Consider the following 53,553-nt stretch of genomic DNA (forward strand, 5'->3'; position numbering starts at 1 on the left):
ATTCTTTGCGGAAGTAATAAAATATAGAGTGAAGACAGGCCAGAGGCCCAGGCTTACAAGGCTTGTTCTGAAACCCACGCCCTCACGCCCAATTCCGGGCTCCTGTTTCTGGCAGCGCCCACTGCTGCGTCCAGATGACACCCAGAAGTTAGCCGGTGCTGGGCTGTGGGGCTGGGGGCTCCCTCCACACCCCCATGCTCACACGATAACCCCCAGCAATGCTCCCTGAGGGTGGCCACTGCTGGCAGCAGCCTGGCGTTGCCGTCCTCACTGTCGTCAGGCAGGCCCTCCTGGAACACGTGTGACGAGGCAGGTATCTGCACGTGTCACTTGTAGGAACTGTCTTCACAGCAACCCCCTCAACTCTCTCTCAGGTGGGGAAACCAAGGTACAGAGCAACAGCCCAGAGAGTCCCAGCATCCTGTCCCCAGACCTCCTGCCACACTGGGCTGGCTGCAGAGCCTTACCTCCTGATTTGAGACTTTTCAAGGCTCTTTCCTTGTATTCTTCTTTCCAACCCACGCCCCTGCCTTGAACTTCCCACAAGGTTGTACCGCGTTTTTAATTCCTTCAAGCTGGTCCACCTTGTCTGTCCCCTTGTGCTAACCGCCCAGCCCTCTTCTCGGGTGAGGATGGCAGTCCTACCCTGGCATGTCTCTAGGGCCACGTCCCTGTGCCTTCTGCCCGCCCTCGCCACCCAGCCACCCTCTCCTCTCCTCTGAGCCTGACTGTGCAGCTGCTGTCTCTATGTGTCTATGTGTGACACCTGGGGGGCCTCTGCAAGGTGTCCGTTGACCCAGTAGCTGCTCAGGTGGGAGTGCTGGGGGGTAGTATTACCCGTCATCCTCTCGGGGGCCTCCATCCCCAGAAGGTTTGGGTCTCAGGCAACGTGGAGACACGTACACACCACACGCACCCTCCCTGTTCTCAGCAGGCACCACTCCCCACCCGTCATGCTGGGCGGGGTCAGCCCCACTAAGGAGGGTGGGGCAGGGCTGGGAAGGGGGCTCAAGGTCGTCCACACAGCTTGCCCCACTCTTGGCAGAAGGCTGAGACCCTCCCTGCACCCAGCCACCGCCCAGCCCCCGTCACTGGGTTGACAGCTATTCCCAGTTTACCCTCTTCTGTCCTAAATGGGGACAAAGGTCTTGGTCAGCATCTCTAGGGTGACCAGTTGGTTTGTTTGCAAAGCGACTGTCCTCTTTGGAGGAGCCTCTGTGTGCCTGCCTACGCTCCAGGCTGCTGGCCTTTCCACTGCTTGTGGCTCTTCAGTTTCAGCAAACCCTAGCCTCCCGAGCCGCCCCCAAACTGGGAAGGACGTGTCAAGGAATAGCTAAAATTCCCTAAAATGTTCCCAACTCAGCCAGTCAAGAAAGGTGCCCCAGGGAGGCATCGTTCTAGGGGCAGGGCCCACAGCCCCACTGACCCTGGGAGGGGCCTGCTGAAGGCTGTTCCCCCCAAGCCCCACAGGCCTGACAGCAGCCCTCCTTACAGCCGGCCCCGTGGCCGAGTACAGAGACGTCAACCACGGACAAACCATCCCTGCAGGGAAGGACTCGCCCCGGACAGACAGGATGCAGAGATGGCCCTGCCCCCAAGGGGCACCCGACCCCACAGTCACCACAGAGACCGGAACCAGACCGGAGTCCAGCACTCCAGGCAGCACCCCTCCCCACACAGGGTGGGCCCGACCAGGTGCCCAGTTCCAAGGCTAGGACAACAGGTTGCCCGCAGGGCCCGCAGAGGGGTGGGGGCCATCTCTTCCCAGAGGTACCCCTGCCCAGGAACCCCAGCATCTGTGGCCCGCAGCAGCACCCACTTTCTCCACCACCGAGGACCACCCCCTCGGACCCAAGTCAGCACAAAGAGAGGCAAGCGGTCAAGGATGGCAGGGATCCGGCGGGGCCGTGCCCGGGCACCAGGTGAATGCAGCCAGGACCTTCCTGGGGACAGGCACCCCATCCCCAAAAAGGCCTTCTCACAGGGGACAACACAGCTCTGTCCTGGGAGAGGGGCTGGGAGGAAGTCAAGGGGCTGGGAGGAAGTCAAGTGTGGGGTATGCGATCCAGGCTGGCCAAGTAGGGCAGAGGCCAGCAGAGTCAGGGTCTGAACAGGCATAAAGAGGGGTCTACCCTGACTGACATGGGTCACCCATGACATCATGATGGACATTGTGACCCCCACCCTCCTGGGCATGTCCCTGTGTCACGTGTGCCCCCAGCTCCAGCCTCAACCTCAGCCTCTGCCCCCTGCCCTGTTGGTAAGGAGGGACACTGCCCACACCAGAGCTGGCCCTTGATGATGGTGACTCTCCCCCTTTCCTGGGAGGCCCTCTGGGCCTGAGATGGGCAGAGATGGGCCGAGATGGCTGGGGGACTGCCTAGGGGCTCCGGCCAGATTCTGAGTGAATGCCCTCCCCTCCATTTGAACCTACCTTGTTCACAGGCTGGGCCCATGAGAGACCCATGGGGAGCCACGGAGAGGAGGGGCTCCTGCATCAGCTAAGCCAGCTGGACCAAGATGCAGGTGGGCTTGGGCAAGGCCCATCAGGGGGCAGGAAAGCTTCCGGGTGGGCCAGAGGCTCTGACTTCCCACCTGCCCACAGAGCTGGACGACTCTGAAGCCATCAGGCCCCAGGCCGCCCTCCTGGAGAAGCACTTTCTGGAGAGGGAGAAGCAGCCACCCAGTACCGGGCAGGGCCCCTTCTTCTACATCGGAGGGACCAACGGGGCCTCCATGTGAGTGGGCCCTCAATCCAGGCCCTGCCCCACTGCCCCCAGGCCCTACCCAGCCGTGCTCCCCAGCTCCGCGGCCCCCAGGTAAGCACTGCCCCTCCCCTACAGAATCAGCTCCTACTGCAAGAGCAAGGGCTGGCGGCGTATCCAAGATAGCCGGCGGGAAGACTACAAGCTCAAGTGGTGTGAGGTCAAGTGCAGAGACACCTACTGCAACTTCCGGGAAGGTAGGGGTGGGGCTGGGCTCAGCGGGCAGCCCTCAAACACGGGGTGCCACCGTGTGCTGCCCGGGCTCTGTTCTGCCAGGCAAGCAGCTGCTGTACCAGCTCCCCAACAACAAGCTCCTCACCACCAAGATTGGGCTGCTCAGCGCCCTGAGGGAGCACTCGAGAGTCCTGAGCAAGACCAGCAAGCCAGCCCCCTGCGCACTGACCAAGTGAGCCACCTTGCCCCCCACCCCTGGCACCCACTCACCCAGCTGCACACCCCCACCCGATGGGTCAGTCGCTGGTCCTGACCACCCTCCACTTAGTCTGTCCACCCACCTGCTTTCCCACTGACCCAGCTAATCTGTCTCCCCCCAACACCTGCCAGCATCCCACCCACCCACCCCATGGCCTCAGCGGTCCTCACATGCCCGCCACAGAGCCGCCCGCTGGCATCCTGTACTGTCTCCACTGCCCGCCACACCCTGGCTGTCCACCCCACAGCCATTCCTGCCCCTTGGCCTACCCACGCCATGTGCCCACATCGTCACTCATCTGTCCACTCCACACCCACTCACTGCCCAGCCACTAACAAGTCTGCCCACTCATCCAAACAACCAGCCACCATCTGGTTGCCAAGGCCATCTTCACATCCCCATGTCCAGCTGTCCGCCTCCACCATTTCTGTCAGCAGCCCTGGACCATCGCCCTGTAGGCATCTGTCTGTCCACCACACCACACACCACCAGGCTACCCCCACGACATCCCCACCCATTCTCCACACACGGAGAAGCCACTCAGGCCAGGTCCTGTGTCCCCCTGGGGTGCAGATCTGGAAAGGACATGATACCCGCCCTGGAACAGCTCCTGTGGACCAGCTCAGGACATCTGGGGCCATAGAGGTAGACGCACTCAGCCACTCTGCCCTAAACTGAAGGTCGGCCTGGAGGTCCATGTAAGGGCTGAAGGGTATCCCAGGCCGGGGATCTGTGCCGACCACTCACTGCAAGCTGGTCACTGTCCTGGCCTGGAGACCCAGCTCTGAACTGACCACTCCCGAAGGCCTAAGAGCTGGGAGGTGGGAAGGGTCGGAGGCAGGTGAGGCAGACTGCAGAGAAGCCAGGTGTGCCCGAGTTGGCTAGGGAACAGAAGGTGAAAAGATTCTGCAGAGGGGAGAGCTGGGGTGGCAGATATGTGTTAGACGACGCCAGAGGCTGCAGGGGTCCCTGGAGCCCAGCCCCACTGGAAACTCTCCCTCCAACCACCCCCCCACCCCCAGATCAGGCCCCTGGAATGGTCAGCCAAGCTCGGGGGAGGGGACAACCCTCCCAGTGACTTCCCCACCCCCTGCTTCCCCAGAGTCCTGAAAATGGAAGACTTTTTCCCAGAGACCTACCGTCTGGACATCAGGGACGAGAGAGAGGCTTTCTTCACCCTCTTTGATGGTGAGAAGTCACTGGACGCCAGGCCCACTCTGGGGAGACCGGTGCAGGGCTAGACCAAGGCGGCAGTGTGATTAGGGCAGGGCCAAGGTCCTGGCGAGATTGAGGTGGGGGCATGGTCAGGAAGGGGAAGGGTGGAGCCAACCTGGGTGAGGACAGGGCTAGTACTAAGGTGATGCCAGGGAGGTGTCATGGTGGACCTTAGTGGAGGTTAAGGCTTGGCAGGCTCCAGGCCATGGCTAGAAGGAGTGTAGGCAGGGCTGTGACTGGGAGAGCAGTCAGGGCTGGGAGGGGTGGGGCAGGGCAGGATCTGGCCCGCAGGCTCAGATGGCTCTCTCTGCAGAAACCCAAATGTGGATCTGCAAGCCCACAGCCTCCAACCAGGGCAAAGGCATCTTTCTGCTCCGGAACCAGGAGGAAGTCACCACCCTCCAGGCCAAGACCCAGAGCATCGAGGATGACCCCATCTACCGCAAGATGCCATTCCGGGCGCCCCAGGCACGGGTCGTGCAGAGGTTTTGCTCATGGGCCCCACGAGGGGCGTTGATTGGGTGGAGCTGACCCCGGGTGGGGCTGACCCGGGCTGACCCGCTGGTGCCTGTGAGGGTCCGTGGGGGTCGCGGGGCCCACAGAGGAGTTCTTCGAAGTGGAAGGTTCAGTGCCTCACGCTGGGCCTCTGTGTAGCTAGGAACGGTGGGGTTTCTCCTGCTGTCAGGGCTGGAAGGAAATGTCCTGCACACACCACCCCCCACAATACACACCACAGGCTCCTGTTCAGTGAGGAGCAGGGGGCGCTCGGTCAGCTGTGCCCTGACCTGGGTCCTGCACACTGACCTGCAGTAAGCCCAGCCTCTCCCCCAGCCTCTCCCCCATTTCCCCTCAGCCAGCTGCAGCCTTCAGGCCCTCGGGCAGAGCTGACCCCCCTCCCGGGCTCCCTCTGCCTCTGGGTGAGGTCCAGACCCTCAGCCTCACACCAGGGGCACAGTCCAGCCTCAGAAAATTCCCTTTGGACTTCCCTCTCCACCAGCGGGACCTCATTTCTGCCACAACTGCTGTCAGTCACCATAAGCAGCGCTTCCAGCCTCTGGGTCTCCAGACCTCAGTGCGCTCCACTGGGATATCCCTCCTTGTCGCTCCAAAAGCACCTGCCCTTTAAGGCCCAAGGTCATCGCTGCCTCCTCCTCCAGACAGTCTTCCCTGACCATGGGGGCCAACAAGCTTCTGTCTCCCCAACTCCTAACAAGAGCTGTGCCCTGAGGTACCCCAGTCATACACCGGCAGACTGAGCTCTAGGAGCCAGGCCCTCCTCCCCAGTTCCCTGACCTGTTCAGGCTCAGAAATGTTCCCTGACGAGGGGACATTACACTCAACTGGAATAGGGGACCCAGAGCTCACAGCTGAGGCAGGTGGCAGGGGTGCTGGGGAACTAAGAGGTCCAGGTGGGGGCCTGGGCCAGGCTGACCACACCTCCCCAGATACATCAAGAACCCGCTGCTGCTGGACGGGAAGAAGTTTGATGTGCGCTCCTACCTGCTCATCGCCTGCGCCATGCCCTACATGGTCTTCTTCGGCCACGGCTATGCTCGCCTCACCCTCGGCCTTTATGATCCCCATTCCAGTGACCTCAGTGGCCATTTAACCAACCAGGTAAATGCGCTGCACAGATGCAGCCTTGGACAAAATCGCTGTTCAAGAATGTAGACAAGAACCCAGCTGTAGACACAGCCCAGGCTTGGAGGTGGCCCTGCCTGCAGTCAGCAATGCCTCTCACCTTCAGCCACAGCGGGCACCCTGTGAAATAACTGAGAGCCGTGCACCACCCCCCACCCCAGCTTGTCTCCCTCTGGGTATGGATCAGGCATCTCTGGGTGTGGATCAGGCACCCTAGGGGTGGGAGCAGAGGATGGGGGTCTTGGTGAGGACCTCAGTGCAGAGATGCTAAGGGCAGCAGTCTCCTAGGAAGGATATCAATGGGATGTGTCTGGGCAGCGGCCCCCCAGGGGGATCTGGGGGGGCTTCTCAAGGGTAGGAGTTGCTGGGGGAGGGTCTCAGGTGGCAGGGCCAGCCCAGGGAGTCTAGGAGAAGCAGGCCCCCTGTGGGGGTATGGCAGCATCAGGGTGATGCTCTCCGTCGGGGCCTCCATGGGGGACAGGCCTCCAGGTGCTGCCCTTCCCCCCCAGTTTATGCAGAAGAAGAGTCCCCTGTATGTGCTGCTCAAGGAGGACACGGTGTGGAGCATGGAGCACCTCAACCGTTACATCAATGACAAGTTCCACAAGACCAGGGGCCTCCCCCGAGACTGGGTCTTCACCACCTTCACGGTTTGTGTGTGCCCCGCCCACTCGGCGACGGGAGGGGGATGCGGGTCAGGACTGACTGGGTGGGGAGTGCTGGGCCACAGGCAGGTCCCTGGGCGGGGCTGTCTCTGGGTGTGCCCACAGCAGTTGGCTCTAGGAGTCCTCTCCTCTCCCTTTCTCAAACGGATCATTCACGCAAAACAAAGGTCACCCTGTGAAAGTGCACAGTTCAGTGGTTTCTAGTGGATTCATAGAGTTGAACGATGATCACCACCCTCTGGTTCCAGAACACTGTCATCTCCCACTGCCCTCCCCAGCCCCTGGCAACCACTAGTCCACTCTCTGTCCTCACGCATCTCCCTGTTCTGGACATGTCACATCAATGGGATCACGCAACAGGTGGGTTTTCCTGGCTTCTTTCACTGAGCATAACATCTTCAAGATTCATTTCATTCCTTTTTATGACTGAATAATATTTCATTGTGTAAATGGACCATGATTTGTTTGGATAAACGTTCATCAGTTGACAGACATTTGGGTTGTTTTTACTTTTTGTCAATCATAATCACATACATGAACAGGTATTTCAGTGCTCTTGGATACAGGTCTAGGAAGGGAATTGCATGGTCGTTGAGGAACTGCCAACATTTTCCACAGTGGCTGCAATTGCTCCCACCCCCACTAGCAATGTCTGATGGTTCCAGTTTCTCTGTATCCTTGCCCATACTTACTATCTTTTTTTAATAGTTGTCCGGTGGGTATAAAGGAGTATTATCTCATTAAGGGGTTGATTTGCATTTTTCTAATGATAATGATATTGAGCATCTTTTCATGTACTTAGCCATTTCTGTATCTTCTTTAGAAAACTTTCTCTTACCTCTGTTGTCCACTCTTTCTTTGTTAGGCTGTGCACGCATGCTTGCCTAGTCACTTCAGTCGTATCTGACTTTTTGCGACCCTATGGACTGTAGCCCACCAGGGTCCTCTGTCCATGGGATTCTCCAGGCAAGAATACTGGAGTGGGTTGCTGTGCCCTCCTCCAAGGGATCTTCCTGACTGAGGGATCAAACCCATATCTTTTGCATCTTCTGCATTGGCAGGCAGATTCTTTACCACTAGCACCACCTGGGGAGTCCCTGTTGGGCTGTAGAGCTCTTTATATATTGATTGCTAGACCCTTATCAGGTTGTGATTTGAAAATATTTTCTCCTGTGAGTTCTCTTTTCACTTTCTTGATAATGTCCTTTTTCATTTGTTTCACAACTTGCAGGATCTTAGTTCCCAAACCAAGGGTTGAACCCATGCCCTCTGCAACGGAAGTACAGAATCCCAACCACCAGACCACCAGGGGATTCCTGATAAGGTCCTTTTTTGCACTAAAGTTTTAAATTTTTGTGAAGTGCAATTTATCTATTTTTCTTTGGTTATTCATGCTTTGGTGTCATATTTAAGAATCCACTGCCAAATCCAAGTTGTAAAGATACATCTGTGGCTTCTTCTAAAAGTCCTATGTTTTAACTCTGAGTTAATTATTGTGTATGGTGTGAGGTAAGTGTCCAGCTTCAGTCTCTTGTGTGTAGCTACTCCATTGTCCCAGGACCATCTGTCAGACTGTTCTTGGCAAATTTTTGAAAATCAATTGACCAGATATATATGTGTTTATTTCCAGACTCTTAATTCTATTTTATTGATGTGTATGTCTGTCTTTAAGCCAGCACCATACTGTTTGAGTTGCTGTAGCTTCATTCTCTTTCTCTTTTTTTGAGGGGGGTGGGGTGCTATGCTATGAGGCACAGGGGAATCCTACTTCCCCGACAAAGGATCAAACCCATGCCCCCAGCATTGGAAACTTGGGAGTCTTAACCACTGGACTTCCAGAGAAGTCCCTCATGTGTTGACTGAATCATTCTTGCATTTCTGGCATAGATCTCACTCAGACATAGCATACTGTGCTTTACATATGCTCCTGAATTGGGTTTCCAAGTACTTCGTTTAGTATTTGTGTGTACCCTCATAAGCAATATTGGTCCACAGCATTATTGTCGATTTGGTTTTGAACATGTTCCCTTCTATTCTATATTTGTAGTTTATGAAGCCAGCTGTGTTAGTTACTGAGTTGTGTCTGACTCTTTGCAATCCCATGGACTGTAGCCCATCAAGATCCTCTGCCCGTGGAATTCTCCAGGCAAGAATACTGGAGTTAGTAGCCATCCTCTTCTCCAGGAGATATTCCTAACCCAAGGATCAAACCCAGGTCTCTTGCTTTACCGGCAGATTCTTTACCATCTGAGCCACCAGGGAGCCCTTAAATATTTGGAAGAATTCACCAGTGAGGCCACCTTATTGTGGACTTTTTTGTGGGAAGGATTATTTTTATTATTATTACTAACTCAACCTTTATTTGTTAGCGGTAACTAAGATTATCTATTTCTTCTCGGGTCAAGTTTATCAGTTTGTCTTTCTAGGAATTTTTCCATTTCTTCTAAGTTACCTAATTTGTTTGGAATATAGGTCACTCGTGGTATTTTATGAACAATTATAATCCTTTTCATAATCATTTTCATCTTTATGTAAAGTCTTTCTTTAAAAAAATTTTTTTTTCTTTTACTCTTTTGGCCACACCACATGGCATACCGTACCATAGTTCCCTGACATTGAAAGTGAAAGTGTTAGTCACTCACTCATGTCCAGCTCTTCCCAACCCCAAGGACTGTAGCCCACCAGGCTCCTCTGTCCATGGAATTTTCCAGGCAAGAATACTGGAGTAGGTTGCCATTTCTTTCTCCAGGGGATCTTTCCGAGCCAGGGATGAAACCTGGGTCTCCTACATTGTGGGCAGACTACTGTCTGAGCCACCAGGGCCAGGTATCAAACCCATGCCCCCTGCACTGGCAGCACAGAGTCTTAACCACTGGACCACCAGGAAAGCCCCAAGGTCTTTCTTTCTGGATTTTAGTAATTTAAGTCTTCTTTCCTCTTTTTCTTGGTCAGTTTAGCTAAGGGTTTGTCAGTTTTGTTGATTTTTTCAAAGAGCCAGCTTTTGGTTTCATTGATTTTCTCTATTGCTTTCTATTCTGTAATTCCACTTATATCCACTCTAATTTTTATTATTTTCTTCCTTCTACTTGCTTGGGTTTAGTTTTCTTTTTTTTTCTTAGGGTTGAAGATTGGGTTATTGATTTGATTTGAGATCTTTCTTCCTGTTTAATGTAGGCATTCACAGTCATAAATTTCCCTCTGAGCACTGCTTTTATTGCATCCCAAAAGATTTTGTGCATTCTGCTTTCATTTGTTGCTTAAGAGTGTTATCTTCCACACATTTGTGAATTTTCTAATTTTCTTTCTCTTATTGATTTCTAATTTCATTCCATTGTGGTCAGAAAACATATTTTGCATGATTTCAACCCTTTAAAAAGTATTGAAACTTGTTTCATGTTTTTTGTTTTGGCTGCACTGAGTCTTTGTTGCTGAGTGGGGACTTTCTCTACTTGCAGCGAGCGGGGGCTGCTCTTTGTTGTGATGCACAAGCTTCTCATTGGGGCGGCTTCTCTTGTTGCAGAGTACAGGCTCTAGAGCACAGACTCAGTAGCTGTGGTGTATAGATTTAGTTGCCCCTTGGCATGTGGGATCTTCCTGGTCCAGAGATCAAATCCAAGTCCTCTGCTTTGGCAGATGGATTCTTAACCACTGGACCACCAGTGAAACCCCTACTTTATGTTTCAACATACTGTCTATCCTAAAAAATATTGCATGCACACTGGAGAAGAACGTGTAGTCTGCTGTTGAGTGGAGTGTTCTATAGATATACTTCAAGGTAGGTGATTTATAGTGTTGCTCAAGTCTTGTATTTACTTATTGATCTTCTGTATAGCTGTTCTATCATTGAAAATGGCATAATGAAGTCTCCAACTATTATTATTGAATTGTCTATTTCTTTCAGTTCTGACAGTTTTTGCTTCATCTATTTTTAGGCTCTGTTGTTAGGTGCATGTATAATTATTACATATTCTTGATTTATCATTAGAAAATATTCTCTTTTTTTTAATGTCTTCAATTTTCATCTTAAACTCTATTTTCTCTGATATTTGTACAGATGTTCCAACTCTCTTTTGGTTACTTTTTGCCTGATATATCTTTTTTTATTCTTTGACTTTCAACCTATCTTTGTCTTTGAATCTAAAGTGAGTCTCATAGAAAGCATATGGGAGGTGGGGGGGGATGCATTCTGCCAATCTTTGTCTTTTATTGGAGAGCTTAATCCATTTACATTTAATTTAATTACTGATAAGTTAGGATTTGTATCTGCTCTTTTGCTATTTTCTATATATCTTATATCTTTTTGTTGGTTTCTCCATTATTGCCTACTTTTGTGTTAAATATTTTCTAGTGTACCATTTCTAGTATTTCTTTTACTATACATTTTTGAGTTATTTTCTTATTGCTGCCCTTGGAATTACCATTAACATCTTAATTTAAAACTATCTAGTTTGGATTCAAACCAAGTTAATTTCAATAGTGGTTTTTAAGAAAATTTTTCCTGTATAGCTCTATCTCTTCATTTATGCTGTTACTGTCACAAATTACAACTCCTTAAATTGTGTGTCCATCAGCATAGATTCATAGTTATTGCTTTATGCAATTGTCTTTTAAATAAAACAGAAGGAAAAAGGCAATTACCAAAAAATGAATGTATAGTGTCTTTTATATTTAACTATGTAGTTACTTATAAAACAATGGAAACAGTGACAGACTTTATTTTCTTGGGCTCCAAAATCACTGCAGATGGTGACTGCAGCCATGAAATTAAAAGACACTTGCTCCTTGGAAGAAAAGCTATGACCAAACTAGACAGTATGTTAAAAAGGAGAGACATTACTTTGCTGACAAAGGTCCATCTAGTCAAAGCTATGGTTTTGCCAGTAGTGTATGGATGTGAGAGTTGGACCATAAAGAAAGCTGAGCACCACAGAATTGATGCTTTTGAACTGTGGTGTTGGAGAAGACTCTTCAGAGTCCCTTGGACTGCAAGGAGATCCAACTAGTCAATCCTAAAGGAAATCAGTCCTGAATATTCATTGGAAGGACTGAGGCTGAAGCTGCACCTCCAACACTTTGGCCACCTGATGCGAAGAACGGACTCATCGGAAAAGACACTGATGCTGGGAAAGATTGAAGGCAGGAGGAGAAGGGGACAACGGAGGATAAGATGGTTGGATGGCATCACTGACTTGATGGACATGAGTTTGAGCAAGCTCCAGTAGTTGGTGATGGACAGGGAAGCCTGGCACGCTGCGTGCAGTCCATGGAGTTGCAGAGTGGGACACAACTGAGCAACTGAACTGAACTGATGTAATTATTTCATGGATGCTCTTAATTTCTTAACATGAATTCAAATTATTGTCTAGTGTCCTCTCATTTCAGTCTGAAGGACTGTAGAAATGTTCTACTACTGATAATCTGTTCTTTAGATTTGAGAATGTCTTAATTTCTTTTTTATTTCTGAAGGATAATTTTGCTGTATATACAATTCTTGGTTGACAGTTTAATTTTTCTTTCAGTATTTTGAATATGTCAACCCACTGCCTTCTGGACTCCATGGTTTTTAATGGGAAATTGGTTGTTGGTCTTATTGAGAAGCCCTTATGATACGTCACTTCTCTTTGCTGATTTCAACATTCTCTGTTTGTCTTTGTCTTTTAAAAGTTTGGTTACAATATGATTTTTGAGCTTATCCTACCTGGAGCTCATTGGCCTCAAATGTGTACATTCTTTTTCATCAAATTTGAGAAGTCCTACTACCGATATTTCTTTAAATATTCTTCCTGCCTCTTCCTTTACTCTCTTTCTAGATCTCCTTCCATAGATCTCTGTGACTTCATTTTTCTTCTTTCCTTTGACTTCCTGTTCCTTAGACTGGATAATCTCAACTGATCTATCTTTAAACAACTCAAATGTCTTATTCAATTATTATGCTTTTCAACTCCAGAATTTCTGTTCAGCTCTCATTTATAATTTGTCTCTTCACCGATATTCTCTATTTGGTAAGACATTGTTCCTGTATTTTCCTTTAGTTCAAGTGAGGTCTTCCTAGGAAACATCAGACATCACAACAAATGACTACACTTCTCTGCCAAACAGATTAATCCTGCTATCTCCAGTACCAAGAATGTAGGCTTTTTTCAAGGCATTGAGCTGGGATGCAGGGAATAATACTAGAGCAGGTTAAAATACTACAAATCTTGCTGTTCCTACCAAGATTCAAGATTCTATTTGAATAAACACTCTTCAGGTTGCTGAACGCTTTTGGTTAATTTCCAGCATTCTAAGAAGGTTAATTTTGACAAATTTGGCCCATTTTGGTTGTTTTTATGGAATGGCTTATCTCTGGACCCCTTCTTCTGCCCATTTTGTGATGCTCTCATCTCTCTTGATCCTGCTCAGCAAGGCTTCTCCCTGTTGTCTCACTGAAACGCTCACCAGAGTGACCTCCATGTTGTCAAACTCAGGGGTCAGCCCTGGTCCTCTTCTCCTTGACCTGTCAGCCAACTTCAGACATAGCCCCTCACTCCCCACAGCTTCCAGGACCTTGCTCACTTCCTCTTAGCCCCCATGCAGGTCCCTGGGCTGCCACCACGGCTCTCTGGAGCCCAGCGTCCAGCCTGGCTCTACTCTTTACCTGCTCTTATCTACGCTTTGTCTTTATCAGATACCACCTGACTTTTTTTTTTTTTAACTTCTTATTTTGTATTGGGATAAAGCCAATTAACAAACAATGGTGTGGTAGTTTCCGGTGAATAACAAAGGAATTCAGCTGTATCTCTATATTTATCCATTCTCCCCCAAACTCACCTCCCATCCATGCTGCCACATAATATTGGGCAGAGTTCTTTGTGCTATACAATAGGTCCTTGTTGGTTTTCCATTTTAAATATAACAGAATGTACATGACCATCCCAAACTCCCTAACTATCCCTTCCCCCATCCATTCCACCAGCAACCATAAGTTTGTTCTCTAAGTCTGTGGGTCTCTTTCTGTTTTGTAAGTTCATCTGTATCATTGCTTATATAAGGGATATCATATGACATTTCTCCTTCTCAGACATCCCCTGACTTTAAATTCCATCTATATGCTTAAGATTCTACGTTAAACATGGACCCTGACCACTCCCCTGATCTTGAACCAAAGCCTATCAGCACCCCGTCTGCAAGCTCACAGAGGTCTCAGCCTCCAGGGCCTACTCTCCTTCTCGATTGATGAGGGCTCCATCCTCCCAGAGTCTCAGACCAAACGTCTAGGGACAGCCCTTATTCTTAACAGCTCACATCCTTTCATCAGTTGCATTGGCTTTACCCCAATATAGACCCAGCATCTATCCCACCACCTCAGCTTCTACAAGCCAGCATATTTCTCACCTAGATCCTTGCAACAGGCCCCTTCAGTCTCTCTCAGCATAGCAGCCAGAGGACCCTGTGAGGGCACAGGTCAGATACGCCCTCCTGTGCACCACCCTCCACAGCTCTGATCTCAGGGTGAAAGACAAGGTCTTCCCATGCCCTGAGAAGTGACTGGTGCCACTCTGGTCTCATCCTGCTGCTCTCTAGCTTGCTCCAGCCACAGCAGCATCACCCTGGTCCTCTGACACCTTGGGCATGCTCGAACTTACAGCTGTTGCTCCCGCCAGGTGTCCCATCCCCATCCCACAGCTCCCCCCTTTCATCTTCACCTGTTACTCACTCTCTTCTCAATGAGGCCCACCTGGATCATACCCCTTTCCACACCACCCCGAACCCCCCACCTCTCACCCTGCTTTAGCTTCTCCTGTTTAGCATGTGTGGCTTTGTCCACCATACAAAGCGCATAATGATTTACACATCAAGTTTTTTGTGTCTCTCCTATGAGTGAACTGCTCAAGGGCAGAGACTCCTCGGAAGCTCTCTCCACTCTCCTGCCACACCAGTACCTGTCACACAATAGGAGGTCCATACGTTTGTTAGATGAATAAAATGAGAGTGAAGGAGTTTCTGGCTGTGAGCCTGTGACCCTGAAAATGTGACAGTATGGGCATGGTGGGAGCACAGGTGAGGGATGGGCAGTGGCTGCTCAGGCCTGGAGGGTGTAATCAAGGCCCACAGGTGACGTCCTATCCCCCCTACCCCGCCCCACCTACAGAAGCGGATGCAGCAGATCATGGCCCACTGCTTCCTGGCTGTCAAAGCCAAGCTGGAATGCAAGCTGGGCTACTTTGACCTCATCGGCTGTGACTTCTTGATCGATGAAAATTTCAAGGTGCTGCTGAGGCTTTCCGGGACGGGGGGGAGGGGGGGGCTGGCAGGCAGGTGCAGGAGGCAGTGGCCTTCTGTGCACACCTGACCACTCAGGCAGGCCCCTGGGGTGGGCAGTCAGGCACCCTCCCTAGCCCTGGAGGTGATGTGTCCATAATTATGGTTCACTCCTCCTACAGCTAGGGTGACTCCTAAGGCAGACTCTCAGACCCTCAAGAGTCTCAGCACCTTGGGCAATTGGGGGAGTGAGGTCATGGAAAAGAAGTGACCTCATGGTCACGTGGCTTAATGGGGACCAGGGTCTCAGCCTTCTCCTGGCCAAGTGGTAGGTGGGGCGGGATGCTGAGCAGTGTTGGGCCCAGGTGTGGCTGCTGGAAATGAACTCCAACCCCGCCCTGCACACCAACTGTGAAGTCCTGAAAGAAGTGATTCCTGGCGTGGTCATGGAGACCCTGGGTGAGCCACCCCCCAGGACCCTCAAACTGTCCCCCTCTGCCTGCACATGCTCTTTGCAAGTTCAGACGCCCACAAACCCAGTTCTCCAGCATCCCGAGGGCTGCGTGGCAACCCCAGCCTCTGCTCATGCCCCCATCTCCCTGCCAGTGTGGTGTCATCCCACCCCTCACCACCCTGTCACCTCCAGACGGGGTGGGAGGTCCCCCTTCCCCCGCACCGCCCTTCCCGGCTCCGCGTCCAGCTCACCCCCGACTCCTCCCCAGACCTGGCGCTGGAGACCTTCCAGAAGAGCCTACGCAGCGAGAAGATGCTACCGCTGCTGTCCCAGCGCCGCTTCGTGCTCCTGCATAACGGGGAGACGGACCTGTGGCCGTGCCTGGGGGGCTCCCGCAACGTCCCCCGCCCGCCGCTGCCCCCACTTCGGCCCACCTGCGACGCCACGCCCCTCGAGCCACCTCTGCTCCGCGCCACCGACCGGCCGGGCGCGCGCAGGCCCGCGCCACACCGGGGCCTCGGCGGCGCGCCAGTGCGGCCTTCCTCCGCGCAGCGGCGCCCCCGGCCTCCCGTCCCCGCCCCCGACGGCGCCCTGAGTGGAGACCCCGAGGCCCAGGGCGGTGGGCAGCCGCGAGTGGGCGACGCGGACCAGGTACGCGAGCTTTCCCCGGGGCCGGCAGAAGAGGAGCGCAAGAACGCGGGCCATCGCGGCTCCTAGCGGGCGGGCTACCGGCGCTCTCCCAGGGACCTATAAAAGCTACTTTGTTACAAGCGCGGCCTCTGCCCCGCACACCCGGCCCCAAGACCCCCGCTGGCAGCCTCCCTGAACCCTTCGAGCCGCTACTTCACTGCTGGGACCCGTTCCTGGGGGAACATGGTGGTGGAGGGATGAGCCGCTGAATCCGAACCCCTGACTTTGCCCATCATGGGCTGCTTCCATCCGGTGACGCTCTCCAGTTTCTGGGCCCCCATGCATCACCTATAGCCTGCCTCCATCAAGACCCTGGGTCCCTGCAGCCTCACGTGTCACCTACCCCTGCTGCCTAGTCTGCGGTCCCTGGGAAAGGCAGCCAGTGTCTCCCAGGCAAGGGTCTGGGTCCCCACAGCCCCCTCCAGATCCCCACAGGAGCGGTTCTTCACACCAGGCCCCACCCTGCCCAGGCTCAGCTCCTTTCTGAGGCTTCAGAGCACCAGGGCCCTGAGCTCCCCAATGGTGCCACGGTGGGAGCTATACAGCAGGCAGAGAGCATTGCGAGGCCCCAAGGACCCAGACTGTGGGCAGCGGGTGCGTGGTCATGCAGGACGGAGCCCTGAGGGGTGTGCCGAGCCAGCATGTCCCCATGTTCCTTGTGGCCCCAACCCCGAGGCTACTGGGAGAAACCCGCTACCACCAAGCATCCTGGACCAGCCATAATCCCCTCTCCACACCCACCATCCCACACCGACCCCAGTCCAGACCCACCCCTAGGCCCACTGCAGCTGGCACCCCTCCTCCTGCGCTGCCTTTCACATACCCCACCCTCACCTCTCCCATCAGTCACGTGCCCTCCTCCTGTCCTGCCAACTCTCACTCATGACCCCAGTGGGCTCCACCACAGGTGGAAGGGGCTGCTGGGACCATTGTTCTGATCTGCATTGGAGTGCGGGTGGGACCTAAGGGGCAATGGGGCTTGTCTTCCCCTCCCCCATTGCCCCTCCCCCTCCTTTCCCAGGGGTGCAAGGGCCAGAGCACGCTAGAGGGCAGCGTGGGCCATGGAGCCACCGGCCAGTCCACGGAGATGTGCAGTCAGTCAGGGAGTCAGGGAGAGAAGAGCCAAATGAAACCTGGGGCTCAGAGAGGTAGAGACAGTCCTCCCGGGTCACAGAGCCAGTGAGGGCCCAGGCCAGGACCGACCTGCCCTGTCACTTACAGCTCACCCACGCATCCCCAACACTGCACTCCCTCCTCGTCCTGCTGCTGTGGCCAGGAGTGTAGGGTCACCAGGGCAGAAGCACACTTGTCACCATATGACAAGGATCCAGGAGCCCTGAGTGCACCTCCCCCCCCACCAGTGTGTCTGGTGGGCTCTCCATGAAGCATCAAGCTCAGCACTGCCACTTCTGCAGCCTGATGGCCAGCTCTGCACCCCGAGGCTGGGGAGAGTGAAAACCAGTCTCCATCAGGGAGAGGTGGCCCCCTGGGTGGGCAGAGCGCACCCACATCAGTGTCTTCAGGGTCTGTACCAGTCTTTCCTTACTGGGGTGAAGGTCACTGCACAGCCATGTCACCTCAGGCTCAGCCCCTGGTCGCCCCTGAGGGGCCTCTACACTCCATGTCTCAGCCTCCAGGCCTCTCCTGCCCCTTCCTCACATCCTGCCCACAGAGCCTTCGCCCACGCTGTCCTGGGGCTCATGACTTGGCCCATGGTAGAACAGTGCTGCCCCTCGATGCTCCAGCTCTCCTCCAGCAAGACTGATCCCCGGCCAGTCAAGGCAGCATCTGCAGAGGTGACCCGACGCTCGAGGGGAAGCTGGTCTGAGGCCTCCATTGTCCCTGGGCCCTGAGTAGGTGCAGTGGCCCCCAGGGACCATGGTGGGGTGAGACATGCACATCCTGACTGGGCCCACATCCCTGGGCAACCCCAAACCCTGGACTGTCCGCAGCTCTTGGGCCCCTGGTACCCGGAGAACCTGGGTAACAATAAATGAGGTAGTCCTGCTGCTCATTCATCCCCAGAGGTGATGGCCACACGCTTGCCCCCCATCTGGATCCTGCAGTCCCTGGCAGTCAGGAGTCTGTTTCCATTAAAGAGCCCACAGGACTCAGAGGAGCCCCCCTCAAACCCTCTTCCCTGCCACGTGTCTCCGAATAGAGGGGTCAGAACAGCCATGGCCCAAATCAGTGTCTCTGGAAAGACCTCTCCACAGGGCATGGCCACTTCTTATTGGGAAGTGGGGGTTTGGGGTCCTGAAAACCACTGCAGAGCCAGAGCTCAGCCCAGTTGCAGAGAAGTGGCCATGGTGCTGAAACCATGGTGGGGACTGGGGGGAATGATGGCCTGGATTCCTGGTCAGGGCCCTTGAATGGCCAGACTTAGCACCATGGACCTATCTGATTGGTGAGGGGGCAGGCAGGGGCCACCTGCCTTTGGACAGCCCCCTGAGGACTGGGGCCAGGGGAGGGCAGACATCCGGAGCTGTCTAGGAAGAGTTCCCTTCCTATGCCCACTATGGGCGTGTCTGTCCGCTTGGGAGGGTGTCCCACACTGGCTGAGTCCAGATCTCAGTGAAGCCGGGGTCAGGGGCCTTTTCAAGCAAGGCGAGGGTGGGACGCTGCTGTGGCCGGAAGCACTTCTGGGAACAGAGGATGGCCTCTGGGCCCTTATCAGACTGAACACACACCCTGGAGCCTGACAGGGAGGAGGAGGGGGAGGAGCTAAGCAGCTGGAGAGCCTCTCTGGTTGGGGTTGATTTCCCCGGGGGAGCAGCAAGGGGCTGGAGCTGGCCTGGGCAGAATCTCATCTTCGGGTCATTCTTGGGCTTCATGACCTATACCTGTGCCCATCCCAGCACACTGGGCTGAGCGGGAGAGGGTGGGAGCCCCTCAACACACCAGCCCCCTCCATTCCCCACATATCAGCACTCTTGAATCTCCTGTGCCTCCCACTGCCCTGAGCTCTGCATCCCAGGCCCACCCAGGGCCTCCCTCCTCCCAACTTGGACTTGCTCAGGCTTCCCTTGAGAAAGTGACTGGGCTCTGACTGGTGGGAGCCCGTGCACACCCGGCCCTAGACAACCCACCTGAGCCTCCTGCCTCCTCTCAACCTAGCCCCTCCATGCCCCTTCCTGCTCTGTGGGATTTCAGCTGGGGCGCCTCAGTTCAGCTCAGGTCTAGCTTGCTATCAGCTCCCAGGAGGCTGCCAGGGAGGGACATGAGTCCAGGAGTGGGGAGAACAGGGAGTGAGCAGAGGGAGCTGGGGTGACCAGTAGTGGGCAGGCCTGGTGGGGCAGAGGTGCTCTGCAGGGAGGAGAGGAGCATGGAGGGAGGGCCCGGTCCGGTGGCAGGGGGTCCCTGAGTCGTCCTCACTGCCCACCCCCCCAAAAGCTGGGCCGGGCAAGTCCCCCTGTCCCCTGCCCGCTGCGGAGCAGGAATCCCCCGCTTGCTCCACGTCACCTTACCTGGCGTCACCCCACCGCCCACGGGCTGACTTTCCGGGCACTCCTCCCACACCAGCCGCCTGCGAGGACTTTCCGCACTGAGTCAGCGGAACACGCTCCCCGCCCGCGAGGCTGTCTAGGACCTGACTCCTGGCCTCAGCAGGGGGCTGAGCCAGGGTGGGGACCCCTTCCCCACAGGTTGGGGAGGGGCAGTCAAGGGACCCAGGTGATGGCGATGAGGAGGGTCCTCCTGGAGGCAGGTGGGCGAGGGTTGGCGAGGGACAGGAGAAATGGCTTGGGGGCAGAGGAGGAGCCTAAGGGTGTGGCAGCTGGTTGGCTCCCTGGGCCCCCAGAGCTAGGACCCGAGGGGCAGGCAGAGAGAAGCGGCTGAGGGGGCTGTTCTCCCTGTGTGAATAGTCACGAGCAGGCCACGCCCCTCCTTCCAGGCAGAAGCGGGCTGTGCCCCACAAGGGATGGAATGCAGGGTGCAGAGCTCCTCTCCCCTCCACTTCCTGCTCTGAGCTGGGCCCACCTGCCCCGCTGGAACTAGGTGGGGTTGGGGACCAGTGAATCAAGGGGCTCTCCTGGGCAGCATGCAGGTGGGTGGGGAGGGCACAGTGAGCAGGGGAGAGGGGGATGGTGCTAGAACACTTGGGGCCACAGACAGCAGGGGGGCCAGGTGTACTGACAGCTGGAGAGAGCTGCTGCCAAGACCTGTCTCCACTGGCCCGCCAGCCACGCCCTGGGTGCCAAGGAGACCTTATCAGACTCCCCAGGGGTTGTGCTGTCAAGAGGCTGAAAAACACTGCTCTTCTCTATTGGGCAAAACCCCAGGACAGTGCCCCAGGAGCGAGGGCCCTGTGAGGTGGTGGAGGCCAACAGGAGGGCTTGGACAGAGGGCTAGAACCAGGCTACTCTGAGGCTGCCCACATCCACCAGGAAGTGTGGGCGGAAACTTACCTTGCCCCAGATTGGGGCCCAATGACCCAAGGGCAGGTACCCCACAGGGACCAGCAGGACATACAGCCAGCCCAGAACCAGAGTCTGGAGCACCCACGGCACAGAGACCAGACACACACCAAGGACCCGGCTGCCTGAGCAACTGCCTGGCCAACCACCGGAGAATGGGTTTGGACAGGGCAGCCAAGAGGCACAGAGGGCAGGGGTCCAGCAGAACATGCCTCCCCTGTGGTCCCAGCTGAGGGCTTGTGCTGAGGACTGTAATGGTCCCACTTCAGCCCCACCCCCACTCCCACCTCGGCTAGGAAGGGACTGTGAGCATTGGTCGGGGGAGAATCCAGAACTGGTCCCTTCTCCCCCAGCACACATCCACTTAGGTCACTGGACAAGCGTTTATTGAGTGCTGCCTGTAGCCAGGTCCTTAGCCTCCGGTCCTGGGAACCAGGGGCCCACAGATGCGGCCCCAGTGGGACAGCAAGAGAGGGAGGCAGCCCCTGTGCGTCTGTGTCTTCCACGGGGTCCAGCCACAGCTGCCGCCTCTTCGACATGATCCAGGGCACTGGTCACGGTCACCATCCCCCACCTGCTTCCACCATTGAGGGGAGCAGGGCCGGGCCCAGAGCTGGGGCCCCACCGTGGGGCCCAGAGCCCTTGCTCCTGAGGGCCAGCCTGGGCCAGCTCCAGGGAGGGCCTGGCACGGACCCTTTGCACTTCACACCCACAGGTCCTCCTGGCGGCCCTTGTTCTCTGACAGCCGCTCACCCCGCTCCTCCTCAGGGAACTGGCAACTGCAGGCATCCTCAGGTGGGGGTGGCGGGGCCTCCAGGAGCTGGGTCTCTGCAGAGGGGCTGCAATCAGCAGGCAGGCAGGCAGGGGACCCCCCCTCCCTAAGGCACAACTGACCTGGGGGCCACATTCTTTGCCTCCTCAGCTGCCAGATGTGCAGGCTTAGCTGGGTCACGGTCAGGGCCAGGATGCAGGCAGCCAGAGAGAGGATGACGATGGTCACTGGGCTGGGTGGTTCAGTGGGTGGCAGCCCCAGGCTGCACACAGCATTGTGCGTCTTGTTTCCGGGAAACAGGGTGGGAAACCCAAGCTGGACGCAGCTGGGACACACGGACAGAGCCCTCGGTCAGCCCTCAGCGACCCGAGCACTCCTCCGCACTGCTGCAGTCCTCTGAGCTGTTGGGGGTCACTGCACCAGAAATGACAGCAGAGGCCCCGCCTTCAAGCCTGCCTGGACCGCCCCGCCACCAGAAGGCCCCACCAGCACTCACTCTGCCCAAGGTTTGCAGCGGCCCTCATGGCCCCTAGAGAAGGTCCCCACGGCACAGTCAACACACTCAAAGCCGAATTTGAAGTTGCCTGGAGACAGACAGACATACAATGGCTGCAGGGGTGGCTGGGGTGGGATCCTGCTGGGGTCCAGGTCCCCAGCAGGACTCCACCACCCTGACCTTATCCATTTGACAGGAACCTCTGGTGCCCACAGGACGTGGGCCTGGGATAAATCAGGTCCCCAGTGTGCCCCTTTCCAGGGCAGGCTGTGACTCAGGGCTGAGTGGAGGGTCCCTGAAGGGATATGGGGGAGGGGAGGGATCTGCTTGCAAATGATGGAGCGGAGCTGGGGGTGGGGTTGAAGCCTGGCAAGAGCCAGGCTGGGCCTTCACTTGCTCCAGGCGGCTGGGGAGCAGGAGGCTGGTGAGGGCCCTGGAGATTGGGGTAAGGCTGTGCCCCAGTCACCCCTAGGCTCCCCTGCCCCCAAAACCTCACACAGCCCCCTGCTGCCCTCACTGCCCAGCCCCCACGTGCTCAGACAGGCCCCGCCCCCCCTGGTAAAGAGCTCCCTAAGAGGATGAGAGGCTCTTTCCAGACAAGGGGCTGAACTCCAGACTGGGCTCCGCCTGGAAGGTCAGGGTGGGTATAGACCTGGACATAGTCTGAGCCAGGGCCTAAGGGCCAGACAGTCCTGGACACCCCTCTGTTCCTCACAACCAGCCCTAAGGGCATCATTTCTGGACAAAGACACCTAGGCCAAGAGAACCACGCACACAGTGGGCGCTGTGCCTCCAGCAAGGGCTGAGATGCCAGAACAAGAGAACTGCCTGCCTGCCAGGGTTCCATAGGACCCCACACTGGTGCCCATCTGCCCAGAGGGTGTCCGAACCCCTACTTGCAAGCTTTCTTCCACGCCAGCTGCTACGAGCTCTGGCTGGGCCCTGTCAACGCCCCTGGCCTGCACGGGCCACCCCCACCAACCACTTACCCTCAGGCTGCACTCCCTGGCCAGGTGGACAGGAGTAGTACTTGCAGCTCTTACACTGTGGGTCTCCACAGTGGAACTCCGGCTGGATACACTGGCAGTCTGGCTCAGGACAGGTCCCCTCATCTGGGCAGGGAACAAACAGCTCTCTCAGCAGCTGGGGGGAGCCCCCTCCCCGGGGCACCCCCTCTTAGTCCCCAGGGAAATGGGGGGCAGGGAAGGGCTACCTCAGCTGGGCAGAGTACTGTCTGGGAGGCAGGACCCTGGCTTGGTCCAGCTGTGCCCCGCCCTCCTGGGCACCCAGCTCCTTCACCCACCTGGCCTGGCTGCATCCCCCATTGCCCTGAAGCTGCTCTCACCCAGGGTAACCATGACTCAGTGTGACCAGGAGCCATCCCGACAGACAAAGGGGTCGCCTGGGAGATCTACTCCCTGCCCCCTCTCCATCCTGCATGGCCCTCAGCTGCCAGGACCCTCCAGGCAGCTTGCCCATCCCTCCCCGACTGCTGTCTACAGTGTCCATGACACTGAGACCTAAACTCTAAGAGCCCCTTACCACCCCCCAGATCCTGGCAGGGTGACACCCTGGGTGTTTTCCGGGGGATATTTGTCCCCAAACTGACCCATTCCACTTTTCTCCCACCCAGATATGCAGGTCCGAGGCAGGGAGCTGGCAGAAAGAGGGGTGCAACCCCAAACAGCCTGAGTGATGGCCAAGGGCTCACTACCCACTCAGAAGGAAGAGGGACAGCCCTCCTCTACACTGGGACCCCTGACCTGTCTTGGGGAAGGTTCCCACACCCCCTGCCCCACCTCCCGGCCACCATCCCCCAACCCCTAATCCCCAATCCCCAAGCCACTTCTGCCTCCGCCGGGTTGCGCTGGGATCAAGGCTTTGGACCCAGAAAGCTTGCCCTGAGCACGGGGAGGCTCGCCGCGCTGCCGCCCTCCGCGCACGGGCTCCCGCCTGCCTTACCTGGGGCGCAGCGGCAGCAGCGTGCGTCTGTCCCCGTCCCATGCAGAACTTGGCCAGGGCTGCAGCTCAGATCGCTGAGGGGTCGCTGGCCCAGGCCCAGCGCGCAGAGCAGCGCAACACCGCACAGGGCCACTCGCGCGCCCCTCGCCCCCATGGCGTCCCCCTGGCCGCGCGCCCCGCGGTTTTAGGAAGCAGGGCCCTCCTGGACACGCCCAGATCCCGCCCCGCGGGCCGCTCCGCCTCGGCCACGCCCCAGACAGGCCCCAGGAACTGTTCCCATGCGGGACCCCCGAGACCCTGAGACTCAAAATCCAAGGCGTGGGCGGAGGTTTGGGGCAGTGAGACTGCTCTGGAAACTTCAGCGGCGAGGACGCGTCATCACACGTCTGTCCAGAGCACAGGCCGAGCCACCGGACGTGAACTACCGGCTCTGGCTTAGGATGAAGTGTCAGTGCAGGTTTGTCTTTTGTAACAAATGCACTGTCCTCAGGGTTATTGAATTTTGCAATAAGGAGTTCATGATATGAGCCACAGTCAGCTCCCCGTTTTGTTTTTGCTGACTATATACAGCTTGCTCCTTGTTAGAAAAGCTATGACAAACCTAGACAGTCTATTAAAAAGCAGAGACATTACTTTGCCGACAAAGGTCCATCTTAGCCCCCAAAGCTACGGTTTTTCCAGTAGTCACGTATGGATGTGAGAGTTGGACCATAAAGAAAGCTGAGCACTGAAGAACTGATGCTTTTGAACTGTGATGTTGGAGAAGACTCTTTAGAGTCCCTTGGACTGCAAGGAGATCAAACCAGTCCATCCTAAAGGAAATCAACCCTGAATATTCATTGGAAGGACTGATGCTGAAGCTGAAGCTCCAGTACTTTGGCCACCTGATGTGAAGAACTGATTCATTGGAAAAGACACTAATGCTGGGAAAGACTGACGGAAGGAGAAGGGGATGACAGAGGATGAGATAGTTGGATGGCATCACCAACCATGGACATTAGTTTGAACAAGCTCCAGGAGTTGGTGATGGATAGGGAAGCCAGGCGTGCTGCAGTCCACGGGGTCACAAAAGTCGGACACAACTGAGCAACTGAAGAGGGGGTATTGATGGGGGGAATGTTCCCCCTCACTTGCTGAGAACCTGAAACTGCTATAAAAAAATACTTTTTTTTTTTTTAATTCAAGGGATGGGAATTCCCTGGAAGTCCAGTTAATAGGACTCAGTGCTTTCACTGCCTTAGGCAGGGTTAGGGTTAGGGTTCAATCTCTGATCAGGGAATATGATCCCACAAGTTGTGTGCAACCAAAAGAGAAAAAAACAATTCAAGGGGTCCCAAAGGGACCCCAAGAGAGCAGGTCCCATCATAGGCTGCAGAGTAACTGACCACAGAGGACAAGACACCTGGGAGACCCATGTGTGAAGGTGACCTTGGGGGATTCCTAAGTGATCATGCTCTTTGGCCCAGGAATTCTTTTCTGGGAACTAAATGTGACCTAAATGTGTGTGCCTTGTCAGGGGAAACACCACACGTATCCCCAGCCACATCACAAGGAGGGCGGGCGGGGGGTGGTCAGAAATGTTTTCTATGTAAAACCTGAGGCCACCAGGCCTGAAGGAACTGGAGTGTGGGTGGGCACCGGATGCAGGGTGGCAGACAGCACCCTGAGTCATTGGGAGTGGGACAACCCTCAACAAGGACTGCTTCCTCACTGTGCCCCTTGGCTCCTGGCTGACCCCCTCTCTACCTCCAGCTTCCCCAGGGGGGCGCTGTGAGGCCCCTCCAACACCCAGAGCGGGTGGGATGAAATCCCTCATCCTCTGAAGTCTCCAGGCCAGGGACCCCACAACCTCCCAGAAGTCCTGGATTGCCAACACTGAGCAGCCTCAGAACCCATCCAGGGATCAGAACGAGTCCCTGCTTTCTGAGGATTAGAACAAGCCCCCCACTTTGGGAGATTAGGACAAGTCTCCCCCCGCCTCTCAGCTTGGCCAAGTGGGCCTGGCCAGGCTCCAGACATCGCACACACTGGAGGCTACAGCTGTGCTGACACCTGAGAGGAGGAGCTAGCAAGGAGAGACCAGTCATTGGCTGAACCCTGCAGAGTTGGGAGGAGGGGCTGTCCAGGCTGCAGCCCTGACTGCCCTGCAGACTTCAACCCAGCTCTCCCGACAGGAATCCCATCAGCCCGTGGGGATGTGCTGGCCCCTGATGGAGCGCTTGAGCTCTTGAGGCTGAGAACTCAGCCTCCAGAAACAGCAAGTCAACCCTGATGTGGGGAGGAGGGGCTGTCCAGGCTGCAGTTCACCGTGAGACTGTCCCTTGTCTCTATGAACCTTAGTTTCTTCACCTTAGTTTCTGGGGCCCTGCCTCCTTCAGGAAGCCTCCCCAGATTGCTTAGCCCTCCAGTGGAAGCTTGATACAGGGGAAATGGGCAGAGATCCCTGGGAATGCTGTAGGGTGGGCAGTGGGGGTCCCAGGAGTGTGATTTTGGTGGCACCCATAGGTATGTTGAGGGCCATGACCTGGTGACCAGGGCAGACCCATGAAACTTGGTTTGAGAATGACAGGATTTGTGACTCAAGTCCCAGGATGTGCAAGGCCCTCCTCAGAGAAGCAACTGGGCCCTAAAGAAAAGGGAGGGTCTCTGCGGGGGCTGTGGCTCTGGTTGCTAGAGGGCAAGGTGAGGCCCCTAGGACTGGCCCTCTCTGAGGACCACCAGGTTACAGCTCAGCTCCTAGACTGGAGGAGGGTTTGAGCAATCACTGGACCCCAGGGCAAGGTGCGGAGTGGAGAACTGGGCAGTTCTGGACCTTCTGCCACTGCTCATTTTAAAGGCCTGAACAGTTAGGTCTGAACAGTTAGGTCTGTACCTAACTGTTGGCGTCACCCCAATTCTGGTAAGAACTTAAGAAAAAAATGATAAATCCCCGAAAATGATGCTTGTCCAACCAGGTCCTCTCTATTGGCCCTTCTGGAAGCTGACCAGCACAGCAGGCACCAGGGGGCAGCTGTCTGTGCAAAGGGGACTGCCACCTGCAGCAGCAGGAAACCAGAGGGAGGGTCGTGTGTGACAAGAGGCAAGACTGATACCGGGGGTGGGGACCTGCGTTGCCCTCTGGTCCCCAAGGCTCCGGAAGGGCCCTCCCACGCAGCCACAAGCTGCGGAGTTTCTGTGACCTGGCACTGCGGGGGAGATCTCTATCTGCCAGCTGTATTTTCCAATACTTTTTGAGCAGCTCATCACATTTTTCATCATTTGTCTCAGCTCACACAAGTGACGCTCATTCATGGGGGCAGAGGGTCCCACATGGGGTCCAGGTGTTAATCAGGAGGGCTGAGGGAGGAGGGTGGGGAGCCAGGGGAGGGCCCTGGAGCGGGGAGGGCCCAGTGTGGGCATATCGGGGAGGGGGGTGTCTGTGGGCCCAGGGGGTAGCTCAGCAGGGTTTAGGAGGCTTGTCAGCAGAGACAGGAGTGGAGAGTGTGCTTAGCGGCAGCATCAAAGCAAACTGAAAGTGATCAACCTCTGTCTGTCCATCTGTCAGCTGTTCAGAGGTGGAGCCACCAGGCAAGGGGTCAGGTGGGGGGCTCGTGGCTGAGGGAGCAGCTGGGAGGTTTGGGGAGGAAGCTCCTTCCCATGACCTTCAACTTCCAGGCCCTAAGGCCCTGGGCTCTCCCTTAGGCCCCTCCGGCTTGCTCTGTAGCCTCTCTGCACAGACTCTGCACTGCCCAGGGACCACAGGCCCCTGACCGGTGGTGCCAACTTGTTGCCCGTTCTAAGGGCACAGGGTGTGTGTGTTCACTGCTGCATCCTGAGAGCCTTCCAAGAACACATGATGGTCCCATGGTCCCTTTTCCCCAGGAGGCCACCAGGGGTCAGAGGTTTGAGAAGAGATGGATGGGCCTCTGGGGCAGCTCTGGGGGGAAAGCCAGGCCAAGAAACTTGGGGCAGGGGGCAGGACGGCAGCCTGACACATGTGGCAGGAGCATCTTCAGCTGCTGTAGGGCCCTCTTGGTGCAGCGATGCCTGGGTCCTGGCCACCGGGCGGGGAAAGGTGTGAGAGCAAGCCAGGCGCTCATTTGCCAAGTGCACCAGGTGAGGCCTCGGGCTCTTGCCCGGATTTTCTCTGCTCCTCCACAACCCCAACAGCAGCTCAGGAGTCTTTTATTTCGGTTCACTGTAGTTCTGCAATCTGTCTGAACACCTGGGGCACAAATGTCTATCGGCTGCACAGCATTTCCACACTGACCTGTGCTCCCTGAGCTGTTTAACCTGCACACCTCGAGTGAGCCCTTGGCCACTTGCCCCAAGTCCACACCTCTGCCCAAGCCAGGACCGCCCCCAGTGCTGACCAGCAGATCGGTCTGACCATGAGGGCTTTTACAGCCCACAGGTTTCCCACCTGGGAACCTTTTCGCATAATGGTGCCCATTCTGTTCCCGCCCAGGGTGGATGAAGGATCAGCCCTGTCAGAAGCATCCAGTTTCCCTGAGAGCATGGAGTTGGTCTCAGGGGACTCGGGGGGCCTGCAGGTGTTGTGGGGGTTGTAGGGTCACCATACACTTGGGTCTAGCAGGGCATGGGGTTTGAGAAGAAACAGACACTTGTGCCCTCTCCTGGGAGGAGCCCTAGCAACCCGAAGGGTGGTCCTGGATGACCTTTGGGGCCAGGGCCTCAGAGTTCCCATCAGTACTCAGCCCGTGCCAGCCCCTCCCAAGTGGCCCAGGGAAGGTCCCTGGGTTAGGGTCTCACGTGGCTGACAGGTGCAGCACTGGCTCCCCCACCCCCTACAGGTGCTGGGATGTGCCCAGGGAACAGGACAGCAGCCCTGGTATATGTGAGGGATCCAGGGGAGCCCCTGCCCACCCCCCCAGCCCCAGGTAGCCCAGTCAGAGGCCCACATCTGCCAACGTCATTTATTGGGGGCCACTCTGGGCAGGGAGTATGCACAGCATACGTAGCAGAGCCCAGGGCCAGCCCAGGAGCACCTAAAACGGCACAGGGCAGGTGTCAGGGCACCACACGCAGGGGTGACAGGGGGGCAACCTGCACCTGGGGGCCCCCACTGCCCCTCAGGGGCCCCAGCCTGGGGAGGGGTCACCGGCTCCCACCCCAGCAGATGTTGTTCAGATCTTGGCCAGGCTGGAGTTGGCATCAGTGTGCTCCTCTTGGATAGGGGTCCGGAAGCTGTTTCCCCCTGGGGAGGAGGTACGGGCAAGAGGTGGGAGGTGGGCAGGGGTCCCGCACCTTGGGAGGCCATCTGGTCTGGGGCCCACCACAAGCACTCACCTGGGGGCTTGGGGGTGTTGGTCAGCAGCCTCCAGGCCCTGTGGTGGAGGAGCAGGGCCAGCATGGCAGCCACAGGGGCAAGGAGGCCCAGGCCCAAGCCGAGGCCCAGGACAGCGGACAGCTCAGGGGCTGCAAGGAGGCAGGGCCTGCTGGGTGGGGTCTGCCAGGGGAAGGGACCCACAATAGGGAGGGCCCCACCAAGCCCAGAGGGTGTCTCTACTCCCATCCTCCCCACCCATCCCACTCCCCTTTTGGGTTGAGGGGAGGGCTCTGCTGGGGCAAGGCCAGGTCCCCTTACCCTTGGGGGGCTCTGTGTGGGGCATGGAGGACCCCTGTGAGGCCTTAGACCAGGAGGTGGTGGGCTTGGCAGTAGTGGACTGGACTGGGGGGCCCTGGGTCTCCCACGGTGGTGTGGCCGGGGGGCTCCTGTCCTCACAGATGGCGTCCGAGCTGCTATTGGCCGCCCGCAACGTTCGCTTTCCTAACAAGGTGCAGCTGAGGGCGGGCAAGGGTGTTGATCAGGCCAGAGTCCCCCTTCTCCTCCCCCACCAGTGGGATGGGCCCAGAACTGGGACAGTACCAGGGAGACGTGGGAAGCAACAGGGGTCCACACTGGTCACTCAGGCAGCATCAGAGTCCAGGCCAAAGGTGGCGAGGAGAGGGGCCGCAGACTCTGCCGGGCCCTCCTGCGCTTAGCCTGCTCCCACCTGCACCTTCCTCTCCCAAACCCCTGTCTACTCTCTTCCTGCTTGCTCTGGCTCAGCCCAAGGACAGGAACCTTTCCGCTGTGAGTGATTGAGGCTCTCACACTCCTGGGGCCTGGGCTGGGGTCTCAGAGGCTCCCTACACTGACCCAGCAGGAAGGCCAGTGGGAGGCTGGGCCAGGGCTGAGCAGGGGTTATGGTGGGAGCAGGGACTATCACGGAGTGGGGCGGGGCAAGGGCTACAGGGATTCAGGCCCAGGAACTCCCAGCCAGCAGCTTCCTACTCCCAGAACTGACCCCTGGCTCCCAGACCCCAGGCCACCCAAGCCCTCCGGCCACAGGGACACTCACTTGGTCCAGGGCTGGCAGGCCTGGTCATTGCCCGGGGAGAAATGTCCTGGTGGGCACGGGGCACAGTCTGCAACAGAGTCAGCAGGCTCTGCCCATCTGCCACCCCTGGGGTGCCCAGAGACTCATTCCCCAGGGTCTCCAAGAGCCCCTCCCCACCTGCATGCCACCCGTGGGCCCTGACCTGGGAGACCCCACCCCCATCTTGGTGTAATCTGCTGGGGAAGGGGCATTCAGCTGGGGCTGGGGTAGGGGCTCTGGGAGGAGCAGTGACAGCGTGTGAGGGACATGCTCCTTCCACATAGCTCCCAAGGCCCCCCTCACCAACTCCACGCTTGTAGCCGTAGCTGTCCTGGGGCTGGCTGCCCGGCCTGCAGCCACAGACCGTGTCTCTGGTGGGTGTGCATCTCTGCTTGGGTTCACTCCCACTTCCTGGGGGTTGGGTGGGGTGGGTGCAGTCAGCGGGGAGGCCAGAGCTGCAGAGCAGGCTGAGGATGGGGGTCAAGGGTCCACAGCCACCTTCCCGACCAGCAGCCCCTCACGGCTGGGCGGCTTCTGGTTCTCTCTTACCAAGCACGCCACATCCCTCCTGGTCACACGGCCCCCAGGGTAACCCGCGGCAGCTATGACCACCCTTCTAACACCCTCCAGTCTGCTCAGGACCCTCTGCAGCCCTTGACTCTGGGTCTCACCCTACCCCCACCCCAAAGCCACGTGGTCCTGGCCCCCTAGGAGAGGGAGGTGCCCTGTCGGCCATTTCAGCTGGCTGTGAGGCCCCAGGGGGCAGGGCAGGGCAGGCCCCCGCCATGGTCGAGTCTTGATGTGGGTGCCAGGCACCCATGGTGCTCACTCTGGCTGCACTGGGTGCAGGGCTTGCAGGGCTCGTAGTTGACGGCTTCGTTGTAGTAGCCGGGCTTACACGGGCTGCACACTGTGTCCTGGTTGTGGTTACAGCGGCTTTCCATCCCATAACCTGCTGAGGGAGGCCGGGGTCAGAGCTGTACACAGCCCGGCGCTCCCCCAGGAGCCCCACCCGGCCTCTGACTGGCCTGTCATCCCAGACATGGCTCCAGATCACCCACTAACCCAACTCCACTTGCCTCACGACACCTGCAGTGCGTGACTCCATCTGCAGGTCCCTGCCGCCCCATCCGTGTCCTCCAACCCTGTCTCCTGGTCCTAGGTCCCTGCAGGCACCCCTCCCCGACTCCATGTCCCGGCCACTCACCTGGCGGGCACTCTTTGCAGCACCTGTTGCCACTAGGGTAGGTGTCCCCAGTACAGTGGGGCTGGGCCGCAGCACCCAGCACGAGCCCGAGGAGCAGGAGGGCTGAGCCCGGCGCCCTGGGCGGCTGGGTCCCCACGCACATTCTCAGCTCCTCTCAGCTCCGAGGCTCTGGGAGTCTGGGGTTTTTCCTTGCAGGATGTGGCTATAAGGGCTGCGGGGGAGGGGTGGGGAGGGCAGGAGGAGGGGACCAGGAGGGGACTAGGAGGGCCCCAGGAAGCGCTGGAAGGCAGCTAGTCTGGGAAGCCCACTCCCAGCCTTCTCTTCTGGCCCTGGGCCCAGGGGCCCCGACCCCACGACAATGCCCCAGGCCTCAGCTCAGCCGAGCCGGCAGCTGTGGTATGTAGACCCAGGGCCCGAGGCGGGACCCGCAGCTCCCCCAGCCCTACTAGGGCCAGGCCAGTTCTCCAGCCCAGCTGGTCTGCACCCACCACAAGACGCTCCCATTCCTGTCTCACGGAGCCCCTTCAGCCAAGCATCTTGGCTGCCCCCCTGCCCGGCCCGGCCTAGCCAAGCTGCCAGGAACAGAATGGTCTTGGGATGCCTTCACCTGGCTCACTGCTTCTAGACTCCCACTCTCTCTGCAGGGCCGAACCCTCAGGAGAAATGGGGGGGCCGCACTGATGCCAATCCTCACCCTCTGCTCCGCCAAAGGGTGCCCAGAGTCCGTGGGTAAGCCAGGGCAGCACACGGGGTCAGGCATCCACTATGGGGGAGGGGAGGTGGTATTGGGAGCTCTGGAGCATGGTCACTGGCCCAAGTGTACAAAAGTAGCCCAGACCAATGCCAGCAGTTCTGGTGGATCAGGCACCTCCTGACCAGTGCCCACAGTGAGCGCCAGCCTGGGCATGTGTGTGCAGGCGTGTGCAGGTGTGAGAAAGCAGCTGCATGTCCCTGAGCACAGCAGGAGGCGCCAGGGGCTGAATTCATGTTAGTGCCACAGCCCGCACGTGGAAGCCCAACCCTCGTGCGGCTTTGCTGGAAGAAGGGGCCTCTTAGGGGGCAATGATGGTGGGGTGGGGTCACAGGTGGGCCTGATCCTGTGTGGCTTGTGTCCACGTAAGAGGAGGTCAGGGCACAGACATGCACAGAGGCCGACCACATGAGGACCCAGAGAAAACAGCTGTCTACACGGCAACACCGGCCATGCCCACACCTAGGTCTCCGATGTCCAGCCTCCAGGACTGGAAGAGGATAAGCCGCCCACGCAGACCCAACATATGCTGCTGGTCAAGCACTGACAGGTGTCCTGGGTGTGATGTGTGCCTGGGAGCGTGTGTCAGCCACATGTGTGGCACGCATGTGTGATGCTAGCCCCACGTGCCCGGACGTGTGTGTGCTGTCCTCGTGAAGCCCTGGGCTTGTGTCTAGAAGGGGTGGCCCATGAGGACAGACCCTCGCTCTGCCCCCTGGCTGGATGAGCGCAGCCTCTGCCAACACTATGGAGGCTGTGCCAGGCTCTCCCTGACCCCACAGCCACCCGGGTTCGGGGGGGACAGGAAAGACAAGCCCTGGGGGCCCTCGGGACAGTGGGACGGCCAGTATGCCGGCACTGTGGGGAGAGGGGAGGCGAGCACAGGCACGCATGCACACACGTGCACGCGCTTTCCTCCCACACAGCTCTCATCCTGCTGCCCCAAGGCAGAGGCTGTTCTGTGTCTTCGGTGCCTTTAAAATCTGAACCAAGAGACAGGATTCTCTGCTTAACGGTTAACCTGAAGCTTCAGGCGGGGAGCCTCCCGCAGGGGCTGGAAATCCCCCTCCTCCTGGTGGTGACGGGCACAGGTAAGAAGTGGGGCTCCCTCCCCACCTGCAGGAAATTCCACCAGTCGGCTCTGCCCGCAGGCCTCTGCCCCAGCCTCCAGAGAGGGAGGGTCCCCAGGGGAGGGATAGAGCCCCCAGGCAGTCTGCTATACACGCGTGTGCGTGCAAGTATTGTACCCCTCTTCCACTGAAGGTGAGAAAAATATTTTTAAGACAAACTATAGCTTCTGAGATGGCAGTAACTCAGGGCCTGGCAGCACCCTACTCCTTACAGGACCACACCGCCCTCTGCCCAAGGCCCTAACACCTGCCACACACGGGGTCCACACGTGGCAGCCCATGGACCTGGCTGATTGACATCTCTGTCCCAGCTAAGTTACACCTGCTGGCAGCTGCCCGCCCACACGCTCAGCCCCAGCCACCGCCACGGCCCCGCATTCTGTCTCAGTTCTGAAAACATTCTTTCCTCTTGTTTGTCTGGAAACCAGCTCTGTTGCCGCGCCCTGCTCCTCTGGGGCAGCCCCTCCCCACAATGCTCGGAAGCAGGTCACGTGGGCAGCTCAGGCTGGCCCTGATGCCCACTCGGCCAGAGCCCCCACCCCAGCCGAGGCCCACGTACACCATCTGGCCAGGTGAGCCATCCACTGAGGCCCTGTGGGCTTAGGCCTCCAACGGTGCCTGGCAGGGGCCAGCTAGGAGGCAGCGAGCTTGGTGAGTGACCCTCCCTCAGTCATCTGACCCCCAGTGTGTCCTCTCCTCCACCCCACACGCCAGCCACGCACCAGGCATGGCAGACCCTGGGAAGGAGCCAGTAGAGGACCTGTCACCTCATCTCCCCCACTGCAGGCTCCCAGCTCCCCAGCCTCACCACAGCCCCCTGGGCTACTCCTCCCCGTCTCTGGCAGGGAGCCCCAGGCCAGGATTCCTGTGCTTTCAAAACTCTGGAGTGCCCCTAGTTCTCTACCCCCATCCCTGGGAGCGCTCATCCTCAGAGACCCCTCCGTCCTAAAGTCCCATTTCCTCCTGGTCCCTCCCAGGTAGCCTCACCCAGGCCTGGACTCTGGCTCCTGACTTTAAATTGGCAGCTGACGCGCTAGGAAGCCTCGGGTTCTAACCAAACCGCCCACCGCAAAGCTTCAAGGGGAAGCTGCCTGGCCACAAACATCCCAAGTAATTGTCTACGTGGTTTTGTTTCCCATCAAAAAAATGAAGCTGAGAGAAAAAGGCAACTATATTTTGAAGTAAATTAATGTGATTCCTGTCACCAATATTCATGCTCCTCAGAGACTGAAGGCCATGGGCCGGCGGCTCTCACAGCCCCACCCAGCACCCCGCCCCACCCCGGCCACTGGCTGCCGGTTTCCAGCAAAGCTTCACCTTTCAGTTTTCGAGGGAACGGCAGGAACTTTGTCGTTTCCCACGGTGGGGGAGCCTGCCGCCCTGATGTGGTCAGTGCCTCCGGCAGCGGGGCTCTGAGTTCTCAGAAGTGAGATGCAGCGATTACACTGGAATCAGGGTGCGGGCAGCCCGCGGGGTGCTGCGGGGGCAGGAAGGGGGCGGGGGGCGCGGTGGTGGCTCAGAACTCCTCGTGCACGCTGCGGGCATAGTCCACCAGCTTGCTGCCTGTGAAGAACTCACTGTACTTGAGCACCTCCTCGGGCTCCAGGTAGTGATTCTGGTTCTCATCAGCGATAGCGATCATCTGCTTGGCCTCATTGAGGGCGCTGAATTCGTTCATGGGGTCCATGTAGTCCTGCAAGGGCAGCGGCTCAGCCCCGACGCACCCCAAACCCCTCCGGGCCAGGGGCATCTCTTCATGTTCAGGCCACACCCAGCCAAGTCCCCCCTGAGGACACCCTGCACTCATGGGGCACCTGCGCCTTGGCTACAGTAGGCAGAGCCTGGTCTGTAATACCCATTGGCTGGTAGGACGGAAGCTGCAGAGCAAGGAGGTGGGCCTGTTCTGGAAGGCGGGCACCAGGTTGGAAGTGGCTCAGGGCCAGGTAGCCTCCACCTGTGTGGGCACCTCCCTGCCCATATCAGGGTGTCCAGCCACAGAAAGGCAGGGGAAAGGGAAGCCCCGGAGCAGGGCACATGCACAACAACCGCCAGGACAGGAGTGCTGATGGGCAGGAGTTCCCAAACCAGACATCCTGCCAGCTATGAGCAGGGGTGAGGGGATTCTGGAATAAAATGCAATGACTCATCCAGCCACGGGAGGAAACAAGCCCATGCAGCACCTACACACGACACCAGCAAAGACACTGATGGGCAGGCAGTGGGTTCAGCCTGTGCACAGCCCTCTTGCTCCAGAGTCTGGCCAGACTCCCCATGGGGGACAGCACGCCCGGGCCCAAGAAGGGAAGCCCATGACATCGGCTGCACAGCCCAGCTCAGAGGCTCCAGTTCCCCTGACCAGTGCCCAGCCACAGCCAGACCAACTCTGCCTCCCAGCACAGGATGGCCCTGCACACACCTCCAGCTCCGCCATGGTCACAATCCCATCGTGGTTGGCGTCAATCAGCTCCTCGAACTCTCTCTTCCTATCCCGCACCCAGCTGTCGTCAACATCTTGGCCCTGCTGGTTCTCCACGGTGCCCACGGGCAGAGAGATGAACTCAGACAGCGAGAGCTTCTTGTCACCATCCTGGTCTGTGGGACAGGAGGGCAGATGTCAGACTCCAGTGGGCACAGGACCACCAAGGCCACTCGGGAGAAACTCAACGAACGGGGCTTTGCCACCAGGTTTTCAGTCTGTGTGGTCTCCCGCGTGACCGAGAACAGCGAGCACACAGTCCCCCAGGCCACCCAGTCTAGGACCGGCCCAGGCTGACCTCCGCGGCCAGGCCTCACCCAGGTCCCGGATGATCTCCTTGACCATGAACTGCAGCATGCCGCGGCTGTGCTCAGGGTGCAGGAACGACAGGAACTCGCTCTCCGTCAGCAGCAGGTCCGGGGGCGGATTGTCCGCCTGATACCAGCGGTCTTTGAGGTTCTCCAGGACTTCCTGTGCTGAGAGAGGTGTGTCCGTGAGGACCCAGGCACACGGGACCACTGCAGACATCTGGAAAGTTCTGAGATACACAGCCCAAGAGAAGGGGGCAGCTCAGGACACAGAGGTGCTAGGACAAGGACTTGGCCCTCAGACGGGAACTCAGCACCCAGAGAACAGATGCCCAGGCCTCCAAGACGCAGACGCAAACTCTCAACTGAACAGGCCCCCCAACCCGGACATAGACCCCTTCAGACACAGACCCCCCCCACCCCAACGCAGCCCCACCCCTACTCGCTCCTGGGCAATAGAAAAACTGCAGTGGGCCGCCAGCTCTGCAGGAACAAAGGCACAGCTTGATTCCCTTCCATTTCCTCCTGTTCACTGGGCAGTGCTCTGAAGGAAAACCCAGTCTCCAGAGATGAGTCATGTGTCCCACAAGCGAACTCACTCCCCCTGCCATGAGAAGGCCCAATGCAGGGAGCGGGGACCTTGGGGGCCAGTGGTTGGCAATGATCTGCGTGTCCAGCGGGGGAGGGGGAAAAGCAAGCACAGCACACCCAAAGCCTGCAAACGAGACCTGATTTGGAAAGAAGGTCTTTGCCGACATAATTGGTGAAGGTCTTAAGGTGAGACCACTGGGATTCAGGTGGGCCCTCAGCTCAGGTGTCCTCGTGCAGGAGGAGACAGAGACTGGAGAGCAGTGGCCAGGAGCAGGGACCTGGCAGCACCGGCTGGAGGCCTGGAAGGAGCCCGTCTGGGTGCACTGGGACAGCAGCCTTGGGGACCCACAGGGGCTCACCACTCAGCCCTCCCCCGACGAACTCTAGGGCCTCCGGGCACCCCGACTCTGCTCTTCACTTCTGATCCCCAGATCTGCACACCCCCGCCTAGACACACGAGCACAGAGGAGTCAGCTGAGGGCTGTGCAGACAGAGACTCCACAACTTCTAGATCCAGGAAGGACACATCCTGACCCACACACACCTCAGGAAAGGGTGCTGAGGACAACCAGGCAGAGATGACTGGCAGCTGCCTGAGAAGCCAGCGCCAAATCTCCAATGCTAGCAGGAGGACCAGGCCCCCAGTCACCTCTAAAGGACACCTTTCAGGGGACTGTCTGAACCACAGGAAAACAATGGAAACACAAAATGGAGACATATAAAAATAGGAAAAAATAAGGTTTAAAAAAAACAGCAGAGCCAAAAATCCTGGGTGGCATCACCTGCACAGGAAGCGGGCATCTATTCCGCCCAGGAACAGGCTGAAACGCTCTCAACTTGTACTCTGTTAAGTTAAACGGGTGTCATCCGTATGAGCAGGAAAAAGTAAAGCTATAAGATACAAACCCCTGCCCACAACAAGCAGCCCTCATGGGCACACCTGCAAAGCCGGGCACCCCCTTCACACCTGTCAGGCAGCCATATGGGGTCATATGACTGCTGAAAAAAGGAAAGCGAGGTCTCTAAACCCCACATCAGCAGACGGAAAGATGAAAGGGAAAAAAAAGAAATAGAAACAGTAATGAGCTTATCTCATGTATTACAAAGACAGACTGGCTCACAAAATAAAGCTAAACTTCATGTAGCCCATGAAAAAATAAAATGCTTTGGAGAGACCAAGCCTCAAGGGCAGTTCACAGGTGAGTTCTCCAAAAGATGTGAGGAGGAAGCCACAGCAATCTCCACAACCTCTTCCAAGAGAGAGCAGAGGGAACACTGCTTGACTCACTCTATGAGGTCCTAACAACAAACGTAGAAAGCACACAACAAGAAAAGAAATCTACAGACCAGATTTCACATGAATACAAACGCAAAACACTCAACAAAATATTAGCAGATCAAACCCAACGATGCACACAAAGATTACAATCCAAGTCAGATTTATTCCAGGTAGGCAAGGTTGGTTCAACATCTGAAACTCAATTGATATTCACATCAACAGGCTAATGAAGAAAAATCACATGATCCTATCAATGCTGCTGCTGCTGCTGCTAAGCCGCTTCAGTCGTGTCTGACTCTGTGCGACCCCATAGATGGCAGCCCACCAGGCTCCCCCGTCCCTGGGATTCTCCAGGCAAGAACACTGGAGTGGGTTGCCATTTCCTTCTCCAATGCATGAAAGTGAAAAGTGAAAGTGAAGTCGCTCAGTCGTATCCGACTCCTAGCAACCCCATGGACTGCAGCCCACCAGGCTCCTCTGCCCATGGGATTTTCCAGGCAAGAGTACTGGAGTGGGGTGCCACTGCCTTCTCCAATCCTATCAATAGATGCCAGCAAATTTGGAAAACTCAGCAGTGCCCACAGGACTAGAAAAGGTCAATCCCAACAAAGGGCAATGCCAAAGAATGTTCAAACTACCACACAATTACACTCATTTCACACACTAGCAAGGTAATGCTCACAATCCTTCAGGCTAGGCTTCAACAGTATGTGAACCAAGAACTTCCAGGTGTACAAGCTAAATTTTAAAAAGGCAGAAGAACCAGAAATCAAATTGCCAACAGCCACTGGATCATAGAAAAAGCAAAAGAATTCCAGAGAAATATCGACTTCTGCTTCATTGACTACACCAAAGCCTTTGACTATGTGGATCACAATAGACTGGAAAATTCTTATAAAGATGGGAATACCAGACCACCTTACCTGACTGCTGAGAAACCTGTACACATATCAAGAAGCAACAGTTAGAACCAGACATGGACCAACAGACTGGTTCAAAATTGGGAAAGGAGTATGTCAAGGCTGTATATTGTCACCCTGCTTATTTAACTTCTATGCAAGATACATCATGAGAAATGCCAGGCTGGATGAATCACAAGCTGGAATCAAGATTGCCAAAAGAAATATCAACAACCTCCGATATGCAGATGATACCACTCCAAGGGCAGAAAGTAAAAAGGAACTGAAGAGCCCCTTGATGAGAGTGAAAGAGGAGAGTGAAAAAGATGGCTTAAAACTCAACATTCAAAAAACTAAGATCCTGGCATCCAGTCCCATCACTTCATGGCAAATAGCTGGGGAAACAGTGGAAACAGTGGCAGATTTTGTTTTTCCTGGACTCCAAAATCACTGTGGACAGTGACTGTAGCCACAAAATTAAAAGACACTTGCTCCTTGGAAGAAAAACTATGACAAACCTAGACAGCATATTAAAAAGCAGAAACATTACTTTCCCAACAAAGGTCCATGTAGTCAAAGCTATGGTTTTTCCAATAGTTGTGTATGGATGTGAGAGTTGGACCAAAAAGAAGGCTGAGCGCCGAAGAATTGATGCTTTTGAATTATGGTGTTGGAGAAGACTCTTGAGAGTCCCTTGGACAGCAAGCAGATCAAACCAGTCAATCCTAAAGGAAATCAACCCTGAAAATTCATTGGAAGGACTGATGCCAAAGCACCAATACTTTGGCCACTTGATGCAAAGAGCTGACACATTGGGAAAGACTCTGATGCTGGGAAAAACTGAGGGCAAGAGAAGGAGGGTGACAGAGGATGAGTTGGTTGGACGGCATCATGGACTCTATGGACATGAGTTTAAGTACGCTCCAGGAGACAGTGAAGCACAGGGAAGCCTGGTGTGCACCAATCTATGGGTCGCAAAGAGTCAGACACGACTTAGCAACTGAACAACAATGACAATGCAAAAAGCATATGACAAAATCCATTCATGAACACTCTCAGTAGACTAGGAACAGAGGGGACTCATCACCTTCATAAAGAACATCCACAAAAACTCTACAGCTAAGATCATACTAATAATTAATGGTGAGAAACTCAAAGCTTTCCCACTAACATCAGATTTAAGGCAAGGATGGTCCTTCTCACCACTGCTTTTCAACACTGTACTGGAAGTCCTGATGCATTAGGACAAGAAAAGGAATAAAAGGGACAATGAATGGCAAAGAGGAAATACACTACCTTTGTGCAACAATGTCACATCTGCCTATGAAGAAAACCTCAAAAAATAGACAAGAAACTCCTGGAACCACTGAGCAAGTACATCAAGGCTGCAGGATGGAAGGCAGACAGAGAAGCCAGTCACTTTCCTACACATCAGCAAGAACAAGTGGAACTGGGAATTAGAAACTAAAGAGGAACTTCCCTGGTCCAGTGGCTACAACTCTGTGCTCCCAATGCAGGGGGCCTGGGATTGATCTCTGGAGGGGGAACCAGATCCCAGATGCTACAACAAAAGATCTTGCAAGTCACAGCAAAGATCAAAGATCCCCATGTGCTGCAACCAAGACCCGGCACAGCCAAGTAAGTATTTTAAAATAATAACAATAAACCTTAAAAAAAAAAAAAAAAGAGCAAGTGCAAACAGAAAGAAGGCATGGATCACACATTCAGTGGCAAAGAAGGGAGTCCAGTCCTAGAAACACCAACCCTGACGAAGAACAGTGGTGCCCACAGTGCGAATACAAATACAGAACACAGCAACAGTGGCCCTCATGAAGCAGAGGCCGGCAGGGCCACAGACACCTGCGGGAGGCCATGATACACTCAACCCCGACGGCCAGGTGGGTACAAGACAAACAGGGAACATCTCAGCAACACGCCAGAGAAAGTCCATCAAGAGAAGACAACACACTGGATGACAACGGCGGGGATGACGTGCCGAGGAAAGACCGAATAGGAGACCACAGGTGGCGCGCCACGCTCTGATAATGCCCATCGAGCTGAACCCGACACCTGGCTGCGAACAAACCCTCAGGGAGGGATGGGAGGGCAGCGCTGAACACAGCAACCGCTAAACGTCCTAAGAATGCTTCAGTGCTGCTTCAGAACTCAGCTAACAGGCATCAAATTGTGTTATCAGTGAGACAGGTTTTTAGAGGAACTTCTCTGAAAAGCTAAGGGGAGAGTTACATCTGTCGCCACACTCAGTACCACAGTCGCCAGGCACCATGGGCAAGCACCCCCACAACCTCACTGACTCTCGGGGTCAGACCTTGTCCAGGGTTGAGGACTAGTCCTGGCCAAGACCTGCTTCCCAGTGCTCTGGTACCTCTGCCACCTCCTCCCCAGAGCTCAAGCCACTAGAGGCTGCCGTCTGTCCCTGCGCCTCCCCTGCACCATGCCTGAGGGTCCTGGAGGCTCTGCCTAAAGGCCCTGCAGGAACACGGGCTGTGGCCACGTCTCACCCACGCCCCACCCGGCACCTGCACTGTCTCGGCGCTACGCCAGCTGTGGGAGCCGAGCACTCACTCTCCTCATCGATGTTCAGGTCCCACTTATTCTTTATCTTTTCAGCAACTTCTCTCTCATTGTGGCCTTTGGTCGCCAAAAACTTCACCTTGTACTCATCCCAAGATACGTGGCCTGAAAGAGCAGACCAACCTGTTAGGAGCTTTAACAAGGAACCTTTTTTAAAAAGAGAATTTTAGTTATTTTAAGCCGTTGGTCAAAAATCCTTGTGTCACGGGCAGCTATAGAGGCAGAAGCAGCAAAGCACCAGCTTCAAGTTTCATCCCTGAGCCCAGCTGTGGGATCCTCATCTGCACAGCCAGTGGCCACCCCCCACCTCATCCTGGAGCCCCACCCCTGCCCATGAGCTGTCCTCTGCCAGCAGCCTCAGGCCCCTCAGGGTCAGGCCATGGGCTGCCCATACCGTCACCATCGGGGTCCACAGCTCGGAAGTGCGCCCTGCTCTCAGCAACAGCCTCCTGGAAGTGCTCAGCCGTCTTCTGCATGATCCACTTCTGCATCTCCTTGGCACTGATCCTCCTGTCGGTGTTCAAATCCACCCTGCGGGCCCACAGGCTGTGTCAGACGAGGCCTCCAGGACCCCGAAAGACAGAAGGACGGCCAGAGGGGCTCCACAGATAGAATGAAACCACCACCAACAGTAACACACCCCACCCGACAGGCACACAGGAAAAGCTGAGTAGATTTGGGGGAATTAGGGAGCATGCTGGGCAGTGTGCCTGGCCCTACACCATCAGTCTTGGGACCACCTTGCTACAGGATGGGGAGACTTATCAACCCAGTTCTTCGGACCACACACTTGGGACGCAAGCCCGATGAGCCCCAGTAACAGGACTGGATTTCAGACACCAGAACAAAGTCAAGTTGACACACAGATACAGCCAGGAAGACAAAGAAACAGCTGTAGATGCAGGTGTGTCAAGAGGTGTGCAGATGTGAGTGTGTACATGGCTAATGCACACCCATGGACGTGGGTCAGAACACACACATGTGTGAGTTGGTGCACACAAATGTACACACAGGTTAGCATGCACAGATATGTTATCAAGTCCATGGAGAGGACTACAAGCAATGACACCCCAGCAGCAATGCCCACACCCATTTAGAGATGGTTCCTCATCTCTAAATCCCACTCTCCAAAGAAATAAACTAGCGCTCCTTGGAGAACTGCGGCAGGAACATTACATGAGGAAGTGAAGCTCTAGTGGCTGGCAGTGTGAGGAAGGGAGGAAGTGCTCAAAACAAGGAGCTGGGGGTTGATGACGTCCTGGTGGCCAAGGCTGGAACGGATGAGCAGCCAAGGCTGGAACAGGGAAGTAGCCAGACAAACAGCACGGAGCTGGGTCCCCTCCAGAGTGCAGACACACACCCACAAGTCCGTCCTCCTCATGGAATTCCAGACCACACGGTGGGTCTTCCCTGAGCTTAGCTCCCACCCCCAGCAGGGTAGGCTTCCTCTCCCTGAGTGGCTGCCAAAGAGACCGCAGACTGCAACTCTCCTTGGCAGACACCACCTGAGCCAGGTGGCCAGGCATACAGCCCCCAAGATGTCGTTCAAACGTCAGGTGCCCTGATGTGATGTGACAAGAGAGCCACCTCATTTCTGGGATCTTCTTTCCAAAAACCCACAACCCCTGTCCAACCAGGAGAAAACACAGCAGACAAACCCCAAATCAGGGACATGCAACAAACACCTGAGGAGTCCTCCTCATAGCTGTCAAGGCCACGAAAAGGTAGGATCCTGGATGGGATCCAGGGCAGAAGGAGGACCCTGGAGCAGCATGCGACCTGAAGCCTGGAGTATCGGGAACAGTAACGGAGTGCTATCGTGTTTTAGTTTCCACAAATGTGCCTCAGTTTGCAACTTTTCTGTAAATCTAAAACTGCTCCCAAAATAAAAACCTTGCTTAAGAAGTGCTGTGGCAATATTACTTCTGCTTGCTCAAAACTAGGTCCTGAGACTTCTTGTTTGCTCTGGTCTGGGCGGGGACAGGCAAGGAGACAGCAGTTGACATGTGCCAAAAACACGGGGCCCCAGATGGGAGACATGGGTGTGTGGGGAGTCTGAGCAAGAAGGTAAATGCAGGCTAGACACCCCCCGCCCCACAACAACCCCGCCAGACACAGGATGTATAACAAAAATGTACAGTGTGGACGGACGGGGCTAGAGCACATCTGGTCAGCCCCAGGACACCCAGTCCCTTAGAGGCCAGTTTCTGCATTTCCCCACAACCTGGGGGGTTCCCCATGACCTGAACCCCACTCCCACCCCTGGGTGGGCACAGTGCACAGCTCAGGGCTGCACATCCATGGTTCAAATGCTGCCAACTTCCCAAGAGCACGTGTTAGGGCTGCACCTCCACAACACAGCACCAAGTGGGGACTTGGTGCAAAACCAGGGGGGGGCCAACAGAGGGGCTGAGGCCAGCCACTCCCATGCTCCCCGCAGCTCCCGCTGACACCTACTTGGAGAAGATGACCATCAGCTTCCTCCGGCTCTTTCGAGGCTCTGCGTCCTCCTCAAAGTCATCCATGTCCTTGCCCAGGAAGACCTCCTGGTGGAAATCTTTGTTGAGGTGCCCATCCATCTCCAGCTTCACCCCATTCAGGTGGTCCGGGGGCAGGATCTCATTTTCCTCCCTATTGCCTGCTCTCTCTCGAGCAGACGAGTGGTTGGCAGGCCGGGCGGACGCATTCATCAGAAGGACAACACCCAGGAGCCAGAGGCAGCAAGGAGCCAGGCCACAGAGGGGAGCTTGCCTGGAGGCCATGGCCGCCGGGGTCTGTGCTGCGGGACAGGCTGCAAGCGTGGCCAGGAGCTGCGGAGAGAGAGGGGGTAGGTAAGGAAGCGGGGAGGTGGTGACCACAGCCACCCACCACCTCAGGCACTGCAGGAGGCTCTGCGGCTCGTCCAGCACAGCTGCCTGCGGAGAAGAGCCTGAGGCGGCCGGGCCCCGACTAGCCCTTCAAGGTTTACAGGAGGATCCAGAGCCCGTACCAGCAAATGCTTGGCTAAAGAGGTGCTTACTTGGTAACACGAAATACAAGTCCTCAGTTTCCAGGGCCCGTGCTGGACCTCCTGTTTTCCCTTTTCTTCAGTTCCTACTCCCTTCCTGAGGTACACCCTGCATCACTAGCCCTGTCCCCCCTCAGGCCCACAGCCCAGTGCCCAGCACAGTCAGTCTCAACTTGCTGGCAAAGAAGCTGACCCCAGAGTCACAACTCACACTCCAGATGCCAGCTCAGCACTCAAGCCCCGGGACCAGAACTAAGGCACCAGAGCTCCTCAGCCTCAGGCTCCTGCCCCAAGGCTCTGTGACACCTGGGGCCAGCAGAATCCAAACCACCAGGCAGGGAGCCACCCCTCCCACTCGCCATCTCCGTGTACACACACGTTCATATACACATGCGCACATATATACATACATACCTACACACATACACCCACATGTGCTCACACGCACACATAATACACACACGTCCTTGCTCCAGGGTCCCTCCCACCGCAGGACTCCGTGCCCCTCGACGTGTTCCTCTTGGAGCCTGTCCACCAGGCAAACACCTTCTGGCCCTTCCAGGTGCCTCAGAGGCCCCCTCCAGCAGGCTTGCAAGGGAGCAGCAGAGGGAAGCTCCCCAAGCCAGAGTGCCGCTGGCAGCCAAGTTGAGGCACAAAGGGTTCCTGAACCACAGTGCCCATCACCAGATCAAGGAGACCCCTGTGCTGGCCTCAGCATGACGGAGGCCAGGGCCACGGGCTCTCCCTGGCCGGCAGACACTTGTTTCTCTGATGCCTCTTTTCTGTCCTATGTGCTCCTGGCTAACAGCTCCCCTGGCAGGGGGACACCTCTGCACGTCACCCTGACGAGGGCAGAATAAAGAGACAAAGCAGGTAATTAAATAGTTAATCCCACTAAGGTATCATAAGTAAACGAAAAAGTATGGGAGACCCTGTAAGTTAATGATTACTCAAGAGAACAGGTCTGCCTAACCACAAAACCAAGCAGTCTTGCTCAGCAACAAAACCGTGCAACAGAAGCACAAGACAAGCCCCAAAGCAATAAAACAATGGTGGAATAAGACCCACATCCTGCCTGGCAAGGTCAAGAAGTTAATGATTCCTAGGACAAGCTCCTCTGTGCTCACTATAAACAAAAATATAAGAGAAAGGTCACATTATACTGAAACTTGAGATGATTTACCATACTTAAGTTACCCCCTTTTTACTCAGTCCCACTGCACCAGGACAGCTCCAGTTTGACCATGCAGGTTCAGGGCAGCGTGACCACAGGGGACAGGGCAGCTTAACCACGCAGGGATAGGACAGTCTGACCAGCTAGAAACAAGAAGGTCCCTGCCCAACATGGAGGAGGAGCTGATGATGAAGGAGTGGCGTCTACTCAAGAATGAGGAAAAAGATGGTCTTCTCTCCCTCCCCACTGTCCTTTGGCTATAAAAATGTAGTAGCTTAATTCTCGGGGCAGAGTCCCCTTGCCTACCTGCTTGTATCTCTCATAAACGTCTTACACTATAAACTCTTTCCTCACCTGTCACCCTGGGGATCACTGAATTCTTTCTGCCCCAGAAAGAACCTCCACTTACTAAAGACGTGTCTGTTGGTTTCATGTTCTCTGGGCCCAGGTGCTACCTGGACCCCTGGACAAGATCCTGCTCTCCTGGCTCAGCTGGCTCATTCCTTGGAGGGGAAACTGTCTCACGGACGGGCAGCCTTACGTCCCTCTTTCCATGTTTGAGAGGACCTGAACCCTCCTCACCAGAACCCACCAGCTGTGCACTCTGTGCTGCCACTGTGCCCTCAACCGCGTCTTCTGGAATTGCAGTTTGTCCCCCTCTGAGAGCACTGTCCACGCAGCAGGCCTTTCCACTCCTCCACCATCTGTACGTTTCCGGAATTCCTGAGCAAACCAAGACAACTTCCTGCTGACCTAAACACCGCCCTCGTGACTCAGGGCCATAAACACACAGGTGTCCTGTCCAAACAGACTGGACTTCACTTCTGGAAAGAACGTCAATCCCAGACTCTGCTTTATCTTGATGGTCGTACACGGGGTGTTATTTACTTGATATTTTGCATTTACAAAGCGTAAATGACCAGGTAGGTATCAGGAGATTCCGTAGACGTCCTCCTCTTGGTTCACAACACCTTGTTTTGCACCTTGTTGAGCACAGGAGTCAGTCGCTCACTTCTCTCCCGCCCCAGGTGAAGGGATTTCAGAGCAGGGGCTGCCCTACAGACTGGGGGACCCACCCTGGGCTCCTGAACACCCCTGGGGCCCACTCTGTTTAACAGCTAAGACCATTGTCGTTAAAACGCAAACGATTTTTTTTAATAGATCCGTCCCAGGCTTCAGGAGTCGCACACGGTGTTGGCAACGACTGGCCCAGGCCGAGCCGGGTGTCCCAGGCTTCAGGCGGATAGGATGCTCCCTACCCCCAGCACGGCGGGGCCGCGACCCCTGACCCCGCTCCACCGACCCCCGACCCAGGCATCCGAGGGGCCCGGTCGGCGGTAGCTACGGGCCGTCCGAGGCCCAGTCGGCCTGCGCGTCCCCTTCCCGCCGCCCCGGGGCCGGGCGGGGGCTGTCATGCCCTGCGGCCCTCACTCACCGGCCTCCCTCCCCTCACCCAGGATCCGCGAACGCGGCCTGAGCGCCCGCTACGCCTCCAACGGGCCTCCGCTTAGGCCGCAGCCATCTTTCTTCCGGGAAGAGGCGGGTCGGGTGGGGGGCGGTGCGAGCGGCGCGACCTCCCCACGCCGACGCCCGCGCAGCCATCTTTTCCCTGGGCGGAAGCGGCCTCACAGCTTTCCGGGGCGGCCAATGAAAACAGCGCGGGGATCCACGTAGCCCGGCGGCGCGGCGCGGCCCCACGCGCGGCCTCGGTCCGCGACGCTCCCCGAGCAATGAAGCTGCTGCGGCGCGCGTGGCGGCACCGGACGGCGCTGGGCCTGGGCGGCCTGGCAATGGGCGGTGTCGCGCTGCTCTACCTGGCGCGCTGCGCCGCGCCTCCCGACTCCGCGCTCTCCGGCCCCGCCGCACCGGCGCCCGTCGGCCCGGCGCGCGCCGCCGCCTTCCTGGCCGTACTGGTGGCCAGCGCGCCGCGGGCGGCCGAGCGGCGCAGCGTGGTCCGCAGCACGTGGCTGGCAGCGCGGCGCGGCGGCCCCGGGGACGTGTGGGCGCGCTTCGCCGTGGGCACCAGCGGGCTGGGCGACGAGGAACGGCGTGCCCTGGAGCGGGAGCAGGCTCAGCACGGCGACCTACTGCTGCTGCCTGGGCTGCGTGATGCGTACGAGAACCTCACGGCCAAGGTGCTGGCCATGCTGGCCTGGCTAGACGAGCACGTGGCCTTCGAGTTCGTGCTCAAGGCGGACGATGACTCGTTCGCGCGCCTGGACGCGGTACTGGCCGAACTGCGCGCTCGCGACCCTGCCCGCCGCCGCCGCCTCTACTGGGGCTTCTTCTCGGGCCGTGGCCGTGTCCGGCCCGGGGGCCGCTGGCGTGAGGCCGCCTGGCAGCTGTGCGACTACTACCTACCCTACGCGCTTGGCGGCGGCTACGTTCTGTCTGCCGACCTGGTGCGCTACCTGCGCCTCAGCCGCGAGTACCTGCGTGCCTGGCACAGCGAAGACGTGTCGTTGGGCGCCTGGCTGGCGCCAGTGGACGTGCAGCGAGAGCACGACCCGCGCTTTGACACCGAGTACAAGTCCCGTGGCTGCAACAACCAGTACCTGGTGACGCACAAGCAGAGCCTGGAGGACATGCTGGAGAAACACCGGACGCTGACGCACGAGGGCCGCCTGTGCAAGCGCGAGGTGCAGCTGCGCCTGTCCTACGTCTATGACTGGTCGGCACCGCCCTCACAGTGCTGTCAGAGGAAAGAGGGCATCCCCTGACGGCCGAGTCGGCCCGCGCACCCACAGGATGCCAGGGTCTCAACCGTGCTAGGCGGTGTTGCAAGGCCTTCCGTCGGCCTTCCACTGGCAAAGCTGGCAGCTTCTGCATGGTCCTTAGCATGAGGCTGGCCCTCGAGAGGACCCGGTTTACCTGGTGACAACGGGGTTCCGAGCAGGTGCCTCGCCGCGGTGGATGACTCCTAAGCCCAGGAACCAGTCCATGCCCACCCGAGAGCATCTTGTTCTAGGTCTGGAACCAGCATCGTGTCCAAGCAGAAATGTCCTGTTTCTCGATTCAAGTATTTGATCAGACGAGGGCATCCTCAGCAGGCAGCCCCAAGGGGCCTATTCACTTACCTTCCTCTCCCAGGCTGGGGCCAAGGAGCCAGAGGGTGGACCTGGCAGAACTTGCAGGACCTGACTCCGAAGAAAAATTCCCAAACCCGTTGGGGCAGTGGACAGTGTTATGTCCTGAAGCCACTGTACTGACCGTCCACCTGCACCAAGGGCCAAGACCGCATAAACTGGGCCCTGGCACTTGGAGACCCAAGGTGTGATGCAACCCAACAGTTTTTACCGAAGTTACTTCACCTTGTGCAGTTAGGTCATCGCTTGCATCTCCTGCTGGTATCGTCTGTCACGTATCATCTAGTATTTAAGTCAGTTGCGTGTGAATCAGCTTGCATGGTATTTTGGTCTGTGTCTGGAGTGAATTCGTGGTACGTGTAATGCAGAGCTTGCCTGTGATTTATTTATAAATTTTGTAACTTTTGAATAGTTTTAAGTTGGGAGTGTATGGGTGTCTGTATGTTTTAAGTTATTTAAGAGAAGACTTTTCTATCAGAACTTGGAATTTATGGATTAATCTATTTTTCCAGCTTGAGTTGTAGACCCATTGCTGCTTGAGTGTTGAAACATGGAAGAATTCAGAAGTATCTATCTCTCTTCCGTTTTCATGGAAGGCGACCCTACTGCCTCTCTCTAAAAACACTTCTCTTTCAGTCTTCCTCATGACTGCACAGGGCAGGTGTTTCTGGAAGTACTGACAAGGTTTCCCAAAGTCAGTCTTGACACAGCCCTGCTGGGGTACATCCCCTTGGGGGCAGCAGGTGTTCACAGCACCTTTGCACATACCCGAAGGTGGTTTTGCAGTTGCTCAGTTGTATCTGACTTTGCGACCCCGTGGACTGCTGCACGCCAGGCTTCCATGTCCATCACCAACTCCCAAAGCTTGCTCAAACCCATGTCCATCATCAAGTCGGTGATGCCATCCAACCATCTCATCCTCTGTCATCCCCTTCTCCCGCCTTCAATCTTTCCCAGCATCAGGGTCTTTTCCAATGAGTCAGCACTGTTCCTCCTTAAATATGGAGAGAGCTCTATAGTCATGGCCAAAGTCAAATAAAGTGGCGATGGAGGCCCCTCCCCTGCTGGCTGGATTCTGCATTTTCTGTCTGTTAACCAGACCCTGCTGCCCCCTGCCTGCAACTTACTCTGGGGCACTGGGAACTGGACGGAGGGCACACGCCTCTGACCCGCCCCTTGGCTGCGATTCTCAGGCTGTGGATTTTAAGAACGGGTGTCTTGGCCCAGGCAGCTCACACAGTGTGGGTGGCTGTCTCATGGCTCTGAAGGCTGGGATTCTGCAATCGGGTGCCAGCATGGTCAGGTTCTGGTGATGCTTTCTTGCTGCTCTGCCGATGGCCACTTTGCCACCTCACTATGGCGGAGGAGCCAGGATGAGCTCTCTACTGTCTATTGCGGGGCCCTGCCTCACCCTGAGCCAGGGGGTTGGGGCCTGCATCTGGTCTGGGGCACAGTCAGCCTTTAGCAGCAGGTTTGGTTATTCTCGTCTAAAGGTAGAAGAGTATCCAGAACTCAGGGTCTCAGGCCAGAAGGAAGAGTGGTCTGGCGGTTGGTGACCTGAATGCACTTCTCCTGCCTTCACAGGGGCCCCACTCGCCGACCCGGCTCTGGTTACAAGGTGTGGGCTTTCCTCCAGAACTGACCATGTGGCTAGACAAGGATTCAGGAGAGGATCCAGGTTTTGGGGACACCAGGGGGAGCAAGATGAGGCCCTGCCCCCTGCTAGGTGGGCGCTGGGGGATGCTGACCACAGCAGGATGCCGTTCCTACTCACTGTCTCGGATGATGGTCCTGGGATGTCTTGTCTCAACCTCAGCAGCATCAGAGGAGTTGGGGGACACACATGTCTGTTTCTCAGGACAGGAGAACTCATGGAAGCCACATGGCCAGCTCAGAGCCGCTGGACTCAGATCCCTGCCCGGCACCAATGTCTAAGTGCATGCATGCTCAGTTGTATCCAACTCTCTGCGACACCATGGACCAGCCCACCAGGCTCCTTTGTCCATTGGATTCTCCAGGCAAGAATACTGGAGTGAGTAGCCATTTCTTCCTCCAGAGGATCTTCCCAACCCAGGGATCAAACATGTGTCTCCCGAATTTCCTGCATTGCAGGCAGTCTTTGCCACTTGAACAAGACTGCTTGGTAAAAAATCTACAACTCCAGGCACCTGTCTTGGAGGCAGGGCACTTGTGAGCTTTAGTGTGTAGTTGAACCCGGTGAAAGTGCCAGTATGTAGCCAGTTGTTGACCTTCAAAAGTACAACTTTTGTGTTCATCCTGGAACATTAAATTTCAGAACACAGCCTGGGCTGATGGTGATCCTCCACACTGTGGCTGATGAGATGTCAGCACATTGGAGCTGAAGGCCAGGACCCCTTCCTGGAGCCCATGGACAGGCTACATGTGAACATCACAGAGCCCAGCCTGTCACAGACCTGGAGGAGTCTCCAGGCCTCTGCCTCTCTGCTCCTGTCCGCTGTCTGATCTGCAGATTCTCCCGGCCAGAGGAGCCAAGCCCTCATCCTCTGTAGCCCCTGGCTCTGTCCCCTGCCTGTGGACTGACCACAATGCCCCTCCCAGACAGCCCTCCTGGTCTGCACCTCCCGCCTGCTGAGGCACTTGCCATGATGTCCATGCTGTCTAGGCGTGTGTGCCCTGTGGACCTGGGGCCAGGCCAGGTTCAGAAGGCAGCAGACCTTCAGGGAGTGGGAAGTCAGACCACCGAACTGGTTTCTACAGGGGAATTTAGGATACAGGACACCTCAAGTGGTGCACAGCACACAGAGCCAAAACTCAAAGCCTAATTTAAAAATATACACAATATCATTAATTAATGAAATAGAGAAACATGGGCCCTGAGAGCCTGGAGGAGGCCATGTGCCCCAGGACAGTCCAGGTACAGGGGGTAGTCCTGGGGCACTGAACTGCTGGGTCACCACACAGCTATGACTGGAGGCCCCCATCCACCTCACCCCTCTAGACGCCCCGAAAGCCTGAATTCACCTGATGTGACTGAGCAAGACTAGGGATGTAGTGGGCCAGGGGTTCACCCAGGACACAGCTGCCAGGAGAGACCCTAGGACAGAAAGGGGGTGAGGCTCCCCTCAAGTGAGGCTGGAGGTGTGCCCACCCTCCGCACTGGCCTTCCCAGCTTCCAGGCCCTGCAGTACAGGCCCATGTGCAGCTTGGAGCTGGAGGAGCTGGCCGCCCAGCTGCCCTCTTGTCCCTGTGAGCTTGGCCGGCCCCTGACTCATCCCGGTGTTGCTGGATATACCCAGTAGCCAGTCAGCTCTGGCCTTGGGAACGTCCCTCAGTCTCGTGTGCACATGATGAAAATGGATTCAAAGATCCCTGGTGTTTCAAGAGCTGCAACCCTGGAAGTCTGTGTCCCCTTGCTGGAAGCCTGGGAGGGAGATGTGGGCAGGGGGCAATGCAGCCAACCCCAAGATGCTGACATTGTCGTGTGGGGTGGGGGTCCTCCCCCAACTTCACCACCTCCAACCAGCCACTGAGCTGCGGGGCTGCTGGGGACCTGTCCAGAATGTAGGACCAGCCCAGCCAGCACTTGGAGTAGAAGCCAGCACTGGGACTTCCCTGCTGGTCCAGTGTTTAAGACTGCACTTCCACTGCAGGGGGCACGGGTTCCATCACCAGTAGGGAAACTAAGATGCTGCATGCTGTGCTGTGCACCCAGCAAGTGGAAAAAAAATTTTGTAATAGGAGAAGACAACAGGGCACCTGAGGACCCACGGCCGCTGCCCTGCAGCCTGAGCTGGCACATCATGGGCTGTGCCTGGCCCTGCTGCCTGTCCCTCGGCAACCCCACACTCAGGCCTCTTTCCTGGGCTCCTGGCTGCAGCCTCCTCCGCCTTCCACACCAGGCTCACTCCTGCCCCAAGCCCCCGCCAGCCCTGGTTCACTTGAATGTCACTTCCTTATCCTCGGTTGGGGGTGGGGGGTGCTGTCGAGATCACCCACAACTGCTCCCACTGGTCTCAAGCCTTCCCTGGCCATCCTGGGAGTGAGCTGTCCCAGGAAGTGAGCCATCCTGGGAACCAGGAGCTCTTCACCTGCTGCATGCTGGGCCCTACTGTTCAAAAGACACCAGCAGAGAGGCAGAGCTGGTGCTGCTGGGCATGCTGGGTCTTTGGGAGGGGCCTGGGTGGCTACCCTGGCCCCCACAGTGGTCTTCCTAGGATGTGTCCCGCCCCCTCAGACCTTCTCCACCTGTCAGCTTCAGTGTGTGGTGGGCGGCGGGGGGTTGGGGTGGAGGGGACGATCCCACGCTTGGCTGCGCTGCATCCACAGAAGATGGGTTCAAGTCCCAGCCCAAGGACCTGGGAGTGGCCTGAGTGGGAAGTAGGGTCTTTGCAAGTGTAACCAAGGTGAGTACGGCAGGGAACCTACTGCAGAATAACTGTGTCCTCATAGGAAGAGGAAGCAGAGGCTCCGGGAGGAGAAGGCAGAGTCCAGGGAGGCTGCCAGGAGCTCCACCCTCAGTCGCAGAGTCTGCTGAGCCCTGGATTTCATCCGCACACTCCAGGGCAGACACCTGAGACCGCTCAGCTGCTGGCTGGGCCCAATCTCACCACCTCCCAGGGCTCAGCACAGACCCAGCCGTCTGGGGGCAGGCTTCCAACGTCCAGGCTCCAGGGTGGGAGCACGTGGCCTATGGCAACCGCCGGCGTCCCCATGGACTGTGCCTCTTCTGCCTGATCCCACATTCCCTGCATCCCTTGGTCCCCTGCCCACTATCTACAGGTCTCACAGGGGCGGCCAACCCTTGTCTCAGGCCCCCCGCCCCAAGCACACATTCACATCACGAGACCACCTACTCTTGCCCATCCAGGGCCCAGGGAGCCCACAGCAGCTGCTGCAGACAGGCCTAAAGCACAGCAGGTGCCCAGTCCCCCACGGGGCCTCCAACATCAGAGAACCC

At 56.6% G+C, this 53,553-nt stretch overlaps 5 protein-coding genes across 9 annotated transcripts; 2 read left to right on the forward strand and 3 right to left on the reverse strand.

The window, feature by feature from the left end:
• The first annotated feature begins 2,463 nt into the window (after window positions 1-2,463).
• On the forward strand, window positions 2,464-18,204 carry TTLL10 (tubulin tyrosine ligase like 10). Its single transcript, XM_070384455.1, has 11 exons — window positions 2,464-2,526; window positions 2,606-2,738; window positions 2,844-2,962; window positions 3,042-3,171; window positions 4,301-4,386; window positions 4,727-4,898; window positions 5,859-6,030; window positions 6,564-6,704; window positions 14,851-14,967; window positions 15,326-15,419; window positions 15,683-18,204. The coding sequence occupies exons 1-11, from the start codon at window positions 2,466-2,468 to the stop codon at window positions 16,129-16,131; spliced, it is 1,674 nt and encodes a 557-aa protein (XP_070240556.1). The 5' UTR covers window positions 2,464-2,465; the 3' UTR covers window positions 16,132-18,204.
• Window positions 18,205-20,913: 2,709 nt separating this feature from the next.
• TNFRSF18 (TNF receptor superfamily member 18) lies at window positions 20,914-24,867 on the reverse strand. Of its 2 annotated transcripts, XM_005888866.3 has the most exons (5): window positions 23,750-24,858; window positions 22,777-22,899; window positions 21,788-21,875; window positions 21,414-21,616; window positions 20,914-21,347 (listed from the first exon to the last, which is right to left on the reverse strand). In XM_005888866.3, exons 1-5 carry the CDS (start codon window positions 23,901-23,903, stop codon window positions 21,223-21,225), a joined length of 693 nt encoding a protein of 230 aa, XP_005888928.1. In that variant the 5' UTR covers window positions 23,904-24,858; the 3' UTR covers window positions 20,914-21,222. The 2 variants fall into 2 exon arrangements, with proteins under 2 accessions (XP_005888928.1, XP_070240557.1); XM_070384456.1 differs by having other exon boundaries at window positions 20,914-21,616; window positions 23,750-24,867.
• Window positions 24,868-28,651: 3,784 nt separating this feature from the next.
• Window positions 28,652-34,203, reverse strand: TNFRSF4 (TNF receptor superfamily member 4). Of its 2 annotated transcripts, XM_005888865.2 has the most exons (7): window positions 31,319-34,203; window positions 30,941-31,063; window positions 30,415-30,522; window positions 30,094-30,160; window positions 29,337-29,533; window positions 29,039-29,167; window positions 28,652-28,946 (listed from the first exon to the last, which is right to left on the reverse strand). In XM_005888865.2, the coding sequence occupies exons 1-7, from the start codon at window positions 31,458-31,460 to the stop codon at window positions 28,876-28,878; spliced, it is 837 nt and encodes a 278-aa protein (XP_005888927.1). In that variant the 5' UTR covers window positions 31,461-34,203; the 3' UTR covers window positions 28,652-28,875. The 2 variants fall into 2 exon arrangements, with proteins under 2 accessions (XP_005888927.1, XP_070241115.1); XM_070385014.1 differs by lacking the exon at window positions 29,337-29,533 and having other exon boundaries at window positions 30,094-30,522.
• Window positions 34,204-34,352: 149 nt separating this feature from the next.
• Window positions 34,353-47,101, reverse strand: SDF4 (stromal cell derived factor 4). Of its 3 annotated transcripts, none has more exons than XM_005888864.3 (7): window positions 46,964-47,101; window positions 43,805-44,157; window positions 41,742-41,878; window positions 41,339-41,452; window positions 35,993-36,151; window positions 35,616-35,791; window positions 34,353-34,892 (listed from the first exon to the last, which is right to left on the reverse strand). In XM_005888864.3, the coding sequence occupies exons 2-7, from the start codon at window positions 44,107-44,109 to the stop codon at window positions 34,716-34,718; spliced, it is 1,068 nt and encodes a 355-aa protein (XP_005888926.1). In that variant the 5' UTR covers window positions 44,110-44,157; window positions 46,964-47,101; the 3' UTR covers window positions 34,353-34,715. The 3 variants fall into 3 exon arrangements, with proteins under 3 accessions (XP_005888926.1, XP_070241114.1, XP_070241113.1); XM_070385013.1 differs by having other exon boundaries at window positions 46,982-47,052; XM_070385012.1 differs by lacking the exon at window positions 46,964-47,101 and adding an exon at window positions 46,121-46,264.
• Window positions 47,102-47,154: 53 nt separating this feature from the next.
• B3GALT6 (beta-1,3-galactosyltransferase 6) lies at window positions 47,155-49,675 on the forward strand. The gene has a single exon (XM_070385015.1). The coding sequence runs from the start codon at window positions 47,259-47,261 to the stop codon at window positions 48,246-48,248; it is 990 nt and encodes a 329-aa protein (XP_070241116.1). The 5' UTR covers window positions 47,155-47,258; the 3' UTR covers window positions 48,249-49,675.
• The last annotated feature ends 3,878 nt before the right edge of the window (window positions 49,676-53,553 follow it).

The sequence above is a fragment of the Bos mutus genome, chromosome 16 (genome assembly GCF_027580195.1).
Source record: "Bos mutus isolate GX-2022 chromosome 16, NWIPB_WYAK_1.1, whole genome shotgun sequence".
Lineage (NCBI taxonomy): Eukaryota > Metazoa > Chordata > Mammalia > Artiodactyla > Bovidae > Bos > Bos mutus.

What these genes read in the sequence shown, in the direction of transcription:
- TTLL10 (XM_070384455.1), top strand. Translation starts at nt 2,466, where the DNA reads ATGGGGAGCCACGGAGAGGAGGGGCTCCTGCATCAGCTAAGCCAGCTG. An exon ending in GGGACCAACGGGGCCTCCAT is followed by an intron (nt 2,739 to 2,843) that starts GTGAGTGGGCCC and finishes CCTCCCCTACAG; the next exon opens with AATCAGCTCCTACTGCAAGA. An exon ending in CTACTGCAACTTCCGGGAAG is followed by an intron (nt 2,963 to 3,041) that starts GTAGGGGTGGGG and finishes CTGTTCTGCCAG; the next exon opens with GCAAGCAGCTGCTGTACCAG.
- TNFRSF18 (XM_070384456.1), bottom strand. Translation starts at nt 23,903, where the DNA reads ATGGGGGCGAGGGGCGCGCGAGTGGCCCTGTGCGGTGTTGCGCTGCTC. An exon ending in CTGCTGCCGCTGCGCCCCAG is followed by an intron (nt 22,900 to 23,749) that starts GTAAGGCAGGCG and finishes TTCCCTGCCCAG; the next exon opens with ATGAGGGGACCTGTCCTGAG. An exon ending in CGCTGCAAACCTTGGGCAGA is followed by an intron (nt 21,617 to 21,787) that starts GTGAGTGCTGGT and finishes CGTGTGTCCCAG; the next exon opens with CTGCGTCCAGCTTGGGTTTC.
- TNFRSF4 (XM_070385014.1), bottom strand. Translation starts at nt 31,460, where the DNA reads ATGTGCGTGGGGACCCAGCCGCCCAGGGCGCCGGGCTCAGCCCTCCTG. An exon ending in CTGCACCCAGTGCAGCCAGA is followed by an intron (nt 30,523 to 30,940) that starts GTGAGCACCATG and finishes CCCAACCCCCAG; the next exon opens with GAAGTGGGAGTGAACCCAAG. An exon ending in GCCTGCCAGCCCTGGACCAA is followed by an intron (nt 29,168 to 30,093) that starts GTGAGTGTCCCT and finishes GCCTCCTTGCAG; the next exon opens with CCCCTGAGCTGTCCGCTGTC.
- SDF4 (XM_005888864.3), bottom strand. Translation starts at nt 44,109, where the DNA reads ATGGCCTCCAGGCAAGCTCCCCTCTGTGGCCTGGCTCCTTGCTGCCTC. An exon ending in CCTGAACATCGATGAGGAGA is followed by an intron (nt 36,152 to 41,338) that starts GTGAGTGCTCGG and finishes CACCTCTCTCAG; the next exon opens with CACAGGAAGTCCTGGAGAAC. An exon ending in TGACCATGGCGGAGCTGGAG is followed by an intron (nt 34,893 to 35,615) that starts GTGTGTGCAGGG and finishes CTGCCCTTGCAG; the next exon opens with GACTACATGGACCCCATGAA.
- B3GALT6 (XM_070385015.1), top strand. Translation starts at nt 47,259, where the DNA reads ATGAAGCTGCTGCGGCGCGCGTGGCGGCACCGGACGGCGCTGGGCCTG.